The 72,089-nt window shown below is 38.3% G+C and overlaps 1 protein-coding gene and 1 pseudogene across 1 annotated transcript; both read left to right on the top strand.

Moving 5' to 3' along the window:
* Positions 1-39,926: 39,926 nt before the first annotated feature.
* LOC127448450 (gap junction gamma-1 protein-like) lies at positions 39,927-51,398 on the top strand. The gene is made up of 3 exons (XM_051710972.1): positions 39,927-40,092; positions 47,461-48,619; positions 49,482-51,398. The coding sequence occupies exons 2-3, from the start codon at positions 47,491-47,493 to the stop codon at positions 49,493-49,495; spliced, it is 1,143 nt and encodes a 380-aa protein (XP_051566932.1). The 5' UTR covers positions 39,927-40,092; positions 47,461-47,490; the 3' UTR covers positions 49,496-51,398.
* A 466-nt stretch (positions 51,399-51,864) lies between these two features.
* LOC127448039 (lactase/phlorizin hydrolase-like) lies at positions 51,865-54,633 on the top strand (annotated as a pseudogene).
* The last annotated feature ends 17,456 nt before the right edge of the window (positions 54,634-72,089 follow it).

Below are 72,089 nucleotides of genomic sequence, written 5' to 3'. Positions count from 1 at the left end.
TAATGAACTTATTTATTTAGTCTCTTCCTGTGAACAAATGCAATTTATTTCTCATGTCCACCAGCAAACCACATCAGTCAACATAACAATCAAAATGTGATAAAATGTACATGTTGTACCACACTTATAAGCAATTATTCACAGATGTGTGAAAAGTCAGCTGCGCAAAGATTATGATTAAAGAGTTCAGACTTTGCCTAGAAGCAATTCATCAAACAAATGTTAACTAATATATTGCAACAGTAGGTTTGCAGAAATAAAATCATTTTCATTATCTCCAGAGAGCAATAGACTTTAATAGTATATAAACTTTTCAAGACAGACTAAACATGAGCTCCAATGTTGTAAAGCCATGGTATATTCTTCTGTAAAGCCACAAGTCAGTGTGATTTCATTTCTAAAAAGTTGTGTTTAATTGACATATTCCTGGTGATGAACTACACTACTCATAATCCAGAAGAGAGATCCACCAATCAGAGTAGTCAGTGAGGATGTTTACATAGGCAGTTATAATCGAACTACCGAAGGTTTTTGCGATGTCAAGCTACACAGTCTCACTCTCTCTGTCCAAGCATACATGACACTATGCGCAATCAAATCGCTGAAGAAAGTACATCAGCTGAGGAGGTGACGTAGATGTTTTCCGGTTGAGTCATGTGCATTTCTTACATTCTTTATGCGTTAATTTTTGTGCAGATGAGATGTATGTTAGCCGTTGTGCTTATGGTGATATCTGAAGGCAGAAGATGACATAGTGGTTCTGCGTCACTTGGACATTATCCTTATAAACTCTGTTGTAAAGCATAATAATGATGTTTACACAATATATATATATATATACACTGCCGTTCAAAAGTTTGGGGTCACTTGCCTGAAATGTTTCTCATGATCTTTAAAACCTTTTGATCTGAAGGCGTATGTTTAAATGTTTGAAATTAGTTTTGTAGACAAAAATATAACTGTGCCACCATATTAATTTATTTCATTACAAAAAACAAAAAAAAGTTGATGACTTGGACCGAATAATTAAGAAAAGCAGCCACTAAGTGCCCAGCATATAGATGGGAACTCCTTCAATACTGTTTAAAAAGCATCCCAGGGTGATACCTCAAGAAGTTGGTTTAGAAAATGCCAAGAGTACATTTCTGCAAAATCTAGGCAAAGTGTGGCCACTTTGAAGATGCTAAAATATAACACAGTTTTGATTTATTTTGGACTTTTTTAGTCACAACATAAATCCCATAGTTCCATTTATGTTATTCCATAGTTGTGATGACTTTACAATTATTCTAAAATGTGAAAAAAAAAAAAAAAAAAAAAAATATATATATATACATATATATATATATATATATATATATATATATATATATAAATAAGAATAAGTAAGTGACCCTAAGCTTTTGAACGGTAGTGTAATATATATATATATATATATTTTTTTTTTGTTGTTGTTTTTTTTTTTTTTTAGAATAATTGTAAAGTCATCACAACTATGGAATAACATAAATGGAACTATGGGATTTATGTTGTGACTAAAAAAGTTTTTTTTTTGTTTTTTTGCTATATTTTCCCTGCAATCGCTGGTATTTCTTGTCTGAATATTTAAACAGTTCTGTATCCATAGCTGTAATTTGCTTCAGGCTGCATATTCAATAAAAATCATGCTTTCTGCCTGATTCTATAAATGGAATTCACATGAGATCAGTAAAGGAAGCTGATAAAACCACTCGATGATATTGAAAGTAAGATATTTGCAGTAAATAATGTGTTATTTGTAGTGTTAACACTAATTCTAGCATGCTAACCTTGGCCCCAGTATGCATCTGTTACCCCTTTTATTGTATTTTATGATGGAATGTGTGAAAATAGTCCACATAAGATAAATAAAAAATTGTTTATATTTGTTTTACTAAAGAAAGACATTTATTTCTACTGCAAAGATTGGTGTTGGATGATATGAGTGTTACTATGGAAGACAGATAGGAGGATTCGTCCATGGACAAAAGAATAGTAATTAGAGGCACATAAATCAGCTGTCGACGATCCTGTCCAGTTCCCTATGGCTGTCTTCAAGCCTTTCCAGTCCCCTGAGGCTGTTGACGAGCCTGTTCAAGCCCCGTGTACAGTCAAGTCTTCTTGTCCAGTCAAGCTGGCATGTCAAATTAAGTCATCATGTCCAGGCAAGAATTAACTTCTAATCAAGCTATGACAAGTCAAGCTGTCACATCAAGACAAGTTGCCACGCTAAGTCCAGTCACCATTCTTTGTCAAGTTGATGCATGAAGCCAAACCACCACGCCTTGCCAAATCGCTATATCTAGTCAGGCAGACACTTCAAGCCAAACTTTTACACCTAATCAAGCCATCAAGCCGCCAAGCCAAGTCAAGCAGCCTGTCATGATCCTGCTACTATGGTCTTGTTTTATTCTTGTTGTGGCAGGATTGTGACAGTCTCCTCCACGCATCTGTCATGTTGTTCCATGTACTTATGTTTTCCTCTCTCCCTCATGTTTCTCACAGGTTCCGCTCAGCAGCGTAATCAGCGTTGTCATGGCAGCGCTGAGTTGCGCTGCTTGTTAGTACTGTTGGCAGCACCTGTCTTCACTGTTCTTTTTTCTATTTAGTTTTTAAAGTGCATGTAAACACACTCAGTGTTACTATGGAAACATGAATCACGACAAAACCACTCCCATAAAGCATTGCAAATTATGTAAATCATATAGGCTACTTACAGGGTTCCCGCACATCCTGGAAAACTTGGAATTTGCAATTGCAATTCCGCAATGCAGAAAACATGGACAGAATCACTGAATCCAGTCATAAAAATAGCATCAGCTATAAAGCACAAAATGTCACAGATTAATGTTGTGATTGGTCTCGGAGCTTATTGGTTTGGTTCAAGGCTTAGAACTCTTATGGAACAATTTGTTGAAATTCCTATGGAGAAAACTGATAGTAAAATTACTTGAGTATTCACTGTGGCGTACCATTTAAGCCCAGTTGAAAATCTAGTCAGCTAATTGGAGGTTTTAGCAAAGTGTGGCTTAGGCATTTGGTGTGGAATATAAATCAAATCAAATCAAATCACTTTTATTGTCACACAGCCATATACACAAGTGCAATGGTGTGTGAAATTCTTGGGTGCGGTTCTGATCAATATAGCAGTCGTGACAGTGATGAGACATATACCAATTTACAATAACATCAAATTAACACAGCACAATTTAAAGTCTAATATACACATAATTACACACAACAATATACAAATAATAACATACACTGTACAGTATACAATACACACAATATAGATACACATTATTCAATAAAAATAAAAAAGTAGATATAGTATATATAGAATGTACAGTAGGCTGTATTCTGTATTCTATATATCTCTCTGAATCAGAGTTAATGTAATACACACCCTGATTTGTAGTGTCGTGCCAAGATGGTGCAACTATGCAGCATCATGCCTAAACAACCAGCATTATTGTGTTATCACTCTTACAAGACATATTCCAGGATATGTACATGAGAGTGAGTTAAAGTTCAAAATAGCATAACCTATAGAAAGCACATAATAGAAAGAGGCTGAGTTTCAAGTATGCCGAAGGATGTAATTAATATATGAAAAGCCAATTAGTATAAAATACACAATATTTATTTTGACTTTGCCCTCATGTGATATACAGTATAAAGTCACCCACAGTCAGTTTTGGGAAATAACAGAATTATTGGCATTTCGTATACAAAACTTTTTTACTGTTTTCTCATTCTGTTACAGTTACATTATAAAAGATGTAATCAGATTGCAGATTTTGTGTGTGTGTTTGTGTGTGCATGGGGCATTACTAACAGGATTCTAATTTTTGTTATGTATAAAAAGGAAAAAGAAAATACTATCACCAGTGCCTGATCCTGGAGCAGAGCTCTGAGAGCAGTACGGGACATTTTAAAGGAGAACTCAGCAAATCCTCTTGGATTTACACCTTGTTGCAGGGATGCAGCATCATTCAAACACAATAGTTTTCAGTTACTGATGTCACGCGAGAGCAGGCACGTGCACACATAGACATCAAAGGGGGCTTGAGCACCTGCCCTTTTTCTTCCTCGAGAGAAAATGCCCTTCTTTTTTTTTTTGGGTGCTTTTATTTTTTATTTTTTTATTTTTTAAATAAATTAATATTTATATATTCCTGTTTGCGCACAGCTTCCCTGTCAAACAAATACATTTATTGAATAAAAATATCAAAATATCAGGTCGGGAGATGAGATTTTGTCGAGTTCCGATGCCCTCTCCCTCCCTCCCTCCCTCTCTCTCTCCCCCTCTCTCTCCCTCCGGGTCTCCGCGCAGCAGTGCAGCACACATCGGCACATCAGACATACAGACAGGCAGACAGCAGCCCCTCCCAGCTCCTATCCCAGTTGTGTTTTTCTTGGCTCGTGTGGAGGTGAGTGGTGATGAACAAAAGACTAAGCTACCAGTGCCTTGACTTTACAGCTAATTAGCCAAAAGCCAAAAGACAAATATAGTTAACTTGTGTTTTGTTAACATGCATGACTCATGAGCTACTAGCTAATGTAATATGTTAGCTAAAGTTTAGCTAAGGCAATATATCATTCAGTACAGGCTAATGTACTGTACTTAATGGAGACACTACATGTGAATACAGTAAAATTTGTGTCTAATAAGTCATCACAATCACCACATTGATATGCAAATTAGGCGTTAACTAATGAAAATGCGCTAATTTGCATACATTTGACAAGGCACTGCAGGTGAATAGGAAAAACAAAATAACTAAAGCATATCACCACAGAACTTCCCCAGTTAATGACTTAGATATGCAGATAATCACACATAGAACACTGAACGGCAGCGGCAGATCTGCGCCAACTGCCATTAATCATCATGGATGTGGAGGATGCGTCAAACAGCGATACAACACCTGAACATCCTCGGCTGCACCTGTAAGGACTTTTCGTAATGAAGAAGGACAATTGCTTGATCGTGTCATGAGAGTTTATCATGCTCAAGTCAGTTGAGATATCAGCATTAATTCTTCCTCTAATTTTAAGAAACAAGGTACATTTCATCCCAGCAAACACAGTACGTTCTGACGACGTCGCCAGTTAGTCGTCCTTTTGTCGGCGTGGCATTACTTTCTGACAACGTTGTGACAACATCTTGGTAAAGTTCCATTTTTAAGTATCTTGGCTGATGTTCCAGAGACGTCGTGACCATGTCCTGAGGTGAATACTAAAGAAGACCATGGTCTCTGTGTGAACTGATTATTTTGTAGAAATCTGTTGAGTATGAAACAATTGCGTGAATGTGAGGGAATTAAAACAAATTGGTAAGGAAGTCAGAGTTGTGTTAATATATTTAATGTTTTGTTTAAAAAATAATTTTTCAATAAATAATTATGAGAAGTGCCCTTTTTTTCCTCTTGAGCCCCTGCCCCCCAAAATGTCTGTGCATGTCCCTGCACGAGTGGCTACATGAATTGGGTCCCCTCATGGACGCGCATTGGAGAGCGACCGGAAGTAAACAATTATAGTGAAAAGGACTTAAATATTGATCTGTTTCTCACCCAAAGTGATTGTTTTGATTTAGAAAACATTAATTTAACCACTGGAGTCGTATGGATTACTTTTACTACAACTGTCTGTGCTTTTTGGAGCTTTAAAGCGCTGATCACCATCCACTTGCATTGTATGGACCTTCAGATATGAGATATTCTTCAAAAAATATTTGTTTGTGTTCTGTTGAAGAACGAAAGTCATACACATCTGGGGTGGCATGAGGGGGAGTAAATGAAAAGAGAATTTTCATTTTTGGGTGATCTATCCTTTAAAGTACTTAAATGTTCAAAAAAAGGTTTGAAACAGCCCAAAATGTCCTCACGAAAGACAAAAGATTATTCTCGAGAAGTAATGCACTATAGGCTACCATGACTTTAAAGACTAAACTTAAGCCATATACTGTACATAAGTCAACTGTGTCTTAAATAAACCAGCCAAACCAGTTTGTTGTATTTAACAAGTGTGTTGTCCCTCTTTAATACATTTCCGTGTGCATACAGTGGCTCAGTTTGTCTTGGATAAACATTAAGGGGGAGACCTGTTTGTTCCCAAGGATGAGGTATTTAAAAAAGTAGCAGAATAGATGCTCTGAAATCTTTGTAGTGTAATTAACAAGAATAGTTCTTTAACAGATACAGTCCAAGATAAATCTTTACAGATTAAAACACAGCTTGGAGAGCTCTGGTTTGATTTGGCAGTGGATCTGATTTTTCTCAGTGACACGGTCAGAGCTGTTTGCTTTGCTTTAGCTCAGTCAATCAGATAAGATAAGCTTGTGGACATACTTTTTAAAACAACATTTGAATGGCCGTTCATGCTGTGGCTGAGAAATGATGGTGCCATGGTCATTCGCTGTTTTCATTGTACTGGGGAAAAAAAGAAAAGAAAAAGAAAAAAGCGATTATCCACTCACAAAAAAAAAAAAACTTCTAGTCATCATACAAACATAAAAGGATAATTTAAATTAATTAATGCAGATTTGTACAATTTACCATTTAGGAAGGGTTGATAATGACAGTAATTTCTCGTCATTAATTATCATATGTTAATTTCAAGGGCCGGGTCAAATTTTGTTTGGCCACGTTTATCATATTAAGCAGAAATTCATCATGGAAAATGGTGAAGAAACTAATTTGAGCAGGTTTTGTGTGTGTGTGTGTGTGTGTGTGTGTGAGTGATGATGTTTTGGGAAACTAAGACAGAGAGAATTTATTTGAAAATGGTTGCATTTCCTTGGTTGGTTTATTCCAGGATGTTTACAAGAACTCTACAACTCTTACTTTAAACAATATCTCCATTTCAGCTCAATCAGATTTCAATTTTGACTCCGGAGTAGCAATATGAGTGGAGGAAATCTCTATGATCAGTCCTTTTTAAGGCAATGAGTCACTTCATCCAGTTCAGCAAGTTACTGTTAACTTGCAAGTGTTACCGGTAAGTATCAGTTGTATTTTAAGGTCTGACTTATGTATTATTTCAACCTACAAATGGTTCTGGCAAAGAATAAAGGACAATTTAGTCCCTACTGTAACATCTCTTTCTGTAACTTTCATTCTGCCTATATCAAGGCAGTCATAGATTCTTTCCAGGGAATTTAAAAGGTGGGGGGGAAATTGGGGTATTCAATTACTGTATACAACATTTAGTTCCAGTCCTCTGATTGGACAAACAGTGTTTGACAAAAAGCTGATATTCAGTATAATAACACTTGGACGCTTCAATTTTCGTATCACTCCACTTGTCTGTGTTCATTGCATTCCAGCAGAGTGTCAGTCTCTGTGCTGCTATGCCACAGGCAAAGGTTGATCCTACTTTGGCTTCATTTTGGAACTATTGTCATTAGTGTCAGGTTCGGAGGTAGAGATGAGGACTCAAGCGCAGAGTAAGTAAAAAGGGCTTTATTAACATAATAAATAAATAAAAATCAACAAAAACTACCCCGGAGAGGAAAACGCCACAGTCCAGGGTAGGTGAAGAGTAGACTGGCTGGGCTGGAACAGACAAACAGGACAAGACAGGAACCGACTGACAGACACCTAGAGTAACAGGGTAAAAATCCACAACGAACTGGCACGGGACAGAAAAAACAGGGAAGTTAAATAGGGAAGGAAATGAGGAGGGTAAAAACGGAAGGCAGGTGAAGCAAATGAACTAATAACAAGGAAACGAGGGGGTGGGGTCTAGACGAGAGACAGGAGAGCACATGACAAACAAACCTGACAGAAGCCTTCTGCTCACACCAAACATGATGACAAGTGAGTAGAGCACATGGCCAATGAAACCATGACTGACCATGTGCTCAAGCAAAACATAAAAGACAAGACAAAAGAGCACATTGCAAAAGAACTGATCATTAAGCCATGCGCTCACAAAGACGAGACATGGAGCACAAGTATCCGAATCCCAACTCAAAAACAAAACAAACCACACCAAAGAGTCAGGATCCAGACACCATGCCCCAAACATGTAAACACAGACTGGACATAAGAGCACACGGCAAGGAATAAAACACCAAAACTGTGCGCTCACATTAAAAACACAGAATATGAGTGTCAGGATCCTGTCACCACAATAAACATAACTGACAAGGTGACAGGACCCTGACACTACTCCTCCTCAAAGGGACACCATCTGGTGTCCCAAAAGGGGAACATCAAACAGAAAACATGACAAAAGAGACAGAAACACAAACTAGGGTGGGACCGGAGGCATAGACCAGGGCGGGGCAAGCAGCATAGACCAGGGTGGGGCAGGCAGCACAGACCAGAGTGGGGCAGGAAGTACCAACCAATGGAGGGAGGGTGGGGGAAACTAAGTTAGGGGTGGGGTCAAGCAGTCAAAGAGGAGGTCCAGGAAAGGGGCAGAGTCCGGTGGCCAGGGAGGAGGGTCCAGGTAGGGGGCAGGGTCCAGTGGCCAGGGAGGAGGCTTGAGGATAGGGATGAGGTCAGGTAGGGCAAAGGCAGCTGGACAGGGGTCAGGCAGGGCGGTGGCCCTTGGGCAGGGGTCAGACTGAGCTGCGGGCTCGGCCGCCTCCTGGCGATCAGCTGCAGGCTCGGCCGCCTCCAGATGGTCAGCTGCAGGCTCTACAATGGGGGCTGTAACTGAATTGTTCCTCCTCCTCCTCCACTTATGATTCATCAGAGATCTGGGGGTTTGACTGGATGGGGGATAGATGAAGGTTTGGTTGATCTTGGGAGGCTGCCCATAGTCCGGAATAATCCAGTCCTCAATGTGGGACAGGTAACTCACGAACCCCCCAAACAACAAAACCCCCAGACTTTCCATCTCCCAGGAGCTGAGAGGTTTCTCAAGGCAGATGTTAAACAGATCCTTGAGAATGGCATCATTGTAACCCAGCCCCTTTCTCAGAAACTCACCAGCAAAAACCCTTACATCAGCCTTCCCCTGATGGAGGAAGCGAAGCCGGGCGAGCTGGGCTGAACGCTCTATAAGGGGGCCCCGGGGGGTGGGAAAAGGAGGATCCCCATAACTCTTCTGAGTCCAAAAATGGCCAGTTAATTCTGTCAGGTTCGGGAGTAGAGATGAGGACTCAAGCGCAGAGTAAGTAAAAAGGGCTTTATTACCATAAAAAACAAAAACAACAAAAAACTACCCATAGGGGAAAACTCTACAGTCCAGGACAGGCGAAGTGTAGACTGGCTGGACTGGAGAAACAGGCTGGAACAGACAAACAGGACAAGACAGGAACCAACTTACAGACACCTAACAGGGTAAAAATCCACAAACGAACTGGCAATGGACAGAAAAAACAGGGAGGTTAAATAGGGAAGGAAATGAGAAGGGTAAAAAGGGAAGGCAGGTGAAGCAAATGAACTAATAACAAGGAAACGATGGGGTGGGGTCTAGACGAGAGACAGGAGTGCACATGGCAAACAAACCTGACAGAAGCCATGTGCCCACACCAAGGTTGAATATGGACATGTTTTTGTGAGATTCACCAAAGTGGTTGTTTATCTCAGGAATTAATGACACAATGAATTCAAGATTTTAAGAAGTGGTTCAAACAAATGAGGCCTGAAGCACAGAGAGACAGGCAATGTTTGGCACTTAATGCCTAAAAATCTAATCTAAAAATCTCTTGTGTTACCATCAAATTATACTTTGCATTTAAAAATAACTAGTCAAATCCTGTCTTTCCTCATTGTAATGCTGTTGTATCTATTTTATGTATCACTATAATCTATCTTCTTTCACTGAATCAATGATGAGTGAGGACACATCTGATCTTACAACATGATGAATAGATTCTTACTCAATTTCACAACAAGGAGCCAAAATCTGCAATAGTACTTACATAAGAGTCCATCAGAACCCACACGACCATGAAGAGTTTCCAGACCGAGTTCCTGTATACAAACTGACATTTTAGGAGACTGAGGTTGCCAGCCACTGGATATAACTCTCAAATGCCTTGTATTTTTCATTTTGAAGGAAGATGTGGATTTTTGAGAATATTTCACAATATTCAGCACCAGAAACTCTACTGTAGGATAATTAGATTGACTGGTACTGTTCTTCTCCATGCTGTAAAGCCATAGATACAACAGTTTTGAATAGCATACTACCATAAAACTCTTACTATTGCTGCAATAAATATTATGTATGATGTGTACAGTATGCAGATTTTACGTCTCCATAAAATAACCGAATGACCTTACATTTGCACACATAATAATCGAGTGAGGTGCAGGTAAACAGATTTTGCATCATGCTGGTCTAAGCTGGACTTTTCAGCAGGGTTGAGATATGATTGACAGGATTAGATGAACAATCTCCTCCCAAATTTACGTTTTGACCCCAACACAATTTAGAATGCATTCGTGAATGGTATTTTCAGAATGCTAGTGGTGTTAAAGTTGTAAGTGCTGTTACAATATTTGTCTATCAGGAGTGTTACAAAACAGTTTGTCCTCTCCACACCTGCTTTGTTTGATCCTTTGCAGATGTTGCCTGACTGGAACAAAAGGATGTGTTAGTTCTTTTTTGGCCTGATTTCAGGAAAATGCTTCTGCTGTCAAGGAACTATGAAGACCATTTTGCTTACAGTATGTGGCGCAGGGCTCAATGGATTAGCACACACCTGGTGCATCATGTGTTTAAATGGAGACAGGGTTCTCTGGCATTTCTTCCCATGCCTTTTAATGTAAGTCAAGCAGCTGTAGACAGAGGGAACGAATCAGAAGATGGCGGCGCTGGATCGCTTTGTTGCCAAGAACTGAAAAAGATCCATAGTTCTGCTCGATGAGTCAGCAGTCAAGTAGAAGGTTTGCTCAAGCCAAATAAAAATCTATTTGTCACATTTTATTTATGATGAGTATTATTACTCAAAGAAATACAACGGTTGAGACTGTAAATTAGTCTGTGGTTTCTCCCTAAAGATTGAGGAATCTTTTTGTCTTTAGTATACTCCCCACAGTTATTACGATCTAAGTATATTATTTGGTGTTTTTTCATAAGCACATTAAATCAAAATATATAAAGATGATAGCCAAACTGGTACTACCTGATGGATGGGAAGGAATTTTTTACTTAAAGGAAACAAGTTTTTTATGTGTTTTTTTACCCCTTGTGCTTCAATCATCTCTTTCGCAACCTGAACAAACAGTTGCTACACACCCTAAATGTGATGTGCACCTGACAAATAAAAGTCTGTGGGCCAGTTCTTAAATATGAATATACACACTGTTTCAAAAGTATTGCCAAAAGACACAAACATTATACATGTTACCAGGATTTTAGTGTGATAAAATCACATATGAATCTAATCTGTATAAAGTTATATCCAATATTACAACTACTTTGACATGACAACCTAACACAGTAAACCCTGTAATATGGTAAAACACTGTAAATCCCTGATTTTATCACATTAAAATTAGCTGTACAGGTGAGGTTGTATGGAAAGCCCTTAAATGGAGATGGCTTGTGCATGTTTTAAGAAAATTATTAACTGTGTGAACATGCTCTGTCAATCTTCATTAACATTAGCACACGGATAAGAACAAATTGAGGTGTGTACGCACATTGTGAATTTAATGCAAATTTGGTTTGAGAACCTTTTCTGCACATATTCATATGTAAATTGCACACAATTGTTAGTGAATGAGAGCCATTGCTTTGTAGATCTACATATACGTATAGAACGAGATTCTTCCTTTCTCACTCAAATATATGTGTCTGTGAGTGTAAGATTTGTTAAGAACCGGTTTTGGGCACAGTGTGCGTGTGTGTTTTTTGTTTTTTTAACTGGGCTTACATTTGGCAGTTGAAAGCTTAAACTGGTGCATCGTTAAATGAAACTGATTTGGATCAATTATGCTTGGCTAGTTTTTTCCCTCCCTATCCCAAGCACGCTATTCTCCTCTGGTCCTGCTAGAAAACAGACCGGGATGTAATCGTACCTGTTTAGAATAATATCACCCACGTTGCACTCCTCCTGAGAGGAGTCTTCTGAAAATCAGTTTGTATTATTTTACTCTCATTTGTGGACTCCAAAGCATATCTGTTTTCTTCTAGAGTGAATAGAGTTGGCCGAGGTTGACTGGAATCTTTTTATCTGTTTATTCTCCTGTGTCTAAAGACAGCATAACAGTATGCTAGAGTACAAAATGAGGAAAGAAAAAAAGTTAATATAAATGTTATATGTGAGAGCTTTGCAGGCAGAAGGATTTTGATATTCATGTTATTCGTTTTATTGGCTTTTACATCTCCATATATAAAATCTTTGATCTGTTATCTTCTGTATTAGAGGAATGTTTCACCCAAAAATGAAACTGTTGTCATTATTTACTCACCCTAATGTTGTTCCAAACCTGCCTGCTGTTACTGTATTTTTAAACAAAAAAATTGATTCTTCATTAAGCTTTTTTACATACAAATACAGTTCATTGTGTCCATGGCTGTAAAGCTCCAAAAAGGACATAAAAACATAAATAAAGCACCATAAAGGTAGTCCATGTGCACTATATTCCAAAGTCATTTGATAGATGAGAAACAGACCAAAGTTTAATACATTTAAAAATGTAGCATAATCTTCCTCTTTGTTGGAGCTCACAAATCTCATTAACGTTTGTGTGCAATTAAAAAAAGAAATGCCTTTGGACTTTGGTTGCACAAGGTTTGACTTTATTGACAGCAAATGCCAGTGGTTCTTCACGTCACGTGATGTATTTATAAAAGGAACTACAAATGATATTTGAGAGTTAATGCAGATGAAGATCATCAAAGAATAATTACTTAAATTTCAGTCCTCACACACAGCTAATGTATGGCATCAGAAGACTAAGAAAATTAGTCAAATAGGCTACTTTTATCATACTTCAGTGGTGCTTTTTTGTTTTTTAGGGCTTGGCAGTAAAAATCACCATCCAATTTCCTCAGCTCGGATATTCTAACTAACATCTCCTATTGTGTATAGCGGAAGAAAGAAAATAATACTGGGTTGGAACAATGTGAGGATAAGTAAATAATGGCAGAATTTTCAGTTTTGGGTGAACTATATTCTTTTCTGACCTTTTGTACAAGTCTTAGTATCAGTTTCTGTGACCTGGAACAAAAGAAGAGGGTGGGTTTTCAGTCAAGAGCATTGTGTTATGTATAAGTTTCATGTTTGGGCTCCAGGTAAATGGATGCGCACATTATGCTCTTCTGTCTTTATTCTCCAGACCTCAAATGAAGTGCTTCAGGGAATTTTAGCTGACATTTGCCTTTATGCTCACCTACACCACAAAAAGGATTTATTGTCAGTGCTGGTAACTTCAGATCCATGATAAAGTTAATATGAGCCCTTGCATTCAACACCATTAATGCCATTGCTAATGCTGCTTGATTCCCATGAGCAATTTCAGTTTTATATCATCTGTATTTGTGTTGATTCAGTTTTAAACACCGCTTCACATCCTATTGAAATGGACAGAGCTTGTAAAAGACACTCAATCTGAAATATTTACTCAGTATCATGGCCGTATACAGGGGCAGACTGGCCATCGGGAGAACCGGGACTTTCCCCGAAGGGCCGGCCGAGAAACGGGGCCGAATGGGCTGCGATAAGCTAAAAATGGGCCGCCGCGTTATGCAGGATGTGCCACAAAATGGCGCCGCAATATGCCGAAGGGGGCAGCAATATGCAGAAAAGGACAGCGACACCCTCCAACCCCCCCCCAACAACTTTTGGGATAGATTTCCCTCCCACACCCCCCACCCCTTTTTGTGGCCCGTTCTGCATAACGCGGCGGCCCATTTCCCTCCCTCCCTCCCTCAACAAATTTGGGCCAGTTTCTATGTAAAATCCCAGGCCGATTTCTCTTCCCAGTCCACCCCTGGCTGTGTATCATAACAGTCAAACATTGCGGTGTAATCCAAACATCTAGGCACCTTCTGACTTTTTAAGACTTAATCAAAGTATTTTACTTAAAGAGCCCATATTATGCTCATTTACAGGTTCATCATTTTATTTTGGGGGTCTACTAGAATAGGTTTACATGCTTTAATGTTCAAAAAACACATTAGTTTTCTCTCTGATTGGTCAGCTGGCCCAGTCTGTTGTGATCGGTCAACCACTTAGAGCGTGTGTCGGAAATGTAACGCCCCTTACCATAACTGAGTTTCAGCTCCCAAGGCTACCTGAGCAGTGCATTCCTGAGGTGGGAATTATGCAGATGTGTTACATAGTGATGTAGCTATGTCACGGAAGTAATGGCTGGACTGCAAACCAGGTGTTTCAGGCAGTTCAGGAGCAGTGTTTTCTGTGGGAAAGAGTAACTCCCTTTGGTGTGGACTTTGTGCTTTGTAACTTTACAGACATTTTACATGCACAAACAGCTATATTACACACTTATATTTCCACTATTTTTCAGTGTTTTCTGTACAACCATTTGCAGACTGCCACACCATTATTGGATTTTTGTTTTATTTATTTTTTTCAATTTATTATTGTAGTATAATCTATTTCAGATAAACATATGAAACAGCATGTCAAAACAAAATGAAGTGTGACTTTAATCTAAGTAGGTGGGTTTTGGCCAGAATGAGCTGCAATGTGGACCAGACCTTACGCTTTTTGTTAAAGGTCTGGCTACATGAGAAGTGATGAGCAAATAAATCATCCATGTGCATCAATATGATGCACATGGATGATTCAGGTCAACAGCAACCATACTGTAAATACACACATTCCACTGTAATTTGACCTCCTTGTTCATCCCCCTCTGTCTGAGAAAATCAGAAACATTTAGACAGTCAGTCTACTGTCAAGCTCCTCTAGATGGTGGTCTGGCAAAGTGCTCCATTCTTCTATGCAGTGGACCTCATTGCGTGAGCAATGTGAAACACCAAAGCATGGCTGAAGTGAAGGTAACTTGTGCTGACTTGTTTGGCATCTTAATTTGTGCTGAAAGGCTGAGAGGAGACTTCCAGCATTTGGTGAGCCTATGCAAATAGATCAGCTGTTTCTCCGGAATTGGGCTATTGCTCCTTCATGCCTGACAGGAGTTTGAGACTTTAAATACAGTAAATGCCAAACAATGTCTAGCCATTTAACACATCCTGCGAACTATGGTCCCAAAACATAAATGTTTAAAATAATATTAGGATTATTATGAAGAACATGTTATTCTGTAGTTTATATTCATAATAAAAAAATACTGTCTCCTTTTTGCAATCAAACATGATTTTAACCTCAAAAATTTCAAAAAGTTTTTGGGAACAAAAAACTGTTTTTTCAGTCACTTAATCTGCATTTAACAGATGACTACTGAAAAGCATAAAAACATTTGTACATTTTTCTTTGTGAGTTAGGCTATGGTCAGACTTTCAATGGGTGCCTCAAATAAGCAAGTAGTTATTTACAGACACTTTTACTTAAAGCAACAAAGTATGTCTACAATCCCTTTGGAGCCACCTGAGATTAAGTGCCTTGTACAAGGATCAGAATTCATGACTCATTGTTGGAAGGGTTTGAATCAGCATCCTTCAGTTTACCAGCCTTGAGCTACACCCACTACACCACACAACTGGAGCCAAAACACTGGTGCTTTGTTGAGACTGGCTCAACATGTCGGCTTGTTAAGGCTTGGGTATATCAAGGTACCACTTGGTTTTTCCAAATGCTGTTATGTCTCACCTGTGTTCAAATGCTCAGATTTTCAAAGTATAATCTTTTGACCGTGAGTCCGTACAGACGTGTTTACAGCATGCATATTCAACTGCTTTGTGATAATCTTTAGTGCAGTCAACAGCAGGTGAATGTGGGGACAACGCAGACACTGATTGTCCACGTGTCTAGAACATCTGTGCTGCACTCTGACATTACACGTGTAATGCTGATGACACAACTTGCATCAGACTTTGCCGCACGTTGAAAACCGAAGTATACTTTGGCCTTAAATGACTGCTAGGATGCAAGTGTTTGAGGGGGGCTGTTTGAAACTTTGAAAACAGTTATTATTTTGAGTAAATGATAAGAGAATTATAATTTTGGGTGAACTACTCCTTTAATGTCCCCAGTAAACAGCTTTAAAAAATAAATAAATAAATAAAACATGCCTTAATGTCTTTAAGCCCCAGTGAGCGAGCCAAAGGTGACTGTAGCAAGAAAAAAAAACCATAAGCTGTTAGTTAGCGAAAGGGAAAAACTCCATAAAATATGTGCAGAAATTACAGAACATACTTCACACTGCTTTTGTTGTTAAAATAATTTTAATCTATTTAATCTTTTTTTTTTTAAAGTCAGTGTATACCATTTTTTAATGTAGGCTATTTGCAAAAGTAAGTGTTCCTGTACAGAAGTCCTCTTGTAGACTAAGAAGCTGGAAGTTCTTCAGATAGTTTAGTATCAGGAATGCCAGTGGAGAGAGCATTATTCATCTACTACCATCACACGTTTGCAGACTTGACATTAAACTCTGCGATATGGTGAAAGCTGAGGCAGTTGAGCAGACTGGTTTAAAAGAGCCCCCTGTTTTCAGGCAATGCGGGAAGAATGCAATAGATGTCCAGTATGTTTGTTAAGCACTGAACTTCAAGCTTTGTCATTTAAAATGGCCAAAGAAGAATAACTGGTTTGATTGCAAAGACCAATGTCTGTGATTTAGGACAAACTAAAACAGATTGAAGTTCTTCAGCTGAAATTAGTCTGTCCTACCTGAAATTCGATTCACTGCCAACAGTTGCTGAAGACGGAAATGTTGCTGAATGTACAGTATGGGCATGTGTGGGCTCCAGTTTCTGGGGGAAATGTCCACAGAGATAGTTGCCAATTCAACATGTATTACAGTCTTTAAAGTATTGTGATACTTTAAGTATTGTGACGTGATGTTATGATATATTTAGCTGTGCTAACACCTTTTTTCTTAGATAGAAATGTTTATTGAAGAAGAGTTGTGTTTGACAAGACATTTGTTTCACTCTGTAACTCTACAGAATTTGCAGGTAAAACATAGGGATGTGAAAAACTACCAATTTTCATAATCAACTAGACGTTGCTTTTTCTGACCCATTAGTCGACCAGTCAGTGTCAAGGAACCCATGAATAAAAAGGCTGCATTAAGTCTGTGTGTCCCCGATCAGATGTGTTTCATATGGATATCTGGACACTAAGCACAGCCCTATAACAGGGAATCTAACAAATAAATAGGCTAAACTTTATAGCACAAAACTATGAAAGTAAGAAAATTAACAAACAAGAAAGGCTTTAATACAGAGCGGTACAAATCTGCTTACAATCATCCCAAATGCAGAATGTCACGCTTCAATATAACTGGAGTGCTTGGAGTCACAGGTGATCCTCGCTCCACAATCAAAGTGCAAAACGGTTAGATTATAAATATTGTGAGCATGCAACATGTGGTTCACTGCATTCAACAATTTGACAAGCCTTTTAACTGCTAAACTACTGTATTTATTTAAGCAGTGTCAGACAGAATCTGCAGGATGACTCCTGAAAAATACTCTCCACAATACCTCACAAATAAACCTGTGGATTATTTATACTGTAATAGCAGGAACATTACCAAAAGTAGAGGATTTGATGTCCAACAGTGAACATGCAGCGCTTTGATGGCTGTAGCAGCGGTGCATTAAAGTATGTGCCATGTGGCTTTCTGTTTTGTGTGTGGCAAACTACTTGTGATTGCACAGTTTAATCAGAGAGAGCGTGAAATAGGGCTGTTGTCTGCCAAAGCAGGTGTGAACTATGAGCAGTGAGGTGTGAATCCTTCAACCAATTATGTGCTTCCACAAATTGTGGCCACTTAGTTGGACAACATGACCGTTTTGGATATTTCTCTGACATTAAGATCTGTCTCATTCACTGCTTGTGATATTAATGAATGTTAGGCATGGTTACATAATACACTGAAGAGAATATCGGTTTGGGCTGTGATTCTAGTTCTATGGCTTGGAAACACATCTTTCTTTTATAATAAATCATTAGTTTTTTTACACATCTTCTTGGCAAATGCAGAACTCTCGTAAAAACAATTTCTTATTATTATTTGCATAATAAAGCTTTTACTTCACTTCTCATTTAAAAATGACTGACAGTCAATTTCAAACAACATGACTATAGCAAAACAACGCATCCACTGAACGCACACCCATCCTCTCGGCACATTGTGTACCAGATGGAAATCATCAACTTTTCCATTCATGCATGCACAGTCACTTTCTCTATCCAAGTTTTTTTGAGATGCATTATTTCAAACTGTGAATAATGTGTAGCTAAACTGTTGTCTTGTTCGCCACAAGATGCGATCCCGTCACTTAAAAATTCCAATACCTCTGGAAATTGAGAGTATTTTTTAAAACAGAGGTGCTATGTGTGTGAATGTTTTCCTTAGAATGTGGTGCTGTCTCTGGGCAGAGCTGACCTATAAACCACGGTGTAACTAAAGGCTTCTGTGAGGCCCCTTACTACCCACTCACTGACAGAAGCCTGAACTTTACATCATCATGAAAACATGAGTTAGATAGTGTCTGCGTGTATGCTTCTCTTCATACTGTGAGCCCTTTATCAAGCTGGCACTATTTATTTACTGTATATAGTGTTATAGTTTTTAGTATACTAACCTATTTATATTACCCGATACATCTTACACCTAATTTATATACAGTACATACACTCTTTAGTTCACAATGCCCGAACAAACACAAAGAAATACCAAGAAACATCAAATTCAAGATTTTGGGTTCTGTTGGATCAGTGTGTTAATCTGTTGTTGTTGGTTGGAGCAGTGTGAAAACAAAACAGAGTTATGCCATTCAAACAGAACTTGTTCTTGTTCTATAAAAAGTTAGATGCAGCACAAAGTATAAAACAGAACGCATGTGTCTCCAGATGCATTTTAAAAGTTGAAGTTCTTTAACTTGAAGCAGCATCTAAAAAAATTTTACACTCCAGCACAACACCGACAAAACAGAGAGATGTGGCGCAATGGTCAAAGATATCTGTCTAGCACAGGTTTACATAGAAAAACTATAATTTAAAAACAAAACAGTGTAATTACACAAAAAGTGTGTTTGTTCTGAATGGCCCCTTAAAGGAATTGTTCATCCAAAAATTTTTTATTCTCTCATCATTTACTCACTCTCATGCCATCCCAGATGTGTATGATCTTTTCTTTTCTTCTGCTTATCTCGCTCTCGCACTGATCACCTGATTCAGCGCTGACCATGTGTCCTCATGGCCCGGCCACGCACTCTTCCTCGTCACACTGTTATAATCCAAAATAGTGACTGTTAGAAGATTATCTCACGATGCGCCGTATGAGTGAGCAGTATAACTATGTGTATGCACATATGTATGAATGCACATCTGTATGTATTCATTTATTTACTTAGGCTTATTCAACAATAATGTAAGTTTCAGGAAAAATTTTTTTTCACAGATTATGTCTCCATGGCCCGGATCATGAAAAATTCTTAAGATACTTCTAATTCTTTTAATAATTCTTCTTATAGGAATATTCCGGGCTCAATACAAGTTAAGCTCATTTGACAGCATTTGTGGCCTAATGCTGATTACCACAAGAATTAATTTCAACTTGTCCCTCCTTTTCTTTAAAAAAAGCAAACATCTGGGTAATAGTGAGGCATTTACAATGGAACGGAATGGAACAAATGCGTAACCGTTAAAACATGCTGGATCAGATTCACTAAACAGTTGTGGCACTTTAGCATATGGTATTTCAGTGCACATACCTGCGTCTTATTCAATAAACACCTGCAATCTAGTTTAAGCAGGCACTTTCAGCACTAAAATTGCACTGCATCTTAAGTATTTAAATTAAGTCACTGTCATTGCTTTCCGCACAACCATGTCTCTTTCTACATAAATTAGGCTCATTATAGATTGTGCTTCATTTACATAAATTTTCTGCCACAATTGAAATTGAATTTTATTAAAAAGAGACGCTTGAGTAAATTTTCTATCGACATATCAGCAGTAATTCTTTAAATAATTATCAAATGATGAAGAAGAGCATTATACCAGGCATATATCCAGATGCGAGGTGTAGTCAAGTGCACTTTTGGCATGTTAAAAAGACGATTCAAGTGTCTGGATCATAGTGGGGTGATGCTCTACAGTCCTGTCAGATAACGGTGGTCTGCTAGATTCTCTGCCATATTGCACTCAGAATCAGCCCACAAGCAGAGGTGGGTAGAGTAGCCAAAAACTGTACTCAAGTAAAAGTACAATTACTAAAAAAATTAATTACTCAAGTACAAGTAAAAGTACTAACATAAATAATTACTTGAGTAAGAGTAAGAAAGTATCGAATTAAAAGAGTACTCAAATAGTGGGTAAATCGTTACTTTCACAAATGACATAATAGACGTTTACTCCCCTATATTCCATTACATAATACACATTTAACATGTATTACAGAATTATTATTATTATTAATGGAAATTCTGTCATCATTCACCATCATGTTGTTCCAAACCCATATGACTTTCTTTCTTCCATGCAACACGATAAGGAGATATTAGACAGAATTTTTGCCTGAGTCACTATTTACTTTCAGTGAATGTTTTTTTTTTCTCCATATTTTGAAAGAGAATGGTGACAGAGACTGTCAGTCCCTAACATTCTGTCTAACATCTTTTGTGTTCCACAGAATACAAAGCGTCACACTGGTTTGGAACAACATGAGGGTAGGGAAATTATGACAGAATATTTCATTATGTCTGAGCTATCACTTTAAAGAGATAGTTTACCCAAAAAATTAAAATTCTCTCATCATTTACTCACCCTCTTGCCATCCCAGATGTGTATGACTTCCTTTCTTCTGCAGAACACAAATTAAGATTTTTAGAAGAATATTTTAGCTCTGTAGGCCAAAATTTTGATGCTCCAAAAAGAACATAAAGGCAGCATAAAAGTAATCCATAAGACTCCAGTGGTTAAATCCATGTATTCAGAAGTGATATGATAGGTGTGGGTGAGAAACAGATCAATATTTGTCATTTTTTGCTAGACAGCAGGGGGCAATATGCAGAGAAAAATGTGAATCACCAAAAACACAAGAAGAAGAATGTGAAAGTGATCTGTTTCTCTGTTTCTCATCCACACCTAGCATATCGCTTCTGAAGATATTGATTTAACAACTGGAGTCTTATGGATTATTTTTATGCTGACTTATGTGATTTTGTTTAGCTTTAAAATGTTGCCACCCATTCACTTGCATTGTATGGACCAAAAGAGCTGAGAAATTCTTCTAAAAATCTTCATTTGAGTTCAGCAGATGAAAGAAAGACATACACATCTGGGGTGGCATGAGGGTGAGTAAATAATGAGAATTGTAATTTTTGGGTGAACTATCCCTTTAAGGGCTCTTGTCAGATCTGGATGAATTTGTCAATAAGAGAGGTTTGGGAACAATTCTAGTAATTATTACAGTGAAAACGTGAAAATTTCCCACTAGGACATTATATATAATGCTGAAATATAAACCAAAGCAAGATCATGTTTTATTAATGCATGCTTTTGCTATTTCATAGCTTTTAAAGTCCTGTGTGGATTCTTATTTCAGTGTAGTTACAGTTTTCAGTGTCTAAAGAATTTAGATAGTTCTGTACAGCAGTACCGCCACTCTCTAAACGCAGAGTACGCAGCCTGCGTAGGGCACCAACCCCATGGAACACTGTCTGAAACCGCCCCCTAACCATTATATAGTGCACTATTTTGGGTGTCTGCCATTTTGTAGGAGTGTCTGAATTCTGAGTGAGCCACTCGTTCCCTACTTTTGTTCACTCATTATTACCCACAATACACTCTAATTTCAAGTGTACATTTGATGTACACTCGACGACGGTTAATTGCCCACAATCCACCACAGGTCAGATGTGCGTGCTGGGAGTTTACTGCTTCCTTCACTCCTGCAATATTTTATTTCATGCTGAATGTAGTAAATTACTTTTTGACAAACCATTACTTGATTAACATAATAACATATAGAGAGGCAAAACATACAGATACATTTTAAAATGTACTCTTTATTTGATAAAATGTGTTTACTCTTTATATTAACACACTATATATTAAAAATGACAAATAGAATGAATATTTATTGTATTAATATATTATTTATTAAGAATAACAAGTAAGGCCCAAGTATTTTAAAATTTCATTTGTGACATTGTTTCTGCAACAGCCCCAGAGCTCCGACACTCGGTGTATACGTCAGTGTCCAAATCACTCATTTCGTTCACATACTGCTGAGATATAGTGCACTAACTGCCATTCACTATATAGGAAATAGTAAATGAGTGAATGATTTCGGACACAGCCAGTCTCTCTTCGCCATATGATCGCCTCACGCCCGCACATCTCTCATGCGTGCGCCCCGCATCCCTCGCTGTGCACGCACAGAAATGCTGTCTGTTCGCGCTCCAGTTGTCAATCACGCAAATGGCAGAGCAAAAGGCATTTATTTACATTTAACTTGGATGATTACATGTTTACATTTATTCAGTTAATCCACCCAAAGTAGCTGCAGTAGTTGCCAGTACCCCCGCAAGGGCGCGGGGTAAATGCGTAAATACTGCTCATGACATGCGGGATGCAGGACAAAGCACACTGATATATTGCTGCACTGATTTTAAAATGTACACTTAAAAACTGATGTCATAAGAGCCCAGTTACAGAATCACCCTGAAAATGACCATCACATTCCACAGAAAAGCCCCCGTTTGGATTAGAGCCAAAACTTACCTCAGCGTGCTGCCTTAAATTGGAGCTGTGATGTTAATCTTGAAATATCAGCTTGTCTTGGTGTTAAATGAAGACATTGCATGACGAAAATATTCTTTTTTTCACTGTGCGGAGCGAAGAAAGTGTTTCACTTTGAAGAGTTTGATGCTGCAGCAATGATTGAGTGAAGTCTGTGACAGCGGCTCAGCGCACACAGCTGTATGAACTTCCGCTCTCATAAAAGTCCCATTCAATAATCTCTCAATAAATTACACATTAATTAAAATTAATCCCAGTAATGTAACGACAGGAACACCACCCATTGTAAAGAAGTAAATGTAAAAAAAAAATTCATTAGAAATTTACTTGAGTGAGAGTAAAAATTACCCACTTTTAAACCTACTCTAAAAGTTAAAAAAAAAAAATCAAAAAGTTACACAATTAAATGTAATGGAGTAAATGTAGCACGTTACTACTCACCTCTGCCCACAAGATCAGAGTTGCTTGTGCAAATTGTGTTTAGCAGCAATTTTGTTTTAGTGCATTTGTGCCATTGCCTAATCTGCAGAATTAATTTTATGAAGTGGGTGCTAAACCAGCGCTTTTACTGGGTGCAATTTATTCTTAGTGAATTTCCCCCTCACTGTTTCAAAAGTAAAGCCACAAGGCATAAAAATCAACCTTACACCACAAATGCCATCGACTGAGTTTAACTTGTGTTAACTTATTTTCTAACTTAAGAAAAAATATGTATTTTTTAAGAATAGTTTGTACTCACGAAAAGACTTCTTAAGAAAGTTCTTATGAATGTTCATCATGAATTGTACTTAGGAACATTCTTGTTATAATAAAACAAACTTGTTATAATGTTTCCAAAGAATTTTAATAAAATTGGGTAAATAATGCCAATAAGAAGAGCTGTATTCTCAAGAAATAAACTTTTAATGGAGATCTTTGGGGAATTGCTGGTTTAACCAAACCCCTCCCAAACTGCTTTATCTCCAACCATCTGTTACAATGTCGGGGGAGGTTGAGGCTACACTGTGTGCCCAATTATTAGGCAATTGTGTCTTCTGATCTTATCATTATTTCCATGCACATTTTCCAACTACAAACCATATAAACTTGAATGCTTATTGGATTCAATAATTTTCAGGTGGTATGTATTTGTGTAATGAGGAGGGTGTGGCAAAAATGACTAACACCTTATATTGAGATGTGCATAATTATTAGGCAGCTTCATTACCTCAGGTAAAATGGGCCAAAAAAGAGATTTAACTGACACTGAAAAGTCAAATATTGTAAAATATTTTTCAGACAGATACAACACTCTTGAAATAGCTAAACTATTGAGGTGTTTTGTTGCGAATAGTCAACTGGGGCGCAAAAAAGGCATGGAGAAGAAAAAACGCAAATTAACACAGAAAGACTTGAAGAATTAAGTGTGAAGCTACCAGGAACCCATTATCCTCCAATGCTACCATATTCCAGAACTGCAACCTACCTGGAGTGTCCAGAAATACAAGATGCCAAGTGCTCAGAGACATGGCCAAGGTCAAGAAGGCTGAAACACGACCACCACTGAATATATTTGTAGAGCTCCCTACCCTCTCCTTTAATGGGCGGAGCATCGGGTTCTAATGATGTGTCTCTCGACTGAAATAATCTACTTCCTTCCCTTTTCCTCTCTGATCACTTTACTTAAATGAAAATGTTATGTGACAGTCTTTCTGATAAACTTAATGTAAATCACAAAAAGGTGAGTTCTTATCAATTAACAAGTCATTTTATTTAACAGAAAATAAGATTTAAAGAATGAAGTATTGTAAATCAAGTGGAAGAATTAAATGAAATTTCAAAATGTCCTTTGTGTATTTTCTTTCACACAAAATCACCTTTTGATCTTCTCAGATCAGAAATTCCAACACCTGATACTCAAATATCAATACTCAATTTGTATCAGTTAGAAAACAGTATTGCAATTCTTTTTTAAGGTATTGTACTATAACAACAGAAATCAAAATGCAAAATACACTCAATATAAATCAAGTTAATAAACTAGACAACAAATATGTAATGCGGGCCCATACACACTCTTAGTTTCAATAATCCCAACCTGTTGCAAGCCTGAATCGTTGCTTGGGAACGGTGTGGCCGTTAAAACCAACAAATGGCCTCTTCGCTCAAACGAGCTAAATAAACAAACAAGTGTACCTGTGTCTTCCCGTGTCGACGCGCTATCCACCCATCACGTTAGGAACTCGGTATGCGTCTGCAGTCTCGCCAGCTGTACGCTGAAAGACAATGAATCCCGCTATGCCAGAGGAATTCTAAACAGCGAGGGGATTTAGAATGCTATCTGGTTCCTCCATCCTGTAGTCTTTTCCTTGGCACGATTAATAAACTCTGGTCCAGCAGCACGTAAAAGTCTCTTACTCTCTGTAAAAGAAAAGGAGATTACAGCGCGTCCAGCAGCAGTAACCTACGCAAGTCAGTTTAAACTCTTAGTCAGAGAAATGTTGAAACAAATTAAATAAAAGTTCTTTAACCCTTCCTACATTCGCTATATAACCTTTGACCATTCTTTCAGAATCCCGAGAAAAATAAAGTGCAACATCACTTTCCGATCTGCCCTCTTCATCTCTCCCCCTCTCTCTTGGTTCCAATCAGAACTCTCAGTACCTACACATGGGCGGGAGCAAGTAAAACAATGACCAATCACAAATAAAAGAACATACATGCTGGTCAAACCTAAGTTTTGAGCGAGTACACCTCACATAAACATTTACCATAATCTCTATAACATTAGTATAAGTGAAATGCTATACAATTATATGACCACATAACATTTATGAAAGTTTAACCCATGAATGTCAGAAACATATTTAAATTTACATACTAAGAAACATGCATTTAGGAGATTATAATTAACCCTAGCTGGGCTACATATTCACAAGTTGAAGCATCAAGATTGGGCAAAGAAATACATGAAGACAGATTTTTCAAAGGTTTTATGGACAGATGAAATGAGAGTGACTCTTGATGGACCAGATGGATGGGCCTGTGGCTGGATCACTAATGGACACAGGGCACCACTTCGAGTCAGGTGCCAGCAAGGTGGAGGAGGGGTACTGGTATAGCCTGCTATCATTAAGGATGAGGTAGTTGGACCTTTTCGAGTTGAAGATGGATTGAAACTCAACTCTCAATCCTACTGCCAGTTCCTGGAAAATACTTTCTTCAAGTAGTGGTACAGGAAGAAGTCCTCAGCATTCAAGAAGGCCATGATCTTTATGCAGGACAATGCTCCATCACATGCATCCAAGTTCTCCACTGCTTGGCTAGCCAGCAAGGGCCTCAAAGATGCCCAAATAATGACTTGGCCCCCTTCTTCACCTGACTTAAATCCTACTGAGAACTTGTGGACCCTTCTCAAACGTGAGATTTACAGTGAGGGAAGACAATACACCTCTTCGAACAGCATTTGGGAGGCTGTGGTTGCTGCCTCAGCGAAAGTTGATCGTGAACAGATCAAGAAACTGACAGACTCCATGGATGGAAGGCTCATGGCAGTTATTGAAAAGAAGGGTGGCTTTATTGGTCATTAAATATTTTTGAAAGGCCAAACATGTTATTTAATTGTCATTTTGTGTTACTTATTTGTTGCACCTACTCTAAAAATTGAGAATAAACAATTGAGTTGGGAGAAATTATTTTTGTAATTTAGTTGCCTAATAATTGTGCACACTAATAGTTGCCTAATACTTGTGCACACTTATATATTCCCCTGAGAAAGACAAAACTCACTTTTTCATTGTTAAACATTCGGGTTTGAGGTTCAATAACATTTTGGATTGACTGAGAGTATTGTGTTTGTTCAACAATAAAATTAATCCTGAGGGAAAACAATTTGCCTAATAATTGGGCACACAGTGTAGATCGTTCTGTTTATATGGAAACACGCTGCCCTTTTTCTTAATGGGTTTGGGGGGTTTTGAGTCCTGCATTTTTTCCCACATTGTAGCGGGACATTACTTGTAAAGCGACGATGGTGTAGTGAGTCCTTTATTGGTATAGGAGATTCACCAACACCACCCCCATCCACCCATGTAACACAAGGGTGAAACAGCACAAAGTGGAATCCCTTTTCTGCCCAACCCCCATCCACTGGTTTGTACCCCAACCCCCCCAAATGGCTAGCACACTGAAAAGCACTGGCCAAGAAGAAGCATACCATTTGCCTAGTGAACCTTCTTATCTTTTTGAGAGCTAAATGACTGTATTGGCACTCTCTTTTGTTGGAAACAGACTCCAGTTCAGTTAAAGGAATAGCTTAAGAAAAAAGAAAAACTTAAGAAAAAATATGTATTTTTTAAGAATAGTTTGTACTCATGAAAAGACTTCTTAAGAAAGTTCTTATGAATGTTCATCATGAATTGTACTTAGGAACATTCTTGTAATAATAAAACAAACTTGTTATAATGCTTCCAAAGAACTTTAATAAAGTTGGGTAAATAATGCCAATACATTGCTCAATGACTGTATTACTCCACACCCTGAGTTCTTTTTTGTTTGTTCTACCCATTTTACAGGTAACTCAATGATTCAAGAGCTGTATTCTCAAGAAAGAAACTTTTAATGGAGATCTTTGGGGAATTGCTGGTTTAACCAACCCCCCCCCAAACTGCTTTATCTCCAACCGTCTGTTACAATGTCGGGGGAGGTTGAGTCTACATTGCAGGCCCAATTATTAGGCAAGTGAGTATTCTGATCTTATCGCTATTTCCATGCACATTTTCCAACTACAAACCATATAAACTTGAATGCTTATTGGATTCAATAATTTTCAGGTGGTATGTATTTGTGTAATGAGGGAGGGTGTGGCGAAAGTGACTAACACCTTATATCAAGGTGTGCATAATTATTAGGCAGCTTTATTACCTCAGGTAAAATGTGCCAAAAAAGAGATTTAACTGACACTGAAAAGTCAAATATTGTAAAACGCCTTTGAGATAGATACAACACTCTTGAAATAGCTAAACTATTGAGGCGTGACCACCGGACAATCAAACCTTTTGTTGCGAATAGTCAACTGGGGCGCAAAAAACGCATGGAGAAGAAAAGGCGCAAATTAACAGCAAAAGACTTGAGAAGAATTAAACGTGAAGCTACCAGGAACCCATTATCCTCCAATGCTACCATATTCCAGACCTTTTCGAGTTGAAGATGGATTGAAACTCAACTCTCAATCCTACTGCCAGTTTCTGGAAAATACTTTCTTCAAGCAGTGGTACAGGAAGAAGTCCTCAGCATTCAAGAAGGCCATGATCTTTATGCAGGACAATGCTCCATCACATGCATCCAAGTACTCCACTGCTTGGCTAGCCAGCAAGGGCCTCAAAGATGCCCAAATAATGACTTGGCCCCCTTCTTCACCTGACTTAAATCCTACTGAGAACTTGTGGACCCTTCTCAAACGTGAGATTTACAGTGAGGGAAGACAATACACCCCTTTGAACAGCATTTGGGAGGCTGTGGTTGCTGCTTCAGTGAAAGTTGATCGTGAACAGATCAAGAAACTGACAGACTCCATGGATGGAAGGCTCATGGCAGTTATTGAAAAGAAGGGTGGCTATATTGGTCACTGAATATTTTTGAAAGGCCAAACATGTTATTTAATTGTCATTTTGTGTTACTTATTTGTTGCACCTACTCTAAAAATTGAGAATAAACAATTGAGTTGGGAGAAATCATTTTTGTAATATAGTTGCCTAATAATTGTGCACACTAATAGTTGCCTAATAATTGTGCACACTTATATTCCCCTGAGAAAGACTAAACTCACTTTTTCTTTGTTAAACATTCAGGTTTGAGGTTCAATAACATTTTGGATTGACTGAGAGTATTGTGTTTGTTCAACAATAAAATTAATCCTGAGGAATACAATTTGCCTAATAACTGGGCACACAGTATAGATCGGTCCATTTCTATGGAAACACCCTGCCCTTTTTCTTAATGGGTTTGGGGGGTTTTGCATCCTGTATTTTTTCCCACATTGTAGCGGGACAGTACTTGTAAAGCAATGATGGTGTAGTGAGTCCTTTATTGGAATAGGAGATTCACCAACACCACCTCCATCCACCCATGTAACACAAGGGTGAAACAGCACAAAGTGGAATACCTTCTCTGCCCAACCCCCATCTACTGGTTTGTACCCCAACCCCCCAAATGGCTAGCACACTGAAAAGCGCTGGCCAAGAAGAAGCATACCATTTGCCTAGCAAACCTTCTTATCTTTTTAAGAGCTAAATGACTATATTGGCAATAAGTGAGTATTCTAATCTTATCATTATTTCCATGCACATTTTCCAACTACAAACCATATAAACTTGAATGCTTAATGGATTCAACCATTTTCAGGTGGTATGTATTTGTGTAGTGAGGGAGGGTGTGGCGAAAGTGACTAACACCTTATATCAAAGTGTGCATAGTTATTAGTAAATAATCTTTGATTAATTCTTCGATTAATCTGATAAAAATGGGGGGGGGGGGTCCTGTTTTTTTTTTTTTTTTTTTTTTTTAAACACAAATGATAAAGAGCGTAAGGATGACTGTCACCAAGACAAATTCCTTGTATGTGTAAGCATACCTGGCAATAAAGCTGATTCTGATTCTAAAGAGCGTAAGGATTTGGCTCGATTTAGAGTATTGAATTCATGATTCTATTCTGTCAAAAAACTTTGAACAAAGCCTGAATCATGACAAGTTATGTTTGATTTTTTTTATCATTATTATTACTTTCAGGACATATGAAAAACGGTGCCTTTCCTTTATTTGTAAAACTTAACAAAAAGTACTGTTCATTAAAGAGTAAAAATATCCATCGGGATGGAGTGGGAAAAATCAGCCCATCAGAGGGCAATGGTGACACCAAAATAGAAATATTAATAATTCTGATCAGCTGAAAAATTCCTAATTATGTTAGAGACATATGCTTGTACACTGTCACTGATTACGTAAATTTTAGTATTTTAAATGAATATTGTAGGTTTTAAAATAATATTTTCACTGATTACATGTTTCTAAACTATTCTTTTCACAAATATGTGTATACTTATACAGTAAAATAATGTTTGACATATAAATTTACTAGTGATATCAGACATTAAATGTGGCATTCACTGGAGGACTTTAAAATATCAGGACTGTTAGCATTATTATACATTATATTCAGTATTATATACAGTTTAATGTAGTACAATCATCTGTAAATGTGGTGCAAGTTCACTCTTGTGCTGAAAAGTCTCATCGGTGCTAATTACATATTACATGCGCTTACATGATGAAGAGAAATCATCAAAAACACTTTAAAAACCAACACAATTGGACCTCTGAGACATCAGTGTGACATCTATGAGCTGCACAATTGATAACATTGAAAATGAAGTTGAGGTATGATGTTACACAATTACTAACCGCAAAGCATAGTTTGATTGACGTGGATGTGCACGCTCGCTCGCTCTGTGAAGTTTAGCAGAGACTCGCATGTGTAAAAAAAAAAAAAAACAGTTTTGAAAAATACCCGGAAATATATATGTATACAGGTGCATCTCAATAAATTAGAATGTCGTGGAAAAGTTCATTTATTTCAGTAATTCAACTCAAATTGTGAAACTCGTGTATTAAATAAATTCAATGCACACAGACTGAAGTAGTTTAAGTCTTTGGTTCTTTTAATTGTGATGATTTTGGCTCACATTTAACAAAAACCCACCAATTCACTATCTCAAAAAATTAGAATACATCATAAGACCAATAAAAAATTTTTTTTTAGTGAATTGTTGGCCTTCTGGAAAGTATGTTCATTTACTGTATATGTACTCAATACTTGGTAGGGGCTCCTTTTGCTTTAATTACTGCCTCAATTCGGCGTGGCATGGAAGTGATCAGTTTGTGGCACTGCTGAGGTGGTATGGAAGCCCAGGTTTCTTTGACAGTGGCCTTCAGCTCAACTCATTTTCCTCTTGACAATACCCCATAGATTCTCTATGGGGTTCAGGTCTGGTGAGTTTGCTGGCCAGTCAAGCACACCAACACCATGGTCATTTAACCAACTTTTGGTGCTTTTGGCAGTGTGGGCAGGTGCCAAATCCTGCTGGAAAATGAAATCAGCATCTTTAAAAAGCTGGTCAGCAGAAGGAAGCATGAAGTGCTCCAAAATTACTTTGTAAACGGGTGCAGTGACTTTGGTTTTCAAAAAACACAATGGACCAACACCAGCAGATGACATTGCACCCCAAATCATCACAGACTGTGGAAACTTAACACTGGACTTCAAGCAACTTGGGCTATGAGCTTCTCCACCCTTCCTCCAGACTCTAGGACCTTGGTTTCCAAATGAAATACAAAACTTGCTCTCATCTGAAAAGAGGACTTTGGACCACTGGGCAACAGTCCAGTTCTTCTTCTCCTTAGCCCAGGTAAGATGCCTCTGACGTTGTCTGTGGTTCATGAGTGGCTTAACAAGAGGAATACGACAACTGTAGCCAAATTCCTTGACACGTCTGTGTGTGGTGGCTCTTGATGCCTTGACCCCAGCCTCAGTCCATTCCTTGTGAAGTTCACCCAAATTCTTGAATCGATTTTGCTTGACAATCCTCATAAGGCTGCGGTTCTCTCGGTTCATTGTGCATCTTTTTCTTCCACACTTTTTCCTTCCACTCAACTTTCTGTTAACATGCTTGGATACAGCACTCTGTGAACAGCCAGCTTCTTTGGCAATGAATGTTTGTGGCTTACCCTCCTTGTGAAGGCTGTCAATGATTGTCTTCTGGACAACTGTCAGATCAGCAGTCTTCCCCATGATTGTGTAGCCTAGTGAACCAAACTGAGAGACCATTTTGAAGGCTCAGGAAACCTTTGCAGGTGTTTTGATTTGATTAGCTGGTTGGCATGTCACCATATTCTAATTTTTTGAGATAGTGAATTGGTGGGTTTTTGTTAAATGTGAGCCAAAATCATCACAATTAAAAGAACCAAAGACTTAAACTACTTCAGTCTGTGTGCATTGAATTTATTTAATACACGAGTTTCACAATTTGAGTTGAATTACTGAAATAAATGAACTTTTCCACGACATTCTAATTTATTGAGATGCACCTGTATATGTATACAAATATACGTATACATTATAAAACAGAATATAGCAGTAAAATGTAAGTCATGCGCTGGAGAGAAACAACTCTTTAGCACATCAAACAAACAAAACACGCCCTCTGTCAACGTACCTGATGAAGCAAGCGCTCCACATTAAACTGTATGCTTATTATGATCTTCTTTATGTGCTCTCTTGTGCTGGACAACTTGGATCGTGTTTTTTCTGCTTCAACTTGTCTCCATTGTTTTTCAAATGTGTTTCATCATGCAACACATTTTCACTGGGCTGTAAAGAGATGTCACTGACAGAGTTTCTCCGTGCTTGCCGCATATATCCAACTAATCGATAATGAAATTCGTTATCGATGATTTCCATTATCGATAATTATCTATTTTATTGATTAGTTGTTGTAGCCCTAATTTAAGTGCCATAAAATAGTCCATATAATTTGTGATACATTCCAAGTTTTCTGAAGTCATATGATAGCTTTGTGTTAGGAACAGACTGAAATTTAGGTATTTATTAACTTAAAATCTTTCCCTTTAATAAAGATTTTTTATTTTATTGAAGAGTTGATTCAGGTAAAATGAACTGCAGTAGAAGATTACCACAATGGTGTTGGAAACTGCATTATATACACATAGTCAGACTTACAAGATATAAAATCACTGTTTAATCTGTTGAATTAAAACAAAAGAAAAAGAATATGAACAATAGTGATTTTTAAATTAAGTCTTCCCAAATGGTAAAATTAGCTATTAACTATTTAGAAATATTATGTGTGTTAAGTCTGAGGGACCTGTAAAAATGACTGCCTTTAATATTACAGTATTACAGTCAGCTGTAGTAAATAAAGCACAAATTATGCTTAACGACACAGGTGGTAAACATTAAGGCAGTTGGCACCTGATTTCACTCCACTGATGATCTGTAAATTAAGCTGTAACAACTTGGTGTATGTTTATGGCATTACTTTAGTTAATTATAGCACTAAATGGCACCATGACTGCAACTGCAGAGGTTTAGGGTATTTGTGTTTATTAAACCATAGCCTGTCTCTGGAGAACTGCAGGGGAGGTTCATTTTAAGACGCAAGTGATTAGACCTGCATGTTTTGAATATGGAAGTCTGTTTTCTTGTCAAAAGCACCGTGGGTAGCCGTAAAAATACCATGAAACAAACCACATTAGACAGCTCTATTTATCTGACTGGCAGGCTCTCAGATTCCTCCATGACCCAGCAATTTAAGGCATTTTTTTGGAATAGATTTCTAAATTGCTCTGGCAATAGAAAAAAAAAAGTCCCAGAGACAAAGAATCTTGAAATTACTCTTGATCTTTAGTTAACATAGCGTGGAAAATATAATGACATTTTCCTCAATAAAAAGCTTGACATTTTGTTTGATGAAAGGGTTGACTGTCTTGCACGTTGAAGTTTGTGAGGAAAAATTAACTCTGACAGATGTGGCACAGGCAGGGATATAAAGCATGAAGTCTGAGTTTTCTGTTCGAATACAGATAAAATGTTATTCTCTGTTAGGTTCTTCCTTGCCGCATAATAATAATAATTGGTGGAATGTTTTCTATACGGCTAAGAACAAACAAGAGTCTGTCATACATTCTGTCATTTAAGAATTGTCACTGCCACAATGCTGACTAATGTAAAAACTAGACATGGAAATAGCATGGTGTAAGTTGCTTGTGGTCAAGGGTTTCCACAACTTTTTGCCGCTGCTGCTGGCAATAATGCTCACCCCTTGTATAAACATGTTTGCCTTATTTAAAAAATTTGCTGACCTTCCCTGCATGTTGTTGGTGAACTGTTGAATGTAAAATTACAAATCACTTAATAAAACAAAATGTATTACAAAAATGTATGTGTGTCATAAGAGTATTTAGAATTATGTGGTTATCTGAAGAGGGACATATAAAAAGCAGGGCTGTTAATCGATAAAATGTTTTAATGAAATTAATTACATGATATGCAGATTAATTAATCAAATAATTCAAAACTGTATATCTCGATATTTACAGAGAAAATCCCCAAAATAAAAAAGAATTCAATATATAAAGCTTAAATAATAATAAACAATTATAATTATAAACAATTATATTTAAATATAATTTCTGCAGAGCTACGTTCCTACCAGAAGTATGCGGTCGGCTAATGAGCGGCACTTTGTTGTACCAACACAAAGAGGCACCAAAACACTTTCCCGGACTTTCGGTTTCAATGTACCACGTTGGCGGAATGACCGTCCCAACTCCATCCGCGAAGCAGACTCGCTCTCTGTCTTTCAGAAATGGCTAAAAGTGTCTGCCAAATGAATAAATGTAAATAATTATACATATAAAGTATATAATAAAAATAATAATTCAGATAATTAAAATACATTACATTATTGTGGCAGTCAAGTGCAGCGTCACAGGATGCTGTGTCAACTGAAACGTAATTTGAAACTTAGAAAAACATGTCTTGAGACCCTTTCATTCGGACCAGATTCGGAGTTTCACTCCATCCAGCAGTGTTTGAACACAAGAACACCTCCTCATTTTGTGCTGTCTGCTATAATATGGTTTAGTTTTACTGCCTGTAAAGCTGCATGTTGCCTGTACAGCTGGAGTTGCACTTACTGCCCCCTGCTGACTCGGACTTGAAAAAATGAAGGTTAATTTTTTACCGCATTATTTTTTTATACAATTCATCACACTAAATTAAAGTGTTAAATCAACACCCCTAAGCCCCTGATCTATTCTGCCAAGCCTCAGATCTTAGGTACCACAAACAGGTACGGCGAACACTGGTTTGAAATGTGATTGGCAAGTCATTTGGTGTGCAGTGCCCACTGTCCTGATGAGACGAGATGGCAATGACCAAAAGCCAGTGAAATATAGAGAGCGTAAGAATAGAGCAATGTATTGTGAAGCAGGAGAAAAAAAATAACTAGAAAATAAAATGAAACATCACGTGCATCTCCCGGACTGTTTTTCTTATTTTTTGTCCCGTTCTGTGCAATTTGGAGTTAAATGGGCTGAGCCCATCTTTCATGATGTTTGTTGACATACTATTATGGATAAAATCTCCCATTGTTGACTGCTTGAGCTTCAGTAGGGTACGAATTGTCATACTGCTGATACACCCAGTCTGCTATCAATCCTAAAGTGACCGCACCAAAACAACCGAAAACAAAAAACTGTGCAATGTTAAAGTGTGCGCAGGGCGCCGACTTCAAGTCGTGTAGTGTGCTTGGCTTTACTAAAATTCTAACTACTAACCCCATTGGTCGAAGCTGGAAGTGTTGTTGAATATATGGGCACGTGTGAGCTCCGTGTGAGCTCCATGTGAAATATCCACCAGAGTGGTGCCAAAAGCTTATGTATTTAGTTGTAAATAATGTAATATAGTCAACAAGAATGCATATTTTATTAACTCTACCCCCTACCGAAACCCCAACCCTAAACCAAACAGTCAGTGGAGTTAAAATGTAATTTTAGAGCAAAAATGCAATCTATGAATTGTGCTCATCGTTGCTTATGTGAACGCGATCAGTAGCGCTAGAGGGAAATGTGCTCACGCTTGAATTGATGCAAAAATTTCTTTATGGGGGATGATACTGTCAACATGATGATTTCAAGTGTGGTCATGCTGAAAGCACACCTCTATCAACAAGCCACAAGATTTGATGGATTGTTCAAGTTTGCAGACGACACCACGGTCATAGGCCTCATCCACAATGGTGACGAGTCTGCATACAGAAGGGAGGTTGATCAGCTGGCTTTCTGGTGCAGTCACAACAACCTTGAGCTGAACATGCTCAAAACAGTGGAGATAGTGGACTTCAGGAGAAATCCCAACCTACCACTGGAGCTGCTGACACAGTCCTACTCGGCCGTCATTGAGTCTGTCCTGTGTACATCTATAACTGTCTGGTTTGGTTCAGCCACCAAATCAGACAGAAGGAAACTACAACGGACAGTCAGGATAGCTGAGAGGATTATTGGTGCCCCCCTGTGCACCCTGCAAGACCTGTACACCTCCAGGGAAAGTGCAGGTAGAATCACTCTGGACCCCACACACCCTGCCCACTCCCTCTTTGAGCTGTTGCCCTCTGGCCGGCGCTACAGAGCACTGAGCGCCAGGACATCCAGGCACAAGAACAGTTTTTACCCTCTGGCCATTTTCCTCATGAATAATTAAACTGCCTACGGACTCCCCCATAGTGCAATAATATAAATTCATATCTCATGTACATATGTAAATTCACATATTTAATTCAATAATCCCTACCTTGCACAATATGTTATATATCCTATTATTTGTATGTCTATTTATACTCTTACCTTGTTTTAAATCAAATCAAAATCTAATCACTTTATTGTCACTCAACCATATACACAAGTGCAACAGTGGGTGAAAGTCTTGGGTGCAGTTCCAAGCAACATAGCAGTCATGACAGTGATGAGACATATACCAATTTACAATAAACATCAGATTTACACAACACAATTTACATATCTAATATACACATAATTACTCACGACACAATATACAAATACACACAATATAGAATACACATACACACAATATAGAATACAAAATATACAATAAAAATAGTATATATAAAATATACAGTAGGTTGTATTGTGATGTATTGACATTCAGGCTGTCAGTTGATAGTCAGTTGCCAGTGTGTTGTTAAGAGAGAATATAATTTATGACAGTCCAGTGTGAGATTAAAGTGCAGTGCTGATGTATTTTGATCGTGAGAGATCAAGAGTTCAAAAGTCTGATAGCTTGGAGGACGAAGCTGTCATGAAGTCGGCTGGTGCGGGTCCTGATGCTGCAATACCGCCTGCCTGATGGTAGCAGTGAGAGCAGCCCATGGCCCGGGTGGCTGGAGTCTCTGATGATCCTCCGAGCTTTTTTCACACACCACCTGGTATAGATGTCCTGGAGGGAGGGAAGCTCACCTCCGATGATGTGTCTGGCAGTTCGCACCACCCTTTGCAGTGCTTTGCGGTTATGGGCGGTGCTATTGCCATACCAGGCGGAGATGCAGCCAGTCAGGATGCTCTCTACAGTGCTGGTGTAGAACCGTGTGAGGATGTGGCGGTTCATTCCAAACTTCTTCAGCCATCTCAGGAAGCAGAGGCGCTGGTGAGCCTTCTTCACACCGGCCTAAGTGTGGACGGACCATGTGAGTTCCTCAGTAATGTGGACACCGAGGAACTTGAAGCTGCTGACTCTCTCCACCAGTGCTCCATTGATGTCTTTTCTCCTAAAGTCCACCACAAGCTACTTGGTCTTGCTGACGTTGAGGGAGAGGTTGTGCTCCTGACACTAGCGTGTCAGAGTGTGCACTTCCTCTCTGTAGGCTGTTTCATCATTGTCAGTGATCAGACCTACCACCGTTGTATCATCAGCAAACTTGATGGCATTGGAGCTATGTGTTGCCACACAGTCATGTGTGTACAGGGAATACAGGAGTGGGCTGAGAACACAGCCCTGTGGGGCTCCAGTGTTGAGGGTCAGTGATGAGTAGATGTTGCTGCCCATTCTAACCACCTGGTGTCTGCCTGACAGGAAGTCCAGGATCCAGCTGCACAGCGAGTTGTTTAAGACCAGAGCCCGGAGTTTCACATCAAGCTTGGAGGGCACAAACAGCATTCTCTTAAATGTGTTCCTTTTTTCCAGGTGGGAGAGAGCAGTGTGTAGTGTAAGTGCAATGGCATCATCAGTGGAGCAGTTGTTGAAGTAAGCAAACTGCAGTGAGTCCAGTGAGTCAGGTACCACAGAGCAGATGTAATCTCTGATTTGGCTCTCAAAGCATTTGCTGATGATGGGGGTCAGAGCAACAGGACACCAGTCATTTAAGCAAGTGATTTTGGATTGCTTTGGTACAGGCACAATGGTGGAAGTTTTAAAGCATGTGGGGAGAGGGAAAGGTTGAAAAATATATATTTTTATTTTTATTAAATATATTTATATTCTGTGTCTCACTGTAATGTTGTGTGCACTTGTTTCTCCTATCACCAAAAAGAAAAATCTTTGTGTACATGAGAACACTTGGCAATAAAGCTCATTCTGAGTCTGATTCTGTTCATATTACAAACTGTACAGCTTTTACAAGTTACACACCAAAGTTTATAGGAGTTTGTTCGAATCCATAATGCTTTGAGCAATAGTAATGTTTGCCTGAGCAAGAACCACAAAAAAAAAAAATAATAATAATAATAATGGAATTTTACTGATAGTAATGCAATATCTTGGGGGAGATCCTCCATTCCAAGAGATACAAAGTGCTAATTCTCGCTGACTGGCTACCAAATGAGCTGCACCTGGTTTGGATTTCAAAAGAATGTAAGATAAGAGCTCTGTTGGAGATTCAAATGGCAAGTCATGCAGTGCAAACTCGTGAAGATTTCTCACATTGCCTTACAAATGTAGATTGTTCACATTTGTTCATCTGATGGTTAAAGGTTACTGTTTCCCAAGCCAATGATGGTTTATCCAAATTATGTGTAACACTAGTAAGGTTTATGGATGCATTTCTGTCTCCACGTATGATTTTAAATTTAAGATAACAGGACAGGGCTATGATCAAAACATACTGTTTAAAACAAGCCCAGGGCCCACAAGGGGAAGTCTCCCTCCCTTATAGCCTCATCCTGGAAAAAAAATGCAATGGAGGAAGAATCTTAAATTGCAACAACTTCCGAGTACCTTCCTCAGCAGGAAAAAGGAAGGGGTAAAAAAAAAAATATTACATCCATCTAGTACTTACACACAGATGATCTCTTCCTCTTTCTTTTTTCTTTCTTTTGTATAAAAAGAGGTTATTCATTGGCAATGGAATGTTTTGACAACAAAAAGGTGTTTGAATAGCTTATTTGTACGGCTCGACAAGACTTTTCATGTTAGTACCATGCACTGAGAATAATTAATGGCAAGAAGTGGCTGGTATAGATTTTTCTCATCATCTTGTGACAAACTGGAAAAAAAGCCAGAGGAGTTTATACTTACCTAAAAATGGGTGAGATTTATAGACTAGTTTTTTTTTTTGTTTTTGTTCACCAGGTGTATCGTATTCCCCTAAAAGAGAAGCAAAACTGTTCAATTATATAGTAACAATTAAACAAGGAAAGAGGAAGAGTGGTATCACCAAAAATTCAAACAAAGGACCTTGTTTATGAAACACAAGCAGAAAAAAAATCTGCGTAAATCTTTCATGAATCAATTTTAGGGAAATTGTCCCGTTGAATTTAAATGTGACAATTTACTGAAACTGGTTTACTTATGAATTACACAGAAACTCATGTTTCATGAAAAGTTCAAATTATGTCAAACAAACCAACATTAAGAATGGGTTTCTTGAAATAAAACTGTGGCAATGGGGCAGTCAGAAATTAACCTGGGCACATGGCGAAAATGCCATCAGAAGAATGATTTTCATCTGTTATCTTACATTTTATATATTTCAAATGCCACAGAAAGTGACAAAATAGTGATTTTCTCAGATGTTTTCCTCTTATCTAACATTTGATATATGGTGTTGCACATTTGACAAATAACACTTGAACGTTATAGGTCATAGCTAAATTTGCCCAGATCGAAAATGTAATTTAATTTAAATATTTTACATAAATGGACAACACAGTGTTTATATAGGCTAATTAGTAACAAATCTATCATAAAGGTTAAAATTAATTAATTTCGATTTTAAAAAGTTGATTTCTGATACAACGAATCTATCTTTTTTTAACGTTTCTCCAAAATTATGCAATGATTTTTAGGGATGCAAATCAAGAATGTGACAGGAGAGCCCACTAAACAAATCGGGACAGTGGTGATCAGAATATATCGGGTTTCAGACTCGAGTCCCTGAAGGGGGTGGGGTGCAAAGACGGAGGCGGGGGGAGTGGAAGAGAATTTCTCGAGCCTCTTTGTCCTCACACTATATGAACCCCGACGGCGGGCGGGGATGGGGATAGTACATATGCTGCTCAAACGAATGAGTAAAGAGTGTGGCTTTCATCATCCAGAAGATCGCAGAGAGATGTGGTGATATTTTACGCGCTCGTATGAGCTCTTAAGAAGGACGTAGTTGGCGGAAAAGGGTGGAAATCTACTCGACGAGGTATGTTTTAACCCCCCGCTCTTCAGCATTGACGCGGCCAATGGGTATTTGGTGGCGTCTCATGCACCTTCATAACGTGTTTACTGTTGCAAATCGCCACTTTTCGGCTTTATCGATGTTTAGAGGCGCATTCTTTCACATATCATACCGATGAAGTTCAGCTTGTGTCCGGTTTTGCTCAGTGAGCTCGTTTGGAAGGAATTGTCGTGTGTATCTTGCGTAAGACGGAGGAGAACAATAGTAAACTTACGGGCTTTCATGGAAATGTGGTGTGGCGAGAAACCGGTCAAATATTTTGCAGCAGCCTTGGCACAGTCTGTGGTTGATGGGCAGTTATCACGTCTTTCTGTAAGTGGTGTTGAAGAACAACGAGGCTGCTATTTGGGACGATTGTTTTTCTTTTCTCTTTTCTTTGCGTGTTGCAACGATTCACTTAAGGTAGCGCGCGCCCAGATCGACACGTTGCGCGAGAGAGTCACAAGATTATCGAAACGTTTAAAGCTTGAACTTTCACTTAAGTGTTATTTTTCTTGAATTCTACGTAATTAGATGAGCATTTGTTTTTAACATCGGCTTGAAAGGATGCTTCTCCATCAATCCTAGTCATAGACTCAAAATAGGCGAAAATGCATGTTTGGGGTTATTTTTTGTGTTATTTTATATATATATATATATATATATATATATAACTTAGATTTGTACAAGAATATTATGAAGAGTTGTTTCGCTGAAAGTCAATTAACCTTGTGCCCTCGTTTTAATCACCCAAAATTGTCCATAAACCCGCCAAAGTTGTTAGGCAGGAATGTAAACTACTCACTGTTATGCTAAACTTACAATTTCTGAAGCTAATCTGCTCATTGTTTGGTGAAGGTTTCTACATTTTACGTATCAAAGTCATTTTAAAGGGTTATTTAAGCTTAAACACTTAAACTAAAAAGGCTTTAAAAACAACACGCAAATCAACTGAAAATATACATCTGATCTGGAGAACCTGCTGTGACTTTCTCAGCTTTTCCACCTCTCATGAGTTTGCATACCCCATATGATTATAATCTGAATTAAATGATTCTGGTAATGTTCATTGTTCAGTTAGATTTCTCTTAGGTCACCAAGTGATTCCTGGTGAGTCTCACACCTGTAGGTTATATATACAGTTGAAGTTCACACACTTAGGTTGAAGTCATTTAAAACTCATTTTTAACCACTCTACAGATTTCATATTAGCAAACAATAGTTTTGGCAAGTCATTAAGGACATCTACTTTGTGCATGATACAAGTACTTTTTCCACCAATTGTTTACAGACAGATTGTTTAACTTTTTTTTTAATTGACTGCATCACAATTGCAGTGGGTCAGAAGTTTACATACAGTTAACTGTGCCTTTAAACAGCTTGGAAAATTCCAGAAAATGATGTCAATCCTTTAGGCAATTAGCTTCTGATAGGAGGTGTACCTGTGGATGTATTATAAGGCTTGTTTCAAACTCAGTGCCTCTTTGCTTGACATCATGGGAAAATCAAAAGAAACCAGCCAAGACCTCAGAAAACAAATTGTGGACCGCCACAAGTCTGGTTCATCCTTGGGAGCAATTCTCCAAATGCCTGAAGGTACCACGTTCATCTGTACCAACAATAGTACACAAGTATAAACACCGTGGGACCATGCAGCCATCATACCGTTCAGGAAGGAGACGCATTCTGTCTCCTAGAGATGAACGTAGTTTGGTGAAAAAAGTGCAAATCAATCCCAGAACAACTGCAAAGGACCTTGTGAAGATGCTGGAGGAAACAGACAAGTATCTATATCCACAGTAAAATGAGTCCTATATTGACATAACCTGAAAGGCTGCTCAGCAAGGAAGAAGCCACTGCTCCAAAACTGCCATAAAAATGCTAGACTACAGTTTGCAAGTGCACATGGGGACAAAGATCTTTTTTCAGAAATGTCCTCTGGTCTGATGAAACAAAAATTGAACTGTTTGGCCATAATGACCATTGTTACGTTTGGAGGAGAAAGGGTGAGCCGAAGAACACCATCCCAACCGTGAAGCATGGGGGTGGCAGCATCATGTTGTGGGGTGCATTGCTGCAGGAGGGACTGGTGCACTTCACAATATAGATGGTATCATGAGGAAGGAAAATTATGTGGATCTATTGAAGCAACATCTCAAGACATCAAAAGCTCTGTTGCAAATGGGTCTTCCAAATGGACAATAACCCCAAGAATATCTCAGGTTGTGGCAAAATGGCTTAAGGACAACAAAGTTAAGGTATTTGAGTGGCCATCACAAAGCCTGACCTCAATCCGATATAACATTTTGTGGGCAGAACTGAAAACGCATGTGCGAGCAAGGAGGCCTAAAAACCTGACTCCGTTACAACAGTTCTGTCTGGAAGAATGGGCCAAAATTCCAGCAATTTATTGTGAGAAACTTGTGGAAGGGTACCCAAAAAGTTTGACCTAAGTTAAACAATTTAAAGGCAATGCTACCAAATACTAACAAAGTGTATGTAAATTTCTGACCCACTGGGAATGTGATGAAAGAAATAAAAGCTGAAATAAATAATTCTCTCTACTATTATTCTGACATTTCACATTCTTAAAGTAGTGATCCTAACTGACTTAAGACAGGGAATGTTTTCTATGATTAAATGTCAGGAATTGTGAAAAACTGAGTTTGAATGTATTTGGCTAAGGTGAATTTAAACTTGACTTAAACTGTACCACCACATGTCTAGATTTGCTACAAAGTCCATAACAGAAAAAGCACTGTTGTTTTTCATAAAGGATTATTTCTGAATGTATGTTTCTTATGCAATATAAAAGTTTGTTGGTTTATTCTTTAAGGTTACAAAATAATCAGTGAAACGCCTTGTCACTTGTTGCTATTATTGTCCCTAATTTTTTACCTCTTGGGGCAAAGTGTCGCCAAAATGCTTCGGGTAATTAAAATGTGGGGACAGACATTTCTAGCATTTGATGTTCTGTTTTACAGGGATGGGGTTTACTGCCTCTGCAGACACTGAAGTATAAACTTCAGCTGTGTAAACTGGAAAAAAAGAAAAAAAAAAAAAAACCCTTCTAAAGGTAATTTCAGGGCGGCACTTATAGTTAATTAGTTACTTTTGAATGCATTAAACTGCAAGTTTTTTAGAGGCTGATTTTTGTTTTGAGTTTAGCACCAGTGTCCTCTCCTTCCTCCGAGCAGGAGGACTCTGGATTGGAACGATAACTACTTTTTCAGATATCTCTACAAAGCCATTCTCTTCTGTGAAACTAAACTTGGCAAAAAAAAAGAAACATCCTCTCACTTTCAACTGCTTTTATTTTCAGCAAACTTAACATGTGTAAATATTTGTATGAACATAAAATGATTCAACAACTAATACATAAACTGAACAAGTTTCACAGACATGTGACTAACAGAAATGGAATAATGTGTCCCTGGACAAGGGGGGGTCTAAAATCAAAAGTAACAGTCAGTATCTGGTGTGGCCACCAGCTGCATTAAGTACTACAGTGCATCTCCTCCTCATAGACTGCACCAGATTTGCCAGTTCTTGCTGTGAGATGTTACCCCACTCTTCCACCAAGGCACTTGCAAGTTCCCGGACATTTCTGGGGGGAATGACCCTAGCCCTCACCCTCTGATCCAACAGGTCCCAGACGTGCTCGATGGGATTGAGAGCCGGGCTCTTCGCTGGCCATGGCAGAACACTGACATTCCTGTCTTGCAGGAAATCACGCACAGAACGAGCAGTATGGCTGGTGGCATTGTCATGCTGGAGGGTCATGTCAGGATGAGCCTGCAGGAAGGGTACCACATGAGGGAGGAGGATGTCTTCCCTGTAACACACAGCGTTGAGATTGTTGTCATTGCAGGCAAGCTCAGTCCGATGATGCTGTGACACACCGCCCCAGACCATGACGGACCCTCCACCTCCAAATCGATCCTGCTCCAGAGTACAGGTCTCGGTGTAACGCTTATTCCTTCGGCGATAAACGCAAGTCCGACCATCACCCCTGGTGAGACAAAACCGCGACACGTCAGTGAAGAGCACTTTTTGCCAGTCCTATCTGGTCCAGCAAAGGTGGGTTTGTGCCCATAGGTGAAGATGTTGCAGGTGATGTCGGTAAGGACCTGCCTTACAACAGGCCTACAAGCCCTCAGTCCAGCCTCTCTCAGCCTATTGTGGACAGTCTGAGCACTGATGGAGGGATTGTGCATTCCTGTTTTAACTCTGGCAGTTGTTGTTGCCATCCTGTACCTGTCTCACAGGTGTGATACTCGGATGTTCCGATCCTGTGCTGATGTTGTTACACGTGGTCTGCCACCGCGAGGACAATCAGCTGTCCTTCCTGTCTCCCTGTAGCGCTGTCTTGGGCGTCTCACAGTATGGACGTTGTAATTTATTGCCCTGGCCACATCTGCATTCCTCATGCCTTCATGCAGCGTGCCTAAGGCACGTTCACACAGATGAGCAGGGACACTGGGCATCTTTCTTTTGGTGTTTTTCAGAGTCAGTAGAAAGTTCTCTTTAGTGTCCTAAGTTTTTATAACTGTGACCTTAATTGCCTACTGTCTGTAAGCTGTTAGTGTCTTAATGACCGTTCCACAGGTGCATGTTCATTAATTGTTTATGGTTCATTGAACAAGCATGGAAAACATTGTTTAAACCCTTTTACAATGAAGATCTGTAAAGTTATTTGGATTTTTACAAAATTCTTTAAAATACAGTGCCATGAAAAAAGGATGTTTCTTTTTTTGCTGAGTTTAATTACTGTCTTGGTTGCATGACTTCAGGAAGAGGAGAATCAGGCTTGGATTGAGGTAATGCTGAGGATCAGGGTTCTTTCAGTCTTTCCGCAACCTCAAAAGTTGAGCGCCATACAAAATGAGCTTCCAAACTTAAGAGATAAGCGCTTCATCTTGAAAGTTGAAGTCCCCAAAATTGTTTTTCCCCATCATATTTTTACTATTACCACTCCCACCCAGGAATTTTACATTTGTAGTTTCCAGACCTGGCCAAGTCATTGGAATTGGAAACTTTGAAGCAATATTCCAGGTTCAATACAAGTTAAGGACATTCAACAGCATTTGTGGCATAATTTTGATTACCACAAAAAAATATTTCAACTTGTCCCACCTTTTCTTAAAAAAAAAAAGGCAAAAATCTGGGTTACAGTGAGGCACTTACAATGTAAGTGAATGGGGCCAATCTGTAAACAAAGACTCACTGTTTTAAAAGCATAGCTATAAGACATGATATATATGTTAACATTATTTTATTGTGAATATATCCAAACTTTATGGCCAAGTAATCCCAGTAATTTAGTAGTCTGCTGCAAAAAGTTTTTTTTTTTAACTTTACAGCTCATAATACACAAGTTTTAACAGAAGAATTCATCTAAGTGCTTCTATAAAATTATACACTTCACATTTCTACCTTTTTAAACCCTCCAAAAATTGACCCAGTTCACTTACATTGTAAGTGCCTCACTGTATGTAACCTTGATTCTTGCTTATTTAAAGAGAGGGACAAGGCAGAATTTTTTGTGGTAAGCAACATTACACCACAAATGCTGTCGATTGAGCTTAACATTTCCCATGACTTAAAGGAATATTACACTTTCAATACAAGTTCTGTTGTTTCCTATTGTCAAAAGTTTTTCTAGTTTTACTCTTCTCTAAAATACTTCCAGGCTACGTATTATTTTTAGTGCTGATGTAGAGTAAAACTTGCATATAAACCAGACTTATACAGGTCTGTCTGTTGAGGGTCGTGTTAGACATTTGTACACTCGTAAGTATGGAAATTAAATTCTATTCATTCCAAAGATAGGCACCTGACAACAAAATCCTGTCAGTCTCTTTGATTTAGAAGTCGTTATCGAGTAATCATAAACAACTGCAAAGGTTATGGCCATTCATATTGTGAGAAACATGTTTGAAGATCTGCTAACAAGATGGAATGTTCTGAGTGTGGAGACCCAGCTGATGTGTAATTTGAGGGCCAACCGGCTGTGGAATGTTGCAATTGACAACCACACAATTGTACTGTTGGCTGCAACTGGATATGTCTCCATTCTACATATAGTACTCTGTGCCATCCAGAGGCACCAGAGACTACTGAACAGCTTGATTCTCTCTTTATACAACTGTCTCTAACAAACCCCTGGACTGAAGTTGTTGTCAGCACATTTCCACCAGAACCTAGCTATTTAGTAAAATTTAGACCACAGTGAAAGCCTGTCTTTGCAGGTGTTTTGATAAGTTCGCACATGCCTGAAAAATCTTCAGTTTACTTTGGAGCTCGTGAGGATTCCACAGTTTGACGAGACATGTGGTTGACCCCATCGTCGTTGTCGTCTTTCAGAAAAAACAAAGTTTGACTCCTGTTTGAATTTGAATTTGAATTGAATTTAGTCACCTGTTTTGTACTTTCCAAATGATGTACTGCATGCATTGTCTGTAAGTGCCGACTGATCCACAGTATCTTGAGGGGCATTAGTCAACTAGAATGTGGAATTAAAAAAATACTTTAGGTTTAAATAAGAGGGCCCGTGCTGTCTTTACTCAAGCACCAGAGAAACTGATGAATGTTTTAGGTGCTACACCACAGGGGTCAGGAAACACTATGGTGGTAAATGCATCATTCAATGCATGTATTTTTTACCTTCTTTATTTTTGACTTTATTTATTATGATTACTTTAAAAGAGTCATAACATGATTTTAACCATATTTCTAGTAATCATTTGTTTAAAAAAAAAAATACATTTTCACTCTTATTCTTTTAGTTTTATGACTGAAAAATAATCCTGTTTTTGTATTCTGCAAAGGCAAATTTTAAGCACAAAATCTTCCAAGAATGTACACGTCATGCATGTGATCACATTAAATCTTGGAAGTATCTTCATAAAAAGCACAGAACACAAGAATATGGTTATCACTCAAGTCAAGTGAGAAAGTTTAGTAGTATGTGGTTAATCTCTGCCTGTAGTTACAAAATTATCCTATAATGGAACACGCTGAATATGTAAATGGTTTCTCAATTACGATTTCTCAGCAGACATGAGGTTTCTGCAAGGTTCAGGTGAGGCATGAAGGAAAAATGTAATTAGTAATGGTGCCACCTAGTGGTTTTGTCCTAATAAAAACACCTGATGAAAACTTTTGATAGTTTTCCAAAGCAACCTAAGCAAGTACCTTTTACAGAAATACTATTAGTTAGAAACATGAGATGCTGTGTTGAAGCATTGGTTCAATTATTATGTGTGCTATACATACCATACAATTCATCGGATATCATAGTTTTGGTGCTATTTCCTATGAATATTAATAGTATGTTATGTTCTCTTTCAGCACTGAGAAGAAGGTTCTTCTAGAATCACCATGAGCTGGAGCTTTCTTACACGTCTGTTGGATGAGATCTCCAACCACTCAACCTTTGTGGGCAAGATCTGGCTCACGCTATTCATCATCTTCCGCATCGTCTTGACCGTAGTTGGGGGAGAATCGATATACTACGATGAACAGAGCAAATTTGTTTGCAACACCCAGCAACCTGGATGTGAGAATGTCTGCTACGATGCGTTTGCACCCCTCTCTCATGTCCGGTTCTGGGTTTTTCAGATTATCATGATTACCACCCCCACTATTATGTATCTTGGCTTTGCTATGCACAAGATTGCTCGCAAGGCGGATGATGAGTACAAACCACGGAATAGGAAACGCATGCCAATGGTCAATCGTGGAGCCAACCATGATTACGAGGAGGCAGAGGACAACGGTGAGGAAGACCCGATGATGTCAGTGGAGATCTTACCAGAGAAAGAAAAGGCACCCGAGAAGCCTGCCGTTAAACACGATGGACGGCGGAGAATTAAACGTGACGGGCTCATGAAGGTGTACATACTACAGCTCCTTTCGCGGATTATTTTTGAAGTGGGTTTTCTCTTCGGCCAGTACATCCTGTACGGTTTTGAGGTTGCCCCGTCGTACGTGTGCACACGCAGCCCCTGCCCGCACACTGTGGATTGCTTTGTGTCACGTCCTACGGAAAAAACCATCTTCCTGCTGATCATGTATGCTGTGAGTTGTCTCTGCTTGTCTCTCACGATGCTGGAGGTTCTTCATTTGGGCATCAGTGGAATCCATGAGGCTTTCCGGCGACGCGCACAACATCACATTGTTGCACGCCCACGCGGCACCATGTGCAGACGGGTGCCCACAGCCCCACCTGGGTACCACACTGCCCTGAAGAAGGAAAAATTGTCCATTGGAATGAAACCAGAGTATAACTTGGACTCGGCTCGGGAGTCTTTTGGTGATGCCACAACATCACGGGAAATTGATCGCCTGCATAGACATCTAAAACTTGCTCAGCAACACCTGGATCAGGCCTATCAGAATGGAGAGAGCAGTCCTTCACGTAGCAGCAGCCCAGAGTCCAACGGCACTGCTGTCGAGCAGAATAGACTCAACTTTGCTCAGGAGAAGCAAGGAAGCACATGTGAAAAAGGTAAGGCACAAAGTAATTCGTTTCAGCAATAGCTTGACTTTAAGTTTGGTTAAAGACTTAAAGGAGTGGTTCACCCAAAAAAAATTAAATTATCATTTACTCACCCTCATGTTGTTCCAAACCACTATGCCTTTTGTTTTTTTCCAATGCAATGCAAAAAGGGAATTTTAAAAATCCTCACACACCTCTTTTCCTTAAACTACAGTTTATAGTGACCACAGCTGTCAAGCTCTAAAAAGCCAAAAAATAAACTCCATAGAAGTACCATTAGTTCAAAGTAGTTCATACAACTTGTTTACTACAAAAGATTATCAGTGAATAACTGCTTAAATAAAGAGCATTGTGTAAGGAACAGACATTGTTTGGAAACGGATGGCTTTAGAGCAGTCTTTGCCAAATCTACATGTGCTGATCGGTTAATTCTTAGAAGTATAGGTCTCTGCGGAACAGTAATAGGTGTTTTCAAATCGGGATGGTGTGTTTCAACTAGCCAGTGAAAGTAAGGAGTCTCAATGTAATAGGCAAATCGTGTAAAGCGGTTGGAAAAACACCCATCCGGGTTTGAAAACGCCCACTGATTGAAAAACGGCCATTTTTTTTGTTTGTTCTGCAGAGACGAGCATCAATACTTAAGCCGTTTATTACCTTATCCTTTAAAGGAATACTGTCATGACCTTGCATGCATAATCAGTGTAAGATTGTGCACATAAATGCGCTCGATGAGGGTGAGTAAATAATGGCTTTGTTTTTTTCAGTGAACCAGTTTCTTTTAATTTTCTTTCTCAATCAGTTGCAGAACAGTGGGGAAACTAAATGCAAGTTGAATATTTTTAAAGGTTTTAATTTTTATTTTCCCTCATAGGGATCCGTGCTTGAGTGAGGACATGGACCATCATCTGCTTTCTTGTAAATATAAGCACCCCACCTGTGGTTGGCATTGCTCATCTGGGAAAGTGGACAGAGTCTACGTGTGTGTGTTTGTGCATTATGTTTGGCTGCTCTGAAAAGTTTGTGAAGCAACTTGAGACTGATGAGCATGAATGTTCGTGCACACTGGTGAATTAGTGAGAACATGCCGGGCAGTATTATGGCAAGCGAACAGCAAGTTAAAATCTCAAAGTAGCTTCTCACCAGCCAGTTATACTTGATCTCACCAGCCAGTCTGCCTGATACTCCAAAGTGCCCAAAATATTTCAAGCTTTAAGAACTCCTAGGTGACTGTGCAATGTCTCCAGTTCCTATCACTTCATCTCTTGTGTTTTTTTGTTTTTTTTGGGGGGGGGGGGGGGGGTTATTGGTGGTGTATGTTTTTATTTCATAGGAAAAAAGTGGTTCTTCCATTTGTTTACCACACTTCTTATGAAGTGCCAAGGGTTGCATCTCAGAAATGCCTTAAATCTTAAAACTGGAGTTTACATATTATCTTTGTCATTCCAAAATGAGATGGACGAGCCAGTGTAAAACCACGTAAGAAATGTAGTTTAGCCTGTTGTTGTTCAGAACAGTTCTGTGTACTTCAGTAGTGGACCACAATTAGTGTACGTTTGTGGACTGGACAGAGCTCCTGCCATTAAAGGAATGGTTCACCCTAAAATGAAAATTATGCCAATAATCACCCTCATGGTTCCAAACCTGCATCACTTTCTTCCATGGAACACAAAAAGAGATGTTCTGCAGAATTTTTGCCTCTTTCCCCATTCACTTTCATTGGAAAAAAGATGCCGTGAGTGTTGACGGAGGCTAGAATTCTGCCTAAAATGTCATTTTGTGTTCCATTGGGGAAAAAAAACACTTGGGTTTGGAATGACATGATAGTGACTTAAAAAAGGATGGAATTTTAAATCTTTGAGAGTACTGAATACTTGGTGCCATCTGTGTTTGGCTTGTGCATTTGGATCTCCTAAACGGAGTGCTAATTTAGCTGTATTAACTGGATGGCAGTATACTGGAAAGGCCTGTGGTACTAGCAGCTGCAGTCTCTCTCTGTTTTTATGACTGAGTATTGTCACATCTGGAACTTTTAAATCATTTCTTGATGCTTTTTGTCCATATGAACAAAATGGAAACCTGGAAAATGCTTGAATACTTGAAACTTAATTATTATCCTACAAAGAGTCTTTTGATATCTTGTTTGCATATTGTGTACATTAGTTTTATATGAGAAGTGTTTTGCTGACTGTACCACACTATTTTGAGAACTTCTCTGTAAACTACAATAGTTTAAGTCTTCTGTTACTTTTTTTTGTTGTTGTTGTTGTTTACTGCTTTGTTACATTTTCTGAAGCCTCCTGTTTCTGTTTGACCAACTGTTTGAGAGGTACACCCAATATTTGGAGAATATAAACATTTATTGTGTCTTAATACAATTGAAGGCACTAGTAAAGAATGTTTCAATTAATTCAAAACATTCATTTTTATGTTCATTTTCTCCATTTCTAAATGCTAATCATACCATCTTAAATGTCTTTTTAGATCATATAACAATTTCAGTGTGTATTTTTGCCTCCCTATGCAAAATCAAATCATAAGTTGGTTCAAAAGCAGCTTTCTGTTTGTAAATGCAATAAGATCTAGAAACTGAAAGCCATAGAGCCTAATATTTTATACATGATTAAGTAAATAAACAATGCAATCCGTGATCTTTCCACAACCAGGTTTTCCACCTTTTTTTGAAACTTTACGGCATCATCTGATTTTTTTTGTTTTGTTTTTTTTTTGTAAAAAAACAAACAAAAAAAAAGTATTTTGTGATATATTGAAATAAACCTTTGAAATACAATTTGTATTTGTGCTTTGTTCATTTTTCATTTGTCCAGTGTCTGATAAACACCATGATGTCACTTTAAATAGTGATATTTACAGGTATATGTTGCTCCCAAAATCTGTTCAAACCAGGGTAAATTGTTTAATTTCAGTGTAAATGTGTTCATTTGTTTTGCTAAATTATTAGCCTATATAAGCAATTGGCCATCCCACTCTCTAGTTATCAGTATTTGCTTCTGCCATTGAAACCAACATTGGATGACATCCAGCCTAGAATGTGTCTGTTTCTGAAATGTAGTTAAAGATTTGGTAAGTAAGCCTGATGAGTGCTTTACAAAAAGTCATATTGCATCCTATTAATTATTCCACTTGCCAAATATGTAAAACCATGTCTTATGAACACAATGTCACTGTAGTACAAAGCACTTGAATATTGAACTCACCAGATTCTTCAGATAAGACTTAATGACTACATATACACAATGAACTGCGATCTGAGGTTTAAATTGTTCTTGGCAGACAAAACTTTTAGTGCATTGGCTATTTTCTGGTGCTACTGCAATGCAGAACAGCAGGACTTAATTTTTCTTGCAGGCCCTCCAAGCATGTACTTTGTGAACAACTTTGGGACCAGGTATTTGGACAGCAAAACTTTTCCTTCAGGATCTTCAGAGGAGGATGATGTGTTTAACTGCGGAAGTCCACTGCCTCAACAATCTATAGTCTACTTCCTGTACCTTCAGAGCAGAGGGGTGAACCACTTTAAAGTTCCCCTGTCCTGGTCTCGCATCCTTCCCACAGGTGACCCCAGCCAGCCTCATGAAGACACTGTGACTTGCTATTAGACACTTGTGCAGCAGCTGACTGAATCAGGCATCAAACCTTTGCTGGTTCTCCACCGCTCTGCTGTATCAGAACTTCTCAAAACCAGATATGGAGGCTTAGGGAATTGATTACTGGTGATGTTGGAGCAATATGCAGGATTTGTGTTCACTACATTTGGGGGCCTGGTGGACACATCACGTTCAGTCACCTACATGAACTTCATGATGAATTGCAACTTCAAAATGCTCTCCAGTCCAATGCAAATGTATACAAACTCTGCCATGGCATGTTTCCTGCCAAAAGTATGAGCAAATTTGCTTTCTACTTCATTGCCTTTGTTCTGAATGGTTAAGAACTGTAAATAATAAAAACATTAAGAACAATTAACAAATATAATTTTTATATGTTATATAAAAATATAATTATTATCCTTCATAAATTCACTAAATGCCTACCTGTTCAGACACTACTACACCACTGCTTAACCACTACACTTCCCGACTGATTAGTGAGAGTGTGAATGGTTGTGATCCTGGACCAAATAATGTTGGGGACTTCCAGGCTCATATTGACCCCACCTGGCCCACCACAGCTTCTGACCAGATCCAATCTGTTCCTTGGGGACTTTGGCGTTTATTGAACTACATCTCTTTAGAGTACACGTCCATCTACAACACAGGAAATGGAATGCCCACTGATTTCAGTGGCGATGTGCTCAATGACACTCTGTGGGATGACCTCCTCAAAGCTTACAAAGCTTACATTAATGAGGCAATGAAAGGTAATTATCATAAGGGTAAAGATAACTCACCAACATTTGGTCAGATTTATAGTAACTCTTTTTATATAAAAATGTATATAAACTCTCTTAATGAAAACAGTTCCTGTCCAATCTAATCATTTGCCAAACCTTTACCTATATACTGTATAGTCAAAGAAACTCACCACCTAAAACTCAATAACTTGTTCTTTCTGTCAAAACAGCTGTGCTTTTTGATGATGATGCTGCAGTCCAAAGGTTTACAGTCTCTAATGGATGGATTTGGGGGTCCTCACCTACAGTCAATGATTTGGATTGCAACTTTGAAGATCCCAACAGGCCAAGAACTCCCAAAACATCAGCATATTATTACTCAAATGTAATTAAAAGAAATGGCTTCCTTGTGAGTGCAGCAAACCCTAATATGCAAATCTATGGAAATAAAACTGACAAGCTCCCTAGCCAACCACCATCTGAGGTTTCTTCAAATTCCAAGGTCGTTTGGGAAAAGTTCTCCTCCCAGACAAAGTTTCAGAGAAAAATGTTCCATTATGGAACATTTCCAGATGGATTCGATTGGGGTGTCTCTTCCTAAGCATATCAGACTGAAGGTGGCTGGAATGCAGAAGAAAAGGGACACAAAAACCTGGTAGTATCCCAATCAATGACAATGGTGATCTGGCATGTGACAGCTACAATAAAATAGATGAGGATCTTTACATGTTGAGAGCTCTAAACGTGAAGACATACAGATTATCCTTGTCATGGTCTCAAATCTTTCCCAATGTTTATAAATCTTCTCTTAACCAGAAAGGGTGGACTTCTACAACAGGCTCATAGATGGTTTAATAGCAAACAATATCACACCCATGGTGACTCTCCACCATTGGGATCTTCCTCAGGCATTACAGGACATAAACGGCTGGGAAAACCCTGACATGATTGACATTTTCAATGAATATTGTGACTTCTGCTATGCAACATTTGGAGACAGCGTGAACATCTGGATAACATTTAATGAGCACCAGACAATTGCATGGTCAGGATATGGACTGGGCCAGATTCCACCAAATGTGAAGCAACCTGCGATGCTCCATACAGGGCTGCACACAACCTGCTGAAAGCACATGCAAAAGCATATCACACCTATGATGAGAAAAACAGAGTGGACTGGTCTCCATTAGTCTGAATGCTGAATGGGCAGAACCTCTAGAAGTGAACACCCCTCGAGAGGTGGTGGCTGCTGATCGACCCCTCCAGTTCCAACTAGGCTGGTTTGCACATCCCATCTTTAAAAATGGCGACTACCCCGATGCCATAAAGTGGCAGGTTGGCAACAAGAGTGAACCTCAAAGATTGACAGAATTCAGGTGCCTTCTTTTACTGATAAAGTTAAAGCCTATATCCAAGGCACAGCTGATGTATTCTGCAATAACACGTACACTACCAAAGATGTAAGTCATGTGACGAGCAGACATTCTCCTGAGTCTTACGAGGTGATCAGGACATTGGGAAGAAAGAGGCAAGTGGCTCTCACAACACAACAATTGAGGACCAGAAAGCTTTTCCTTGGGGGTCTGAGAAGGCCACAAATGATCAGCCAGTGATTGACAACACAGCAGGGATTTTCTTCCACAAGACCTACAGGTGCTGGTCATATAATTAGAATATCATCAAAAAGTTGATTTATTTCACTAATTCCATTCAAAAAGTGAAACTTGTATATTATAGTCATTCATTACACACAGACTGATATATTTCAAATGTTTATTTCTTTTAATTTTGATGATTATAACTGACAACTAAGGAAAATCCCAAATTCAGTATCTCAGAAAATTAGAATATTGTGAAAAGGTTCAATATTGAAGACACCTGGTGCCACACTCTAATCAGCTAATTAACTCAAAACACCTGCAAAGGCCTTTAAATGGTCTCTCAGTCTAGTTCTGTACGCTACACAATCATGGGGAAGACTGCTGACTTGACAGTTGTCCAAAAGATGACCATTGACACGTTGCACAAGGAGGGCAAGACACAAAAGGTCATTGCAAAAGAGGCTGGCTGTTCACAGAGCTCTGTGTCCAAGCACATTAATAGAGAGGTGAAGGGAAGGAAAAGATGTGGTAGAAAAAGTGTACAAGCAATAGGGATAACCGCACCCTGGAGAGGATTGTGAAACAAAACCCATTAAAAAATGTGGGGGAGATTCACAAAGAGTGGACTGCAGCTGGAGTCAGTGCTTCAAGAACCACTACGCACAGACGTATGCAAGACATGGGGTTTCAGCTGTTGCATTCCTTGTGTCAAGCCACTCTTGAACAGACAGCGTCTGAAGCGTCTCGCCTGGGCTAAAGACAAAAAGGACTGGACTGCTGCTGAGTGGTCCAAAGTTATGTTCTCTGATGAAAGTAAATCTTGCATTTCCTTTGGAAATCAGGGTCCCAGAGTCTGGAGGAAGAGAGGAGAGGCACACAATCCACGTTGCTTGAGGTCCAATGTAAAGTTTCCACAGTCAGTGATGGTTTGGGGTGCCATGTCATCTGCTGGTGTTGGTCCACTGTGTTTTCTGAGGTCCAAGGTCAATGCAGCCGTATACCAGGAAGTTTTAGAGCACTTCCTGCTGCTGACCAACTATATGGAGATGCAGATTTCATTTTGCAACAGGACTTGGCACCTGCACACAGTGCCAAAGCAACCAGTATCTGGTTTAAGGACCATGGTATCCCTGTTCTTAATTGGCCAGCAAACTCGCCTGACCTTAACCCCATAGAAAATCTATGGGGTATTGTGAAGAGGAAGATGTGATATGCCAGACCCAACAATGCAGAAGAGCTGAAGGCCACTATCAGAGCAACCTGGGCTCTCATAACACCTGAGCAGTGCCACAGACTGATCGACTCCATGCCACGCCGCATTGCTGCAGTAATTCAGGCAAAAGGAGCCCCAACTAAGTATTGAGTGCTGTACATGCTCATACTTTTCATGTTCATACTTTTCAGTTGGCCAAGATTTCTAAAAATCCTTTCTTTGTATTGGTCTTAAGTAATATTCTAATTTTCTGAGATACTGAATTTGGGATTTTCCTTAGTTGTCCGTTATAATCATCAAAATTAAAAGAAATAAACATTTGAAATATATCAGTCTGTGTGTAATGAATGAATATAATATACAAGTTTCACTTTTTGAACGGAATTGGTGAAATCGATCAACTTTTTGATGATATTCTAATTATATGACCAGCACCTGTATATTGCAGAGGATTTGAAAGGTAACTGTCCGACTCTGAAACAATGTTCATAAATTTGTTCAATGTTTGCAAATTTGTTGCAATTGAAGAGAAGTTTCTTACCAGTGTAATGTTTAATTAGGATTTTAATTGAACTCTCTCTAATATAAAATGTAATTAAGACATACAAGAGGTTAAAGATGCTGATGTTTCCTCTTCTCATGCAAGCACAAAAATTGAACCGAACATAGTCTTTTATTGTGAAAACTACATTAACCAGGCCTTGAAAGGTATTATATGATGTACTAAAAGATTTTGCCTATTGACTGTTTATTGAATATTTCACAGTTGCTGTATGTTTGACATATTCATTGCTTTTGAACATCTCATACATTCATTACATGTAAATGGATTTGTATGCTTGAATAACTCTGTTTCAGCATATTTGGTGGATGGTGTTGATCTCCGTGGCTACACAGCTTGGACTCTTATGGACAACCTTGAATAGGCCCCTGCTTGTGATGAGAGGTTTGGACTTTTCTTTGTGAATCGATCAGGTGCTTCTCTTCCACGAACACTCAAGGCATCTGTCAAGAGCTACGCCACAATAATCAGCTTTAATGGCTTCCCAGACCCTAAAGAAGGCCCTCACTGTTGTCTGAATTCTGAGCCTGAAGGTAATGCTACAGAAATTAATCACAATAGAATAGAGTGCAACAATAGGATTCTAGACAAATAAATCCCAAGTTTGTGTGATTTCAACATTGGTCTTTAAAAAAAATGGGTTTAACAAACAAATTACCTGTAATCTACCTGTAATCCTGAGGGGACATCCAACAGTCAGAGCAAGTGCCACAACATTTGTAAAACATGGTATTAAGGCACATTTAACTGTTGAAAACAAGGAAATACTGTATATTCAACCAAATAAAATAAAAAAATCCTTAAGGACTTCACAAATAAGACCCAAAACAACCGAAAGTATACACGCTTCATTTGACAATAATGTGGAGGTGTAATTTATTGTTTGAAGTAGAGAGGTTAAATGGCACCTTAAACTGACTTCCTCTTCTGCATTCAAAGGGACCAAAAAGCCTACTGATGCTCCACCCTCAAAATTTGATTCTTAATTTCCTGGGCTTGGATGTAACTGCTCCTGATGCCAAGGTGGCTCTTTATGTCCTCTTTGCACTTACTATTGTTGGTGTACTCGCAGCTGCACTCCTGACATACAAAGTCATCAAGGTCAAAGAACTCAAAAATGGCCACGTACGAAAAAATGACCCTTGAGAATAAGTTTGAAACATCAGAGCTCTGATCTACCTTTGTTCGTAATACCCAGTCTTTTAAAAATAATTATCCATAAAATATTGCCTTTTTAAAAGGTTTTTGTGGTGAAGCAGTTTTATTATAGGATAGGAAACATGTTTTCTTTAAAAAGTGATATGTCTGAGATCTCATTATTTTGGTTTATTTCTGTAAAGGTTTGTGTCTTTACTATTTAGCTTGGGTGTGTGGATTATGCAATTAGACAGATTTAATTGGCAAAATATTTTTAATTTTCTCTCCTTTTCTCCCCAATTTGGAATGCTCAGTTCTCAAAACGCTCTAAGTCCTCATGGTGGCGAAGTGACTCCCCTCAAACCAGGTGGCAGAGGACGAATCTCAGTTGCCTCTGCATCTGAGACAGTCAATCCACGCATCTTATCATGTGGCTTGTTGAGCACGTTACCGCGGAGACATAGCACGTGTGGAGGCTTCACGCTATTCTCCGCGGCATCCATGCACAACTCGCCACGCGCCCCACCGAGAGCAAGAACCACACATTATAGCAACCACGAGGAGGTTATCCCATGTGATTCTACCCTCCCTAGCAAATGGGGCCAATTTGGTTGCTTAGGAGACCTGGCTGGAGTCACTCAGCACACCCTGGATTCGAACTCACGACTCCAGGGGTGGTAGTCAGTGTCTTTACTCGCTGAGCTACCCAGGCCCCTTATTGGCAATTTTTTATTATTTTTTATTATTTGTTAAAGCTAGGGTTGAGCATGTAAATAGCAAATATGAAATAACAACAAACTGGTATAATTTAATCATTATTATTATTATTATTGTTATATATAATTTAATGTTTTTTTAGATTAGATGTCTCTAGTTCACAGGTGAAATGAACACTTCAGCAAAGTTTATTGGAACTATATAACTAATTCAAGCAACACAATTTGTCTGCAAATTTGCTTTGTAATACAAAGTATTCTTTTAGTTTATCTCTAAATTTGTTTTAAATATAGTTTATTTTGGTGTTTGATTAATTTTAGAGCATTAATCAAAACAAATGGTACAGATGGCTTTTGACATTTAATAATTAGAATTTGTGAGCATTGTCAAAATCCATATTTATTTATTTTTTATATAAAGTCATAATCTTTTATTTAAGGTAAACCTGTATACAAAGTGCAATTGTTATTATTTAAAAAAAAAAAAAAAAAAAAAAGAACTTCACATCTGAAATAAGATGAAAAAGAAGAATTTGCCTGTTTAGTTACACTCCAAAAAATGAACTTTCCCTATTGTTAGTTTTACTGAATCCTCCCTTGTTCATATTAGTCAACAACTGCATGTAACCAAGTGAACTTAATTCAACTTTAGAAGATTTTCTGTAATTTTGAGATTTTGGGGGTTACAACTGTGGTGAAGAGTGGAGCTTGATCAAAGGCAAAAATGTAACACTTTTATATTGCTTTGTCCAATAAGCCAATTTTGTGCCACTCACTGCAGAGTGGTAAGAATATTTTGTTGAGATTCATGCCAATACATTTACCATGTCAATGCATATTGTTGCTAGCCAATTGTTAAAGAATAAATTGAATTTACGTAAGTTCAACACTTATTATCAAGTAAGACAATCAGAATAATAAGATGTAACACTAACAAATCTAATTGGTTTACATTTACTTAACAAACTTTTGTCCAATTTACCTGAATTTCTTGTTGGAACTACTCAACAGTGTTGCATAGAACCACTTGACACTGTTTTTTAAAACAGCTTTTTTTTAGTGTACATATCTAAATCATTCTTTCTGTATTCATTTACTTTTGTCAGTAAACTACATTTGTTAATTAAAAATGGAAGTCAAAGGAGGGGAAAAGGGAATTACCTGTTATCACCTTTTATTCTTCTTATTAGATAAAAATGTTATCATATTCAGGGTTGGGAGGGTTACTTTTGAAATGTATTCCACTACAGATTACAGAATACATGCTGTAAAATTAAATTTGTAATTAACATTTTTTTATTAAATCTTATAATAACAAGAAACACACACACACACACACACACATATATATACAACATTTAAACCCCACTGTGGAATACAGTTACTTATATTTTGTATTTTAAATACGTAATCCCGTTACATGTATTCCGTTACTCCCCAACCCTGATCATATTACCCCTGCTGCTATCTTTGATAAAGCATGTGGATAAAAACTGGATGCGGTTTTTAATGTTGCATAATATTCAGTGTGCATAATATTGTAAGCTTGCATGGGGATCAACACTCATTTTCATTCCAATCCTTATTAGATGTTTGTTAGGCATTTTAATTTATTATAAACTAATTAATGAATCAACTCTAGATGTAAGTGCACATCTAGATTATGAATGTTTGTGTAGGTAGTTTAAGATACAGAACCTTCTTTTGCATGATATTCTAAGAATCTGCTATGGTTAGATGTACATTTAACCTGTTACCCATATTGTTGATAAATTATTTTTTCCATGGTAAGGTAAAACGGGGCTAAATGCACACCTTTAGCTTTAGCTTTTTTTATGGTCACAAAGCATCTCAAGATTCAAGAAATATATGTATTTTTATTGACTATTGATGGAAAAACATAGCTTGTGATAAAAGAAATAACAACAGAAGGTTGTTTTGAATACAATTCATTAAAGAAAAAAAGAAAAGATGTTGAGGGAGACTTTTACCCCACACCTGGGTTAAAAGGCTCCCTCACTTGGATTAAAAAGCCTCCAGGGGGGTTATATTGATATAGTGTATATATTGGGGCAATAGTTATAGGGCACAATTTGGGCAGTTCATAGTGACAAACAGGTGTTTAGGAAAGTACTATGGTAGTTTTTAATGCTATTTAGAGTTTTGGGAGAACAACTTAGATTTAGTAACCTATCCTAATTCTGACAAATTAACGTTAATTTTAACGTTAGGGCCATCTAAAGCCGGTAATAAATACTAGGCTGTGATTCTTGATGTGTAGTGCTCTAATGCTTAGTTAGTTACCTGGAAAATGATTCATTAAAATAAATCGAACATGACATGCAACAGAAGCATTAAATATCAGAGCCGCATGACTGACCTCTGCTGGCCAACCATCAGTAATACATGTCCATGTGTTTGCGGCGTGAACACCTGCGTGTATTCAAAAGTAATGGGACAATTACTGTGAAAAGTGCCATTACTTTTCTAAGCAATCGGACTTAAGATTTTAACCAGGTAGGCGATAAAACAGGTGGGAAAATACCATAGACGTACACTGCACATTGAAGAGGGGGCCCGAGGCGTATCTGAGGAGGACCAAACAAAATATTGGGGATGGACTATTTTAATTTGAGACGGTAAGTAACCAATTTAGCAACCACCCAGAAGATCCTAGTAACCGCATAGCCAAGCTCTGGCAACCACGCAAAACACCCTAAACAAATCTAGTTTTCTGTGTCAAAGCCATTATTAAGTCACAGTTATATTCAGTATATATTCAATTATTTTTAATTTGTTATACAATTTTTTTTATTATTATTATTAATTATGTTTTAATATTTATATGTCCTTAGTTTAGTCCAGGGTTTTCAAACCATAAGAAATAAAGACATATATATATATATATATATATATACATATACACAGGGTTGGGGAGTAACGGAATACATGTAACGGGAACACGTATTTAAAATACAAAATATAAGTAACTGTATTCTACTACAGTTACAATTTAAATCATTGGTAATTAGAATACAGTTACATTCAAAAAGTATTTTGATTACTGAAGAGATTACTTTGCATTTTATTGTCATTTGTTTCATTTAATATTTAGTCCTTTCAGATGGAATACATTTATACATATAAATGATGCGATCCAAAGTGCATTTGAACAGCAGTGAAACACTTTCTTATGATGTGTTACATTCATACGAGCAGACAGAGAAGTACAGGTGCATCTCAATAAATTAGAATGTCATGGAAAAGTTCATTTATTTCAGTAATTCAACTCAAATTGTGAAACTCGTGTATTAAATAAATTCAATGCACACAGACTGAAGTAGTTTAAGTCTTTGGTTCTTTTAATTGTGATGATTTTGGCTCACATTTAACAAAAACCCACCAATTCACTATCTCAAAAAATTAGAATATGGTGACATGCCAATCAGCTAATCAACTCAAAACACCTGCAAAGGTTTCCTGAGCCTTCAAAATGGTATCTCAGTTTGGTTCACTAGGCTACACAATCATGGGGAAGACTGCTGATCTGACAGTTGTCCAGAAGACAATCATTGACACCCTTCACAAGGAGGGTAAGCCACAAACATTCATTGCCAAAGAAGCTGGCTGTTCACAGAGTGCTGTATCCAAGCATGTTAACAGAAAGTTGAGTGGAAGGAAAAAGTGTGGAAGAAAAAGATGCACAACCAACCGAGAGAACCGCAACCTTATGAGAATTGTCAAGCAAAATCGATTCAAGAATTTGGGTGAACTTCACAAGGAATGGACTGAGGCTGAGGTCAAGGCATCAAGAGCCACCACACACAGATGTGTCAAGGAATTTGGCTACAGTTGTCTTAAGCCACTCCTGAACCACAGACAACGTCAGAGGCGTCTTACCTGGGCTAAGGAGAAGAAGAACTGGACTGTTGCCCAGTGGTCCAAAGTCCTCTTTTCAGATGAAAGCAAGTTTTGTATTTCATTTGGAAACCAAGGTCCTAGAGTCTGGAGGAAGGGTGGAGAAGCTCATAACCCAAGTTGCTTGATGTCCAGTGTTAAGTTTCCACAGTCTGTGATGATTTGGGGTGCAATGTCATCTGCTGGTGTTTGTCCATTGTGTTTTTTGAAAACCAAAGTCACTGCACCCATTTACCAAGAAATTTTGGAGCACTTCATGCTTCCTTCTGCTGACCAGCTTTTTAAAGATGCTGATTTCATTTTCCAGCAGGATTTGGCACCTGCCCACACTGCCAAAAGCACCAAAAGTTGGTTAAATGAAAATGGTGTTGGTGTGCTTGACTGGCCAGCAAACTCACCAGACCTGAACCCCATAGAGAATCTATGGGGTATTGTCAAGAGGAAAATGAGAAACAAGAGACCAAAAAATGCAGATGAGCTGAAGGCCACTGTCAAAGAAACCTGGGCTTCCATACCACCTCAGCAGTGCCACAAACTGATCACCTCCATGCCACGCCGAATTGAGGCAGTAATTAAAGCAAAAGGAGCCCCTACCAAGTATTGAGTACATATACAGTAAATGAACATACTTTCCAGAAGGCCAACAATTCACTAAAAATGTTTTTTTTTTATTGGTCTTATGATGTATTCTAATGTTTTGAGATAGTGAATTGGTGGGTTTTTGTTAAATGTGAGCCAAAATTATCACAATTAAAAGAACCAAAGACTTAAACTACTTCAGTCTGTGTGCATTGAATTTATTTAATACATGAGTTTCACAATTTGAGTTGAATTACTGAAATAAATGAACTTTTCCACGACATTCTAATTTATTGAGATGCACCTGTAAGTTTGAAGTAAGTTTGGAGCACAAGAAAAAGAAATAAACCTTGTGTAAATTGTCAGCTTTACGCTAAGCTAAAATGCTATTTCTAGCCATTTTACATGCACGTCACCAGGCACAATCATATTTTTGTTGGATCATAATTTCTATTTTTCTAGTAAGACCTTTGATATTAGGGCAAAAATCTTATTCTTGATAATTTTTGTATTGTTTTCCTGTAAAAAATATCTAAAAATCCTTAAAACAAGATAAATTTGATTTATCTTGTTTTAGAAACAACACTGCATAAGATATTTAGGTTTTTCAGAGAATGTATTTTTAACATGTTTATTTTGTCTTACTGTACTGGCAGAGTTTTTATAATCAAAACAAGTGAAAAAATCTACCAGTGCTGAAGAAGCAGTGGTGGCTCAGCAGTTAAGGCTCTGGGTTACTGATCAGAATATTGGGGGTTCAAGCCCCAGCACTGCCAAGCTGCCACTGTTGGGCCCTTGACCCTATCTGCTCCAGGGGCACCATATCATGACTGACCCTGCACTCTGACCCCAGCTTAGCTGGGATATGTGAAAAAAAGAATTTCACTGTATATGTGTAAATGTATAATGTGTGATAAATAATTAAAATGAATTATAAATTATAGAAGTAATCCAAAGTATTTAGAATATGTTACTGACCTTGAGTAATCTAACGGAATACGTTACAAATTACATTTTACAGCATGTATACTGTAATCTGGAATACATTTCAAAAGTAACCCTCCCAACTCTGTATATATCTGTATATAACTCTGTATATATATATATATATATTGTACGAAATAAGGGTTGTACTTCAATATTCTCTTTAAAGCTGCTTAACAATATTTTTTGTTAAAGGTGCTATAGAAATACATTTAAATTGAATTGAAAATGTTTTTCTTCCCTTTTAAACATCTTACATTCATTTCGCAAACAACATTTTCTCACACAGGGGTTCCCTCAAAGGGGTTCATCATATTTTGGGGACCTTAGCATTGAAAACGCCTGGTTTAGTCAATTTAATCATTGATTTTTTTTCTATTGTGCAGTAGGTGGCGTTGTAGCATCACTATCCCACTTCACAAATTTTTGAAGAGGAAGTTTCTTCTAACGTACTGTAATTTTTTTTTTAGTTTTATATAACGTATTGACAGACACACACACACACACACACACACACACACACACATATATATATATATATATATATATATATATATATATATATATTCTTATTGCTTATGATATAAACGTGTATATATCAGCTACACATACATTATATATATATATATATATATATATATATATATATATATATATATATATATATATATATATGTATGTATGTATGTATGTAGAGCTGATATATACATGTTTATATCATAATATGCAATAATATATACATATGCATATAAATCCAGATACAGTCTGGAATCTACTTAAATAATTAAAACATGTATCTTTTACCTGTTGACATATTCATATGTGCATCCTGCTGCCATCTCTTACCCCAGGTAAATGACGCACATGCACCCGACCATCCACATGATCTAAAGTAAAACGTGATTCATCAGACCAGGCCACCTTCTTCCATTGCCTTATGGTCCAGTTCTGACGCTCACATGCCCACTGTAGGCACTTTCGGCAGTGGGCAGGGGTCAGCATGGCCACTCTGACCGGTCTGCGGCTACGTAGCCCCATACGCAGCAACGTGTGTGTGTGCACTATGTGTTCTGACACCTTTATATCATGGCCAGTATTAAGTTTTTCAGTAATTTGTGCAACAGTAGCTCTTCTGTGGGATCGGACCAGACGGGCTAGCCTTCGCTCCCCATGCATATCAGTGAGTCTTGGGCGCCCTTGACCCTCTCGCCGGTTCACCGGTTGTCCTTCTTTGGACCACTTTTGGTAGGTACTAACCACTGCATACCGGGAACACCCCACAAGACCTACCGTTTGGAGATAATCTGACCCAGTCATTTAGCCATCACAATTTGGCCTTTGTCAAAGTCGCTACACTTGCCCATTTTTCCAGCTTCCAACAAATGAAATTCAAGAACTGACTGTTCACTTGCTGCCTATTATATTCCACCCCTTGACAGATGCCATTGTACAATAAATGTTATTCACTTCACCTGTCAGTGGTTTAAATGTTGTGGCTGATCAAATACTTACTAATATATATACAGTACTGTGTAAAAGTTTTAGGCACTTGGGTAAAATGTTGCACAGTGAGGATGTCTTCAAAAATAATGCCATAAATTGTAATCATTAATCAATATTTGGTGTGACCTACTTTGCCTTCAAAACAGCACCAATTCTCCTAGGTACACCTGGATACAGTTTTTCTTGGTTGTTTGCAGATAGGATGTTCCAAGCTTCTTGGAGAATGTGCCACAGTTCTTCTATCTATTTAGGCTGTCTCAATTGCTTCTGTCTCTTCTTGTAATCCCAGACTGACTCAGTATTCAGTGGGGGGCTCTGTGGGGACCATGCCATCTGTTGCAGGGCTCCCTGTTCTTCTATTCTATTCTATTTGCAAAAGGAATGTTTGGGAGTCTAAAATGTATATTTCCTATTGACACACTAAAGCTGAAAATATAAATAACCATCTTAAGACAAATGTTTTTGTGAAACATCTTATGTGCCTAAGACTTTTGCACAGTACTGTGTATATATATATTAGTTGAAGTCAGAAGTTTACATACACTTAGGTTGAAGTCATTAAAACTCATTTTTAACCACTCCACAGATTTAATATTAGCAAACTATAGTTTTGGCAAGTCAGAATCAGAATCAGCTTTATTGCCAGGTATGCTGACACATACAAAGAAATTGTTTTGGTGACATTTGTCTTGGTGAAGTCATTTAGGACACCTACTTTGTGCATGACACAAGTAATTTTTCCAACAATTGTTTACAGACAGATTGTTTAACTTTTAATTGACTATATCACAATTTCAGTGGGTCAGAAGTTTACATACACTAAGGTAACTGTGCCTTTAAGCAGCTTGGAAAATTCCAGAAAATGATGTCAAGCATTTAGATAATTAGCCAATATCTTCTGATAGAAGGTGTACTGAATTGGAGGTGTACCTGTGGATGTATTTTAAGGCCTAACTTCAAACTCAGTGCCTCTTTGCTTGACATCATGGGAAAATCAAAAGAAACCAGCCAAGACCTCCACAAGTCTGGTTCATTCTTGGGAGCAATTTCCAAATGCCTGAAGGTACCACGTTCATCTGTACAAACAATAGCACGCAAGTATAAACACCATGGGTCCACACAGCCATCATACCACTCAGGAAGGAGACACATTCTGTCTCCTAGAGATGAAAGTTGTTTGGAGCAAAAAGTGCAAATCAATCAACAACTGCAAAGGACCTTGTGAAGATGCTGGAGGAAACAGGTAGACAAGTATCTATATCCACAGTAAAACGAGTCCTATATCGATATAACCTGAAAGGCTGCTCAGCAAGGAAGAAGCCACTGCTCCAAAACTGCCATAAAAATGCCAGACTACAGTTTGCAAGTGCACATGTGGACAAAAATCTTACTTTTTTCATAAATATCCTCTGGTCTGATGAAACAAAAATTGAACTATGTGGCCATAATGACCATCGTTATGTTTAGAGGAAAAAGGGTGAGGCTTGCAAGCCGAAGAACACTATCCTAACCATGAAGCATGGGGGTGGCAGCATCATGTTGTGGGGGTGCTTTGCTGCAGGAGGGACTGCTGCACTTCACAAAATAGATGGCATTATGAGGAAGGAAAATTATGTGGATATATTGAAGCAACATCTCAAGACATCAGCCAGGAAGTTAAAGCTCAGTCGCAAATGGGTCTTCCAAATGGACAATGACCCCAAGCATACCTCCAAAGTCAAGGTATTGGAGTGGCCATCACAAAGCCCTGACCTCAGTCCGATAGAAAATTTGTGGGCAGAACTGAAAAAGCATGTGCGAGCAAGGAGGCCTACAAACCTGACTCAGTTACACCAGTTCTGTCTGGAGGAATGGGCCAAAATTCCAGCAACTTATTGTGAGAACATTGAGGAAGGCTACCCAAAATGTTTGACCCAAGTTAAACAATTTAAAGGCAATGCTACCAAATACTAATAAAGTGTATGTAAACTTCTGACCCACTGGGAATGTGATGAAAGAAATAAAAGCTGAAATAAATCATTCTCTCTACTATTATTCTGACATTTCACATTCTTAAAATAAAGTAGTGATCCTAACTGACCTAAGACAGGGAATGTTTTCTACGATTAAATGTATTTGGCTAAGTTGTATGTAAACTTACTTTAACTGTATGTATAAATATACACCGATCAGCCACAACATTAAACCACCTGCCTAATATTGTGTTGGTCCCCCACGTGCCGCCAAAACAGCGGCAACCCTCTATTCTTCTCACCACAATTGTACAGAGTGGTTATCTGAGTTACAGTAGACTTTGTCACATCCAGTCTGACCATTCTCTGTAGACCTCTCTCATCAACAAGGCATTTCCACAGAACTGCCGCTCACTGGATGTGTTTTGTTTTTAGCACCATTCAGAGTAAACTCTAGAGACTGTTGTGCGTAGAAATCCCAAGAGATCAGCAGTTACAGAAATACTCAAACCAACCCTTCTGGCACCAACAATCATCCATGCCATTATCTAATCAGCCAATCATGTGGCAGCAGTGCAGAGCATAAAATCAATGCAGGTATGGGTCAGGAGCTTCAGTTAATGTTATTCAACCATCAAAATGGGGAAAAATTGTGATCTCAGTGATTTGGTCCATGGCATGATTGTTGGTGCCAGACGGGCTGGTTTGAGTATGATGATTGGCAGGCAGAGAATGTTTCATCGCTCAGGACACTATTTTTGTGATATCTGTCTAGTAGTAAGGGCATTTGAAAAATCACTTACAGCTCATTTAATCTGATTAACATGTAATCTGCTGATATGCAAGGTAATTAAAAAAAAAACATCTTAAACCAGCCTAAGCTGGTTTGGTGGTCTTAGCTGGTTTAAACTGGTCTAGCTGTTCTTCCTGCCTGACCAGCTGAAAAGTGCCCAAAACCTCTCTATAACCAGAAAACAGACCAGCATGAGCAGACTGGGAGACCAGCTTTTTTTTTTTTTTTTCAGTAAGGTTGGTACTAAAAATGATGCTTTATTTTGTGCTGTCTCCCTAAAAGCAAAGCCAGAGCTCAGAGCGTGAGCCATTAGAAACCTGTTGTTTCACTGTGAGTACAAAGTCTAATCTTAGATAATCAAAAAGGCACTTTCAGCCTTTGGTGACATTTTTGCAGTCCAGTGCTGGACCACACAAGAGTAGGTCGATTTGTCTGGGGCATTATTAGCAAGAGCCCAGGTGGCAGTAATGTTGCTTGGGATGCTTTGACGTCAGCTAAACCCCTGCTCCATAAATGACCCCCTAGGACACCTTCCGTCAACAAAAACTGAGAGACAACCAAAACATATCCAATGACTTCTGCACAATTACAGAAATAAAACAGAAAGAACAGACTGATCTCATAGTGAAATTGGAAACAGTAGGTTGACGTTTTCTTTTTCTTTTTTTCTTTGAACTAAAATCGGTCTAATCTTACTGAAATTTGAAACACTGTCCCCAGTGTCCAAAGTGGTAAGTGGTAAGTTGGGAGTATGGGCATGTGTGAGCTCTTTTATCCTGGTGAAATTCCCACGGAAGGGCGCCAAAACCGGGTTGTGAAGTGAGTTGTTTTCAGCTGCACAGGCTGTAATACAGTGAAGATGAATGCATGTTTTATAAACTGTTCTTCCCAACCCAAACCCCAGACCTTAACCTAACCATCAGTGGAGTAAAAATGGAATGTTACATGGAAAAATACAACCTTTGAATTGCCCTCGTCACTGATTATGCAAGCGTGATTACTTCCTGGTTCCACAGGATCTGAACACGGGCCTCCCACACTGCTGTATCAACGTGCCTCTGGTTGTGCCATAGGGTAAGATGGACACACTGGAGCCAATGCAGAAATGTCTGACAAGAGATGGCACTTGTCGGTGAGTCGGCAATGTGACCAATCCTAGGGTGCCGGAACACTCTGAAACAACATGCAAACCTACCTCGGTGCCATTATACTGTAAGTTCACAAGAATATAGCACTTGCTCTGTTGTTTTAATCAAATGCTTGCTGTGCATAACTGCACCTTTGTGTCACACATTCTCAAAGATTGTGATTGCAAAGTGCTATAAACCAATAATACTCCCAGGAGAGATAAGCACTCTCTTCTCATAAAGCCAACTGCGTTCCACTATCCTGCCTGTTTAATGGGTTTGTTGCTGCTTGACATGCAAGAGCACACATTCTTCAGTAAAGTGAATTCGCAAGGGATTGCATTTGTGATTTTAAAAAATAAACAGCCAACAGCCATTTACTGTATTTCTGCACAGTTCTGCCATGATTCCTGTGCATTCTCTCCTCTCATTAAATGGATTGTTCACCCAAAAAGTGAAAATTCTGTCATAATTTACTCACCCTCATGTTGTTCCAAACCTGTATGACTTTCTTTCTTCTGTGTAACCAGGGCTCCAGACTAAAAAAAAGACTACAGAGCTATTGGCTCCTAAACAAATACATGTGGGAGTCAAATGGCTGTTTTTAGTTGCCAAATTACATAATTTCAAGCCAAAATGCCAAAGAATAGAAAACGGTTGATAACGGATTAATCACCCAGACATTTGTCTGGCACATCCATCCATCTGTTCGTCTGTTCATCCTTCAATCAATCCATCCATCCGTCCATCTGACCATCCGTCCATTTATCCGACACAGTCCATTGATGTCAGGGTCATTAAGTGATTGGCTTAGAAGACTTGTGTGATCCAGAACTGCATATGAACATACACTAAGTGTTTCCGATTGTCGCCAATGGCGACTAGATTGCAAATTATTGTCGCAATTATTATTATTATTATTATTATTTTGTTGCGTTTGCAACCATTTTAGTCACAGTATAGAGCCCTGGGAAAACAAAAAGAGACGTTTAGCACAATGTTGAGTCACCATTCACATTTCAGTCCCTAACATTCTGCCTCCTTTTGTGTTCGATGGAAGAATGAATGTCCTAGGGGTTTGGAACAACATAGGGGTGAGTACATTATTACAGAATTAAAATTTTTTGAACTATTCCGTTAAAGAATATGTTTTTCCAAAGCATTTCAGGGTAATATTTACAAATACAGGGAATAACCAATGCTAAGGATGTCCTGGCCATGGCATGTTTTCCCTCTATCTGCAGTGTTGGATGTCTGGAATACAGCTTTTCCTGGAAAGAGCCTGAAAATTTCCCTTTGGAAATGCGAGAACGTGAAAACATTATTGTAAATGAATGGCATGGGGTGGGACGCGGAATCTGCAGTCCAAACTGAGGGGTGAATATTTTCACTTCAATAATCTGAACATGATACTGGAAGAATGTCTCCAGCTGGAAGATTGCCTGGGCAAAATGTTGTTTTCAAAGAGCACTTCACAGAAAGCTCCTTTGCTGAAGGTTGCAATGATGGGTCTTAATTTTAAAGGACCCCATGAACTAGCTTGACAAGCACAGTTTTTTTTTTTTCTTTTTTTCTTTTTTTTGTGTGTTGTTTTATTTCTTATTGTAACAGGAAGTTGAGACAGGACACAATGAAGGTCTCGTCCTTTTTTTTTTTTTTCAAAAAGCCAATATGGTTTGTTACCGTCAAGGTCGTGAATCATGATAGATTTTGTTGTGAAATAACCCAAAATTTAAGTAATTTTCCATTGAAAATCAACATCGGTTGCACATTCATGAGTACTACAAGAGAAGCTCATTCATAGTGGCTTGCTTGTACACACTAGGACTGTTTTCCAGTCGAGTAACTGCCCAGAAAAGTACTTTTTCAAGTTGAGTAGTTTATTACTATGCAGGTCATTGTTCACTTTATGTAAATGATTAATTCTTTTAAATAATTTCTGCTATTTTCCACATTTTAAAAACATTGACCTATAATTCCATATGATGTCCGTCACTTTGACAGATAAAATACAAGGAAGAAAACTATTTATACCATAGCGCATTCATTATCATTGGTTTTCAATGGGTTACCTGACTGTTTCAGGCCGCATCAAAATAATTTTGCCTTGTGAAAAAAAAACTTTTAAATTTCCGCAGCTTTGCAGCGCTGTTCCCTCATACATGCTTTGTAAATGCAAAAAGTGCTTCATGTTCACTTTATTTACACTTCAGCTTAAAAATGTATTTGAATGCAACAGGACACAGTTTGTAGACTGAGTAATTTTCTTCTCGCTATTTCCATATAGAAGAAGCGCAACTGAAATCATTTGATGCATGAGTAGTCAGCGCGGACCCAACGCGTTGACTAATAGCAAAACTATTCGACTAACCAAGTAGTCGACCAGTCGGTGCATCCCCTTGCACACACAAGAACTTGCCTTGTTTAGCACTAGAAGCAACACAAGTGCTCACATGAACATACATGCTACTGTTAACAAGCTTCTCTTGTGCAAAATGACAAAATTACGGGTTCTCACCAAAACCTATTGTCTTCAGAAGACTTGGAATGTGACACACAAGTCGCAAAGACTACTTGAAACAACGGACTGAGATTTGTTAAAACATCTCTTTTTGTGTTCCGCATAAGAAAGAAAGTCATGTTTTGGAATGACAAGGGGGTGAGTAAACAATGGCAAAATTTTAATTTTGGGGTGAACTATTCCTTTAAGAGAGCAGTCAACATGTTCAGCCATAGTCATTATGAATACACCTAAAGTGTTTTCATGTCAGAATGCTTTTTGTTTGTGTCAAATTGCAGCACATCATGAAGAATAACCCATCTATTTTAAGGAAAAAAGTTTCTTGGCTTCATCTTGATGCTTTTCAAATGATACTCTTGAAATCTTTAAGTAATTAGCGTTCATCTTCACCCACGATTTGCCTCCATGCTCACCAGAATTATTCATGCACTCGGATTACCACATCCACTATAGAATCAGTGTCTCTGCTCTGCATTCATGTACTCCACAGACGCTCACTTCTGCAGATATCTTGAAAGGACA

This window comes from Myxocyprinus asiaticus, chromosome 11 (genome assembly GCF_019703515.2).
Source record: "Myxocyprinus asiaticus isolate MX2 ecotype Aquarium Trade chromosome 11, UBuf_Myxa_2, whole genome shotgun sequence".
Classification (NCBI taxonomy): Eukaryota; Metazoa; Chordata; class Actinopteri; order Cypriniformes; family Catostomidae; genus Myxocyprinus; species Myxocyprinus asiaticus.
This window is presented reverse-complemented; position numbering and strand designations above follow the sequence as displayed.

Excerpts from the sequence above, each read along its gene's own strand:
- LOC127448450 (XM_051710972.1), top strand. The coding sequence starts at position 47,491 with ATGAGCTGGAGCTTTCTTACACGTCTGTTGGATGAGATCTCCAACCAC.